Source organism: Ruditapes philippinarum, unplaced genomic scaffold (genome assembly GCF_026571515.1).
Source record: "Ruditapes philippinarum isolate M1 unplaced genomic scaffold, ASM2657151v2 ctg5141_1_1_1_1, whole genome shotgun sequence".
NCBI lineage: Eukaryota > Metazoa > Mollusca > Bivalvia > Venerida > Veneridae > Ruditapes > Ruditapes philippinarum.
The window spans coordinates 1-72,089 of record NW_026860184.1 but is presented as its reverse complement, the minus strand read 5'-3'; the positions used below and the strand labels follow the sequence as shown (position 1 = coordinate 72,089).

The 72,089-nt window shown below is 29.7% G+C and overlaps 3 protein-coding genes and 1 long non-coding RNA gene across 6 annotated transcripts; 2 read left to right on the top strand and 2 right to left on the bottom strand.

The window, feature by feature from the left end:
• The first annotated feature begins 3,444 nt into the window (after positions 1–3,444).
• On the top strand, positions 3,445–12,510 carry LOC132759153 (cell death abnormality protein 1-like). 2 transcript variants are annotated; one of them, XM_060750875.1, is made up of 10 exons: positions 3,445–3,531; positions 5,916–6,009; positions 6,772–6,894; positions 7,911–8,033; positions 8,527–8,649; positions 9,233–9,358; positions 9,921–10,040; positions 10,499–10,636; positions 11,790–11,902; positions 12,071–12,510. In XM_060750875.1, exons 2-9 carry the CDS (start codon positions 5,934–5,936, stop codon positions 11,870–11,872), a joined length of 912 nt encoding a protein of 303 aa, XP_060606858.1. In that variant the 5' UTR covers positions 3,445–3,531; positions 5,916–5,933; the 3' UTR covers positions 11,873–11,902; positions 12,071–12,510. The 2 variants fall into 2 exon arrangements, with proteins under 2 accessions (XP_060606858.1, XP_060606859.1); XM_060750876.1 differs by lacking the exon at positions 6,772–6,894 and having other exon boundaries at positions 3,487–3,531.
• An 870-nt stretch (positions 12,511–13,380) lies between these two features.
• LOC132759151 (opioid growth factor receptor-like protein 1) lies at positions 13,381–23,700 on the bottom strand. 2 transcript variants are annotated; one of them, XM_060750872.1, is made up of 14 exons: positions 23,518–23,700; positions 22,768–22,950; positions 22,279–22,362; positions 21,393–21,494; positions 20,895–20,958; positions 20,311–20,405; positions 19,668–19,731; positions 19,179–19,273; positions 18,564–18,611; positions 17,946–18,018; positions 17,095–17,173; positions 16,707–16,773; positions 15,131–15,279; positions 13,381–14,631 (listed from the first exon to the last, which is right to left on the bottom strand). In XM_060750872.1, the coding sequence occupies exons 1-14, from the start codon at positions 23,542–23,544 to the stop codon at positions 14,385–14,387; spliced, it is 1,377 nt and encodes a 458-aa protein (XP_060606855.1). In that variant the 5' UTR covers positions 23,545–23,700; the 3' UTR covers positions 13,381–14,384. The 2 variants fall into 2 exon arrangements, with proteins under 2 accessions (XP_060606855.1, XP_060606856.1); XM_060750873.1 differs by having other exon boundaries at positions 19,671–19,731.
• Positions 23,701–52,128: 28,428 nt separating this feature from the next.
• On the top strand, positions 52,129–57,537 carry LOC132759150 (uncharacterized). The gene is made up of 2 exons (XR_009629673.1): positions 52,129–55,047; positions 57,283–57,537. It is a non-coding gene; the product is annotated as an uncharacterized LOC132759150 (long non-coding RNA).
• A 7,506-nt stretch (positions 57,538–65,043) lies between these two features.
• On the bottom strand, positions 65,044–69,949 carry LOC132759152 (tenascin-like; the record flags this gene model as incomplete). Its single annotated transcript, XM_060750874.1, has 6 exons — positions 65,044–66,338; positions 66,767–66,851; positions 67,130–67,270; positions 67,767–67,886; positions 68,934–69,053; positions 69,827–69,949. Coding segments are annotated over 5 exons (575 nt in total), but the record flags the coding sequence as incomplete, so codon positions are not given.
• Positions 69,950–72,089: the final 2,140 nt, after the last annotated feature.

Genomic DNA, 72,089 nt, shown 5'->3' with positions numbered 1-72,089 from the left:
TTTTCCGATCGACCGATGAACCAAAGTCACCATAACTGGCAAATGTTGGAGTTTGTTTTAACACCTTAATAATTATATATGTATTTACATAAACGTAAGTAGAGGTTTTCAACTTCTTTTAAATTGAACAGACCCCATTTATCTTAGCCATACAGTTAAATTATTTTGTTATCAAGGAATCGCATACTAGTTTAAGTTAGTTTTAATTTTTTATCTATTAATTTTCGAATAAGGTAGTACAATTTAATCTTTGGTAGGCTCTCAGAGCTTGATCGTACGATGCTTTTACTGCACCAGACATATAATCCGTATATGTAAATCGGACACTTAAATTAGTGAGTTTATTAACATATTCAATTTTCTCTCCATTTATAAAAAAATCTCTTTGCCCTGACTTGTTAACGTGTTTCAAAAACAAATTATTTTTGTTTTATTAACGTTAATTTTGCGACCCCCCATATTTTTAGAATAGTAACATATCTGGTCTATTTGAGAGTGCAAGCAACACAATTTAATACATTGATAAAAGTTCTAAATCTTTATATAATTATGATATTTCGTACACTAACACAGGGCCTAGTGACAAGGATGACCTCATTAAATAGCTAAAAAAAGAAATACTTAATATATTAAGCCACGTAGCAGGGCCGTAGTGGCTGCTACCCCACTATACCCACAACTTCATGCTATTTTTCATGAACATTTTGAAAATGTGTTTAAAAATAAAAAAAGTAACGGGTATGTGAAGTATCAAAAGACAGGAATTTACAAATTGTAAAACGGAACAATCCACGTATTACAAACAAACAGAGGTCAAGATAATGCTATTATGCAAAAATATGGTGATAAATACTGCAAAATAAGTCACTAGCTGACATAACTTTGTAAATCATTTACTTGATTTTTTTTTTTAAACTTTTAAAAAGACGGCGGTATATTTTTCTCATGTTTTGACTAATTTTGACATATTTTGGCTCTTCCGGAGTCTTCCAGATTTAAGCAGCTTATTTCAAAAACCATTTTGATTTATTAAGAATATTTATAAGCAACGTTTACGTTTAAACTTGAATGGTTGGCTGTAAGGGTGTAGAAAACTCACTTTATGACTCGTCGGTTACTTTGTCAAGTCTTACACATTTTAAACTTTTAACAAATCATTCATTTGTATAAAATACCTTTGGCATCTAGGAAACGGGCATTAAAATAATAATTTTAAAAGTATTTTTGATTATAATAATGTCGGCTTGGGTAAAACAGATTTGATTGTTATGTATTATTACCTGAATAGCCCCACTAAAGAGTGTTTTTTTATACATAAGTGGAGGTCTAAATGAAATTAATAAATTTCTATATAATGGTTTATCATGTTTTTTAAAGATAAGATTGAGTATCATTATGTTTAAGTATAATGAGCCATTACCATGATGTTGCTAGGAAATAACGTAAGTATACAAATATGATAAAGAAAAGATGTATTTATTTTTAGTGTCTTATATCTATTATACTCCTTTGGCAGATGTTTATGACATCTTGTTTTATAGCCTTTTTGCAATTGTTTGTACAGTGCCCTAAAGTGGCTAAACTTAGTATTATTGTTAAAGTAATATAAAAAATTTAAGTTTACGAGCGAATCTTTCTTGCAAACAAAAATGAAATCAAGTAATTAAAACAGATTGAAAAATGTTCATAAAAATATTTAACTTAAACAAAATGCCCCAAGCTTGGCACAAACGTCTACCACATCAAGGTGATGGTTCGCTTTCCAAGAACCATGTCCCTACCTTAAAGGTCAAAGGGGCATTGTTATATTTTGAAGTTTCACATTATCACAAAATAGAGTTAATTGGGTACACACATTAGTGTCCGGGCTGTAACTAGATAGGATTTTAAAATATCAAGGCATATATATCGAGAATATCAAAGACAATGAGTCGCGTCCAATAATTTATGTCCCTACCTCAAAGGCCAAGGTCCCACACTACTACCATTTTGAAGTTCACTTTATCACAATAGAGAGTTTATAGGTTCACACATGTGTGTCCGAATGTTAACTTTGTCCATGCATAGTATTAATGATTGAAGAATTTTAAAATAACTTTGCGTAAATGTCAACCACATTTTAGACAACATGTTGCATTCAAGACACCTGTCCATACCTTCAAGGTAAAGGTCACATTTATAGTTTTTAAGGCACTCATATCACTCGAGAGAGTTTGGAAGATAACCAGTTCATTTTCAATGTCCGGACTGTAAAACTTTGTCATGCACATGGAAGGATTTTGTAAAATAACTGGCACATAATGTTCTACCATATCAAGACTATGTGTTGTTGCTAAGGCTCGTGTCTGTCTGTCCGTCCCCACTTACACAACAATCATGTCCAGACTGTAACTTTGTCCTGCATTGAGGGATTTTAAAATAATTATGTACAATGTGTCTATCACATGACAATATTGTGTCGCGTCGAACAATCCACATCCCTTTTCAAAGGTCAAGGTCACACTTATATTTTAAAAAGCTTCACGCTATTCATTATTAAAAGATTTGACAGGTAAACACAATATATGTGTCCGCCACTATAACTTTGTCATGCATCGAAGTTATTTTTAAATAACTTGGCACAAATGTCTACCGCATCAAAGATGACGTGTTGTGTGTAAGACCAACGTCCTTTACCTCCAAGGTCAAGGCCACTCTAATAGTTTGAACGTACTTATGCTCATAAGGGGAAGAGTTTGAAGGTACTTCACATTAGTTTTCAAAACTGTAACATGTTTCATGGCATTTGAGGATTTAAAATAATTTTTTGGCATAAAATGTCTACCACATTAGATGTTTTGTCGCATCCAAGACCATTGTCTCCAATGTGTTAAAGTTTGCTATAAATAACACTTTATTTCACAAGAACAATATTAAGCAATTAGTTTACTTTCATTCTCTTTTTCTTTTCATAATACCTTGCTTAAGAAACCTTTTCGGGGCATTCGTCACTTACGTGACAGATCTTTTGTTCTATTTTTTTAGTTGTTTTTATTTGATTTATTTTTTATTTCATTCTGGTGTGTACCCGTATCAATATTTTTATTATATTTCCCGTTTCCTTTAGTCGTAATATGTACATTAATTAAATATATGCAGAAACTGACAGTCAATCGACCATATCGAAATAACTTCTTAATGGAAATAAGTTTCTTCAATTCTATGTATGGATACTACAAGAAGAAAGCATATAAAACCGTTTACTGATTTTGTATCTGTGATGTCCGTTTGTTATCAGCTGGCAAGGTCGGTCGCCCACATCAACTTTATTTGATAAACAATACCCGGTTTGCATTGGGGATCTTTTATGACGCACGCCCCTTTTAATATAAAAAATGTAGTTATAACAGGATTGAACATGTTTTAACAAGAATATTTGGTTAGATTCCTTTCTGCTTATCATCGGTACCATGTGAAATTGGATTCAATATAAGAAAGCTTTTGTTTATATATGTATGCATATGAGTTGAGAGAGCATCTTAAACCAGAAAGGTTAGTTTAAATTTATATTTCTAATGTAGATTTTCATTATCAACTTAATTTTATTTCGGACTAAGCATTATGCTCATATGAAAAATAGCCATTTATAGCATCGTGTCTGCGTTAATTCAACAGTGCGCAAGCAACAATTATTCGTCAATAACGTTTTCAATTTAAATTTATTTAAATATACAAAAAGGTATTAAAGGGAATTTACTTAAACAAAAATGTTGTTAAATGTTCATTAAAAAGTGAATTCTAATTATTCGGTAAACAAAGTCTTGTTAGGAAAATGTTTTGTTTTGATATCCTAAAAAAGACAATTTAAAAGGAAATATGGATAAATAAATGAAAAGTCAAAAAACAACAGTAAGAAAGTGAGAGACTGACTTTTTATTTTGAGTAATTCATAGTAGTTTCGTGGGCGGAAAATATCTTTAGCATGTAACATTAAATAGATGTGTTTCGTTCATCTAATATCTTTTGTTTATTTTTTGCTTTCTTATTACCAAGGGATTTGTTTGCTTTTTTTAATTATCAGCGGATATATGTAAAAAAGGGAAAGGATCTCACGAAAAAATAGACTAAATAACCGTTGGTTAAGTCAGATAAAAAGTATATGAGGTTCTTAATTCCTAATAAGCCTAATTTAACGATGAAAAGTATTCAGTTTAACATGATTTTTAAACGTGCTGAGGAAATATTTTCTAATCTTTTAAAGGCAATTTCAGTTGCATTTCTAATATTGAATTTATTATTTCCATTGCATAAACTAACAAGTAGAATAAAAAAAATAATTATGTCTCAGCAACTTGTATATTGAGTATGTTAGGTACTAAAATATCCTAGCAAAACATCGCTTTAGACATAGACTTTTTAAAAGTTAATTTTATATTAACTTAGCATTTATTCATTTCAATTTACCACCTTGTCTTAAACTACTTTGTAATTCTTTAGTTGTTAAGCACGAAATGGTATAAAGGCGTTTACATTTGATAAATTAAGATAAAGAATTTATAATTTATTTTTGTGATGCTACAGATCCACGTTATATATAGATTTAATTGTATATTACAATGTTATGAATTCTTATAAAGAAAACAAGAAACAAAACACTTTAATTTAAAATAATCAATTATTTTATTCTGGGTATTTTTATGTTGAAAATGGATCAAAGTAACCAAACTTTAGATTCACTTTTTTGTAAAATGATGTTTATGTGACTTTAAATAGCGAACACATACTTGCAAATAAACAATCAAACACATTTTTATTATGCTTAAACAAAATATCAAGAGTTTCACGTTCATGTCATTGATCAGAAAATATGTGTGTATTTAAATACAATACAATGCGACTTAAACATTATCAGTCACACAGATAAAATTTGATTTTTTTACTTGAAAAAAGTCTATGTATACAATTTATTTTCAAACGAAGCTACATTTATTCTCTTTAAAGAGAAAAAATATATAAAGTGTTGTGTCGTAGTTACAGTAGCAAAATGTTTAATGGACCTCAGATCTCAGACCATTCGACCAGAAATCGCCCATATTAGGATACAGATTAATGTCAATTCCATCCCATTTAGATATAAAACAATGAACAAGACAGAAAGTAAAATGCCCCTGACAAGTCTTAAAAGCATTAATTAATATGAGATTAATAGTTTAAGAAGCTAACACGTTTTGTTTCAAAATGCCATACAAAGATACGATTTTTCTATTTTACAAAGCATACATTCGAAAAAAAAAAGAACAATAGTGTAAGAAAATTCAAATTAATACACCGTAGTTATTGTTCTATGCTGAGGATTTATACACATTTTCAATGTGCTTTATTGGTAAACAAATTCAAAGGTAGTTTCAAAAACTAGTATAAACTGTGGACCCAGAAACGTCCGCTCGATTATTATGCGTTACCTGTTCTGGGGCATGGGTTGTAGTTTGCATGTTCCGTTTTCCGTCAAAGCGCAAGCCTTTTTTATCGTTGTTCATGTATATGCAGATTCTATATTTCTCTGATTTATGTAATCAGTATATACACTTGTGCCTAAGGTAGCGATCATCTATTGAAATCACTATGGAAGATAATAACTTATGATTTGTGACTTAACATCGGTCATATGTACCTAAATATTTGATAATGAAGATATTTAATCTTTAGTACTGTAATTGTAAGATCAAAATTAGATATAAAATCTAGCATGCATTTTTATTTGTTTTGTATTTCATTGAAAAAAATAATATGAGATTATGGAACCTCTTAATAATGTAATAAATTAAGATCTTGACCTGTTCTTTATTGTGTGTGCTTGGTGTAGAACGAATATATATGCATTCAAAATTATAAAGATTTTGTTACCATGGCAACATGTTTTATCTTGTTTATTTTAGACACCTAAAAACCAAATTATGAATATCATACCTTGGACTAGATGTCTGCTGATAGCCGTGTTACTTATTCAACCTGATTACATTTGCTGTGCAGGTTATAATTTATAAAACGAAATTGCTACATTTACCACAATCTTTCTTTGCTCTGAGAGCACTTTGCCTGCTTATTTTTTTGTTAGCTGGCACTGCATTATTGTTTTCATAATTTTATCTTGACTAAACATCTTAAAATATAGTACATTTCTTTTTTGGATACCAATGACTTCAATATGATAACAAATGGTAATTAATGGCTGTTGAATATAAGACTTTCTCATTTTGCTGTTTACAAAATCAGTAGCTTAATATATAAAATTATGTTCATCTGCTTTTTCCTTAGATAAGACGTATATTTCATTATGTCCATGTCACTTTGCAAATGTGTTATATCTCAAAAAGACCCTAAATCCCACGCATGTGCACTCTATTTGGAAATCCAATGGTTCAAAATCGGAAGTAGAAGATAATGCTTTGTGACTAACTTACAGTATAATTGAGATTTATGTGTTAAATGAAAATATATAAGATATTGTGAATATTATACAAGCATCTCTAATGGTTACCAGTGTTACAAAAACTGTTTTTCAAAAATGGAAGTACCTATTTTCTTATATTATTATGTTTAAGTGACTGTTATTTCATAAATAACATAATGATATTTCCATGTGTCATGTGTTTTAAACATTGCTTTGCATGATATATATATATATATATATATATATATATATATATATATATATATATATATATATATATATATATATATATATATATATATATATATACACGTTAACTTTCTTACTATGAATAATTCCAGGTCTCGGTTCAACCTGCACGCTTGCAGCACAATGTTCAGGTGTAGCAAATGCTACATGTAATTCATTGACATGCAAGTGCGGGGCTCTTTTTAAAACCGACAAGCAAACATGCGTCCTGAACGGTAATTTGCTTTCTTAAATGTAACAATATGACACCATTAAATTTCAAAAGAAAGTTGCTATTTTCTGTTCTTAACTACGGTGTCCTATTTAGTGGATGCATTTTGTGGACGAAATAGGACACCGTTCTTAACACATGTATGGTTATATCTAGGCTGTCGATTTGCCGGACAGGCCTTTCGTTATAAAAACCGTATTCTACTCATCTATCACACAAAAAGTAAAAAATAAAAAGTAGCGATGAGAGACGAATGACCATTGCACTAGATGTCCGGATTCAATTGTCACTGATAAATGTGGGCTCACAAAAGGATCGTATCAGTGACTCCTGGAAAACAACTTATGCTTACTGAGCTATACGAGCAGTAAATATTATTATTTGTTTCTTGATGAAACACTCTTCTTATTAAAGATGCCGGGCTCCAAATGAGCCAAAATATTTTGGAAAATAAAACTTGAGAAAAATCTTTTTCAATAAAAGTAAAAAGATTCAACATTCAAGTAATAATTTACATATTCTGTGCGATTATTGACTGAAGGTTCAGTATTAAACATCATATGGCCTCTGCGGGACTAACACATTAAAGGAAATATTTGCATATATTAACGCTTTTTGTATTTGTGTTGATTTTAAGTGGCGTTTGCAATGTGTAAACAACAGTTTTACTTTCTTAGCTCACTTCAGAATGTTTTCCTTTTAAATACATTTTCAAACTTTTCATGGAAATAAGTACAATTTGCAGGCATGCTATGTTAAGTTAAAAAATATAGAACAAGCTGTATTTACGTTTTTTAAATACACACTTCTGGGTAAAATTCATTTTGGCAGAAGACGATATTTAGTTGTGCTTGTAATTAATAGATTACTTAGAAAAGAAAAAATCCTTTCTGTCAAAATTATGTTTTTTCACATCTGACTCATTTTCATGATGTGCTCTGCTTGTTGAAATGTTTTTGATTAAAATACGCCCTATAAATTTTCACAAGTAACTAAATTACTTATTTAGTAACATTTCAGGTATAAATGATACTTGCACTGATAACAAAAACTGTTTGAGTGCAAATCATTTAACATGCGATGCACAGAAATGTCAATGTACACAAGGATATAAACCAAAAGCTCGGGAGTGTATTCCAAAAGGTAAATCAATAATCTTCATTCTCTGCTACTAAAAGAAAATACATCATTGCTTCATTGTTTCATTCTGTACAGTGTTGTGAAACAGCAATTTTGACATTAATTCTGAAGAAAAACAACAACAACAAAAAGACAAACAAACACAAACCAAATTACTTGCATAAAAGCTATATATAAAAATGCATTTTAACCCACACTTCTATGATACATGTTTAAATAAATGATAATTATAGCTTTGATATAGCATTGTTTATACAAAGAGCAATATCTATATTATATCGGTATTGGTAATATTCATAAATAAACATTTTGATGTGTGAATTAAAATAAATGTTCATATTTGTATTTTTATTAAAGGATATTCAGTTGTTTGAGGACCATTTATTTCACTAAGCACATATTTCATCGTGTACTTATAACAATTCATAATTGTTTGATAGGAAATGTTTAAATAACGTTTGATTTTGAACAAGATTTTATTTGTGTAACATTTCAGCGGTTAATGATACTTGTAAAGATGCCGCAGATTGTTTAAGCACGGATCATTTAACATGCGCTAATACAAAATGTCAATGTGATACAGGATACAAACCAAACGCTGGGGCTTGTATTGAAAAAGGTAATGATATGTTTTGAATCAAAGGGGCAATTCATTACTTTACTTGTACATGTAATTACATTTCTAATTTACATTCATTCTATTTGCGCGTTTAATTACGAAAACATTTAATACAGTGGTGAATTATTCATAACTTTTACATGTTCAAATGTTTATTCACATTTTCCCAGAAAAAAATATTTTAGGCTGCTTAAATAGTCATGTTTCTTTTTTTTCTCGTCTTGAGATTTCCTAAGACGTTAAGTTAAGACAAAAAAAACTATTAATTTACCTTATTGCTTTTGGTTCTAACAAGAAGTTGACCATGCACATTTGAGAATTCTTTATTCTATTTTAATATCACTCTAGCACTGTCAAATTGACTGCATTTTTAACCACATGGTGTATATACTGTAGTAACACAAAATGGTATTCAAACAACGGTTTTCGATCTGTCCGGATTTCCTTATGCCCATTTCGCTACAGCTGTAGATATACTCCCTATAACCAAAATATTAAATAAAAACTTAAAGACCTATATTTTAGTGCTTGGTGGTGAAACTATGTTAAATTTTTATTATTTTTTATTCTGTCTACGTTTTAGTGATTGGCAAACAATGCACAGATGCAACGGTATCGACAGATTGCCCGCTAGAAAATTCCGTTTGTACATTATCGAAATGCGCTTGTAAATCAGGGTACAATAACAATGCTGACAGATGTTTGAAAAGTAATTTAAACAATTATTGTCATATTTCAAGATTTTATAATATGTAGCTTACCTTACTTGACTAAATCTTGTTATGGCTCATGAAGCAATTGTTACCGATCTGGCCTTTAGATTTTTGATTTCCACATTATTGACCAGCATAACTATTACACTAAACTTACGTTGTCACCGTAGGGGAACACAGCGTGTTAGTATTGACTATGTTTTACGTGACGGCATACATACAACTTACTGAAGCATATTGGTAAAGCCTGGATGTAATTATAACACATATCTTTTACAAAAGTTGGTATTGGAGTGTGTTTATCATACAGTTTTATACCTGCTGGTTGTTGATGTTGCAAACAAGAATAATAGATGGTATCCAGATTAAATAATGCATTGTATTTTCAAGAGATTAACTTATGATGCCGATATTAACCTTAGTAAAAATTAGATAATCACCAGATTACGTTATTTATTAATGAACAAAATAAAACAGCAACTTAAATTAGGGGCTAGAAAAAGTACTTGGCATTCACTGTCGATACTACTAACTATTTTTCTAAATATTTACATGTAGTCATCGGAGGACACTGTACGGGAAGCGCTGCATGTGATGGTGACACTCATTCAGTGTGCAAGAACACTTTATGCGAATGTGCTGAACACTTTGGAGAAAAAGACAACGTGTGTATTGCAAGTAATAAGAAAATTTTAATTTATAAACAATACAAGTAAGCTTTGATGAGTTTAATGTCAAGATGTAGGAATAAAATACGTGATGTAGTTCTATTTATAAAACATTACGCTTTGATAACACTAATATACGAATTTTTAATATCTTAATTCATATATGTTGCATAATTTATGCTATTATGCAAAGAATTGCAAAATTACACAAATTGAAACATCAAGTGATTAAAAGTAAAAGAATAGGGCAGGAAACATTTGAACTGAAATCAGTTTATGCAGCCTAGTATTATGAGGTTTTCAGTAACTTATAACTTGTACATTAACAAAGGTGAACATATTCTAAATGTTTTTAGGATTAAATATGAATCATTTTGTTTTACATGACTGAATTATTTGCATTTGAGAGCATCACCAATTTTATAATTTTAAATTTCATTATAATAAAACAGTTTAACTATGTTTAAGCCTTAGACAGCAAACAATGCACGCCACCAAAAGGTACGGAGTGCGGCGCTAATGCTGAATGTGACGAAAAGACAAAAACATGCCGATGTAGTTCTGGTTTCAAGATGAACGTTGACACTTGTGTGGCAGAAAATGGAGGTATTTCAACTTGTTGTCTATTTCGTGATTCATATAAAGATACAAGCTATGTACGGGGCCCTTTAAAAAGTTGCCATTCTTTCCATTTGAAATAGGTTTTCTTATGTTGCGTCTGTCCGCATAAACAATAATAATCATGAAGATACAAGTATTACATGGCTCCGAAGAAATTATAATGTACAGATATAGATTTACCAAACTAATTTAAAGGTATATTTACGAGTGATAATAAATATGAAGGAACAACTTAATATTTCAAAAACTCTGTCCTAGGGTCTATTCTCTATAAACTAAAGTAAAAGTGTACAACAATTGTGTTACAAATACCAAATCCAGTGCTAAATATTTTTGTTTTAATTTGATACATGTAGTCCATGTTTACTTATTTATATGGGGTGGAGGGGCGGCAATGACAAGTGGTTAAGGTCGTTGACTACAAACCACTTGCCCTTCACCGCTGATAATTCAAATTCCGACAGGGACTTTGGATTCTGTGAGGAAGCTGTCCAGTTAGCTTACGAAACGTCGGTAGGTCTACTTAGGTTCCGTTTGTGCCTGAAATAATACACGGAAGGTGACCTGAGGTCTTTGCTGGAACTTCGCCATATGACCTATACTGTGTGACGTAAAACCCATTCAAGCAAACAAACAAAATTGCATATGGGTTCTTACTATACACTTACTGAAATAAGTTCATTTATACTATAAAATGTTTTTAAATGTAGATTTATTGTAACATTTTGTGAATGAGATATAAATGATTTAAAAATCAATGACCAGACAGTTTGCGCTCTCTTTGAAATATCAGGTTTAAGGAATTATCATAAGTTTTGAATTACCTTAATCAGTTGTGAATAATTCATTTCAACAGTTGAATAAAAAGGTGATTTGTGTTAAAGAATTTTAACTTGCGTATGCATTGTGTCAAATATCTGTTCAAACACACTCTATTACGTGTATCTGTCTCACAAATGTGGTGTTTGTTTTAGTAGTTTTATAGATAACGAAGATGTAAGATTTGCTAAACTTAATATATGTTAAATTAACATTGAATTGACAAAAAGTGATTAGAATTGTATACAATATTCAACTAGTCAGCTATATTATTTATAGTGTCTTAGTTAATATTTCCATTGTGTTATTTCTTTGAAAGGTATGACGACATCCCTGACATTGGCCATACTTGCAATTCCTGGATTGCTCGCCCTGAGGGAGGCATATGGACAGTTTATGTAAGAGTGTCAAATATTTGCTACCTAGTAAAAGGTAAGAAACAATGAATAAATAAATAAATAAATAAAATAAACAATAAATAAAATAAAAAATAATGTTTCATCAACTCGTTTTACTTTTACCTTTGTTAATAGATTTTACAAAATAATATAGAAAGTAAATACCATACAAATCTATGAATGTTCATTTTGTTCATTTCAGGTATATGGAGTGTTTGACCCATTTGTTACCGAATTAGCATTTCAAACCTTCATGGATCGCATGCTTTGTTTCCGTTTCATCTACGATGTGTTTTCGTCTTTGTTTTATCTTGAGAGACAACTTTTATTCATGTGTTCCGTAGCACAGACCTTCATTTTGAATCCGAATTTAATAGTGCACTAAATCCTTGTTTATATGTTTTTCTTGATATTCTTTTACAACTCTAATGTTTAAATTATCAAACACACAATATACAATTTTAAAGTGAAACATTACACGAATTCACCAGCCTATTTTCTTGTCAAATCTAGGATTTCCTGTGTTGGATGAAGCAATTACAACATCTTGACTTATGAAAATACAAGAGATATGATAAGATTTGACAAAAGTTGTCTGAATGACATGCATATATTACACAGAAATAAAATTGACGAAGTGAATATTTTGATTTAAAAATTGTCTGATGGAATAAGGCATGGACGAGTTTGCTGTGTTTATGGTCCTTTTTCCAATAAGAAATATACATTTTGAGTTAAGCATGTGTGTCAGTCTTACAGAGACAAAGGATGGCATGTTTCAAAATAATTTTTATAATAATACCACTTTCATTGTTCTTTATGCAGTTTAGTTTCTCCAAAAAGAACTTGTTTGAGATTGGACAATTTTCATTGGCTTATAATTTTTCTAGCATCTTGTTAATGGAACAGTACACTCCTTGTGGACAATATCTGTGCGTATACGAGTAAAATCTTTAAAGATACACACACCAATATAACATCTATAATATTTTCTTCTTCCTTCTTCCTTATTTCGAATGATTATATTAGCAATAATGGTATGTATATATCTAACGCAATCTTATCAAACATTTTAGGTTTATAGCTTTTTCAAACAATACGTTTTGCATGTTACAATTAATGTTCATCCAATTTCCTGTTTTTTGCAAGTGGAGAAGAATCCAAGGCAAGAGGGACCCATTAAAAACCCTATAGTGTAAGTTTAAGATATGTACTTGCTGGTCCAATATGTTCAGATGTTGAACATAACCGAATTGATTTGATTATGAAAAATGATTTCGATACTTATAAAATGCATTATCAATTACCCTAATTCAGATACCTTAAGTTGAATACGGATCTGTATGTTACTAATAATTTGATAAATTCGCATTCAGTTAAAATGTGAAAAAGATGCATAACTCGGTATGCTTTTAAGATGGCATAAATATCTTATGCTTAACATAGATGTAAGTTATTCCAACACATACAAAGCATACAATATAAACTAACTATGCAAATTTATAAGATAAAATCAAGACATAATATATCTGAAACAGGTGTCAGATCATATATTTCTTATTATAGACTCAAACATATTTAACAAACGTAGATTATATAATGATACAATCATTAAATCCCATACACTCTTACACCGGCAATTATGTTGGGTGCAACATAAAAATTGCATACACCTAAGCATATTGGACTTGTGTTGAAAAATACATATGGGTTACAAAAAGTAAGAAGAACAATGTAATATATATGGCTAATGCTATGAAATGAAATAATTAATAAATGTAAAATTCTACAACTGAACTTAGATATAACTTTACCCATAAATTACTTCATTGACCTGATAATCTTTAATTCGCGTATGATAAACTGGGTTGTAAAAAAACAAACTTTCTATTCAAAATAAATAACGCAAATTAATCAAATTGAATCCTCTTCTGTAAAGCGGGAAGGGGATTAAAGGAATGGCCTTCGTCAGACAGTCCGTCCATCCCTACGCCCGTCTGTCTGTAATACTTTATTGTCCGTTCCATAACTTTAAACCGCTGACATGTTTTATTTAATAACTTGGCACAAGTGATCACCATTATTAGACATTGTGCAGAGCGCAATAATTGGGTTGCTACCCCATAGATCAAGGTCACACTTGAAGGACAAGTTTTTAAAAAGTCGACATATTGGGTCCGCTCTATAACATTTAAACCGCTGCAATGTTTTAAAGATAACTTCGCAGAATTGATCACCATTATGACACCATATGCAGAGCATAACAATCAAGTCACTACCCTCAAAGTAAAGGTCTAATTGGACCCATTAAGACTTTTATATTGTGCATTAACACGTAAATCGATATCACATTTTTGTTACCATTTCTAAAAAGAGTTTAGGTACTAGAACAAATTGTCAATGGTAAGTTTATCAGAATAAATTTAAAGACCATACAAATAATAAGTATCAAATATTTAGATTTTATTTACATTTTAATAAGAACAATGAAGGAAGTCCTAAACGAAACATTTTCACTATGTCAAAGAATTAGACTGATTTGTAGTAAGCTGTTGGTAAAAGACTTCCATTTCCGCTCTCTCACTTGGGTCTTTCAAAATTGCAATCCAGTAATTGCAGCAACTTTCCTGCAAGTTCGCGAGGGTTTTCCTCTCTAATATTTCAACTAAAATAAACTTAATAAAGTTCTTTTTCAAATGTTCAAATCCTAGTTCACCCAGAGATTTCAGAATTCTTGTTATTCTGTTATGATTGTGCTTCGATCTGAAAATAAAAATAAATCAATTATTATAATTATCATCAAATTTGCATGAAAAATATTTACGTGTGCCTAACGACTACTTTTTCATTGGTTGTTATGAAAACCCGTCTGCTTTGTAAGGTATATTTATTCATTTGATTGAATATTTTAATTTAAGGGAAAAAAAATAATTATTCGAATTGAAGTGAAGTGGACCATAACGCTAGGTGTTGTAATATTGTAATTTGTTATTCACAATAATAATTTTCTCATTGAATAAGTTAGAACAATATCACTATTTTGTTTCCAAGATACAGAACAGGAAAATTTGCCAATTTCAGACCAATCAACTTTTAAAATAAAGAAACACGCTCTTCCCTAAAGCAAGCAATTTGTTTTTACTTTTTAATAGAACTGTGACAAAATTATCCTAAATATTATAAACACGACTGTGTCTATATGTCGCATTTTAAAAATTATTGGTTATACGTTAATAATAATTTGAAAACGAAAATATACCACCTGTTAAGATTTTCAAATCTTTCTTCCCAATTATCTGATCTTACAACTGTTCCATCTTTTTTGTTTTCTAGTTTGATTCCATAAAAGTCTAGCATCAACTTGTACGATAGTAAAAGTCTATCTTTCGCCTCCTTACAATTACAAATTTTCTGTAGTAAAATAAATTTGTTTTAATAGATGTCAATATTAAATCCTGTGAGTTTCATTTTTATTGTTGACAATTTTTTAAGTAACAACCAGTCCGTTCAAAAGAAAAATTCCTTTAAATATTTAGTTGTTTAATAAAACATTAGAACTTGGTATGCTTAATACTTAAATCTATTTAAGCGTTTGCAATGTTAAAATATACATAAAAGTAAATAAGATATGAACTTTTGAAGTAGAGCATTGAAATCGGGTCGGAAATGAACAGGAAATATACTCAGATTTAATCTGAAAATTAAAAGTTAGTCAATTCTTATCCAGATGTGTGTGAACAGCGTTCTTGAATCATTCGGACTATAAATATGATTATCGTGGTAAGGGAATACTCTAAATATTTGCACATATGTTTTTGGTTCAGACCTAAATTTAGTAGCTAAACAATCCCGTCAATTGTTTAAAGCGAGGAATTAAAATCTATTTTAGAATTTAAATGCATCATTTTAACTCATTTTTCATGGGTAAATTTGCAATATCAATCGTATTGATTTTTTACTTCCCGTGATATCAAAATTTTATCTAAAAGACATTGACTTATTTTACTAAAAACAATTAACAAAAAGTCCTATTGTCTGTTCTGAAAAATAAGACTGTAATTATAGCAATTAATTTCAAGGTCAATAAGAAAATAAATGACAATTAAAAAAAAACAACAACAACAAAACTTGTGCATTGTTTATCTTTATATGGTTATTTAGGTAGGCCACTCCTAATGGGCACACTGAAGAACTGTAAAATTGACAACATAGGACAATTATATTCCTTAAAGGTCACATGTACGCAAAATTTAAATAAAATTTACCTTGTGGTTTATGAGTAATGGACATTATCCTGAATTAGAAGTTTTTTTTTCAGAAATGCGGAAAGTCTAAATAATCTTTAATGTCATTACTATGACAAATGTTTTCCTATTGCTAATTGTATCAGGGAACAAATTACACGTGCAAAACCATAGCAAATAGTGTTCCTTACATCTCGAAAAATAATACCTTCTTATATATTAATTCTTGGTGATTTATTTCGATAGAAGATAGTCATTAATTACATAGTATAACTCAACGAACTTTTAATAAAGCATTCCATTATTGTACTGTTTTGCACGTTATTAAAATCTTAATGCCAATGTACAATATAAATCAAGGACAATATCAAATAATTCTTTTTACTTTCATATCAATGTTCTGAGATCAATTAGCGAGGATAATACTCTTAGGATATATGTTTGTATTAATGATTAATCACGAATAGGAATACGTGATATATATTCCCAAAAATTGAATCAATGTTAAAAAAAAACTTTGTTTAGGGTAACTTATAATTATGGGAAAACATTTTTTTTTTCAAATATAAATAATTACAAAACTACATTGTATACCTGTATTTCATGAGGAAATAATTCCTGTGCTTCTCTATTACAACTCTTTGCTCTCACTGGAAACAACCTATTAAAATACGTTAATATTTAAAAAAAATGTTTCTGATCAATTATAAAAAATGAATTAGAAAATTTAATAAAAGTATCAGTTGTATGTATTATCTCAATGAACAATATATAAATTTTGTGTGACCTAAGTTATAATTCATACGTCGTGTAAAAGAATAAAGATCCGAATTGAAATATAGGTATAAAGGTCGAATATATAGGCGAATTATTAAACGTTTCAAAACTTTTCTGTAGAATATTTAGAAAAAAATAAGGATGCATGTTCTGTGAGTAAAACTAAGTCATGTTTGATAATAACGCGTTTTAATGTCTGACTTACCACTGCATATATTTTTTATTTTCCTCTAATCTTTTATAATCACCCCACCATTCGTTATGAATAGTATCAATACAATCACCTGTAAGATAAAAACAGACTCAATACAACACGACTTTGAAATAGTGTTCTTTTTATTTTTTGTTACTGTTCTCGGTGTAGCTCCCCGTTACAAATTGTTATACAAACAAAAGCATATGTGCCGGCCCGTTGTTATATTTGTCTTGTCCTTCATGATTATCGATTTGAATCCTTTATTTGCCCATTTTGTAACATTTTTTACAACTTAAGCCGATGCCATTAGATATAAAACATGCAAGTTTCTCCACTTTAACTCATGTTACAAAGATCATAAAACTAAATTGATTTTGTTTCAATTGAAATTATAGTAGACATAACATCAATGAAAGAAATGTTTTGCTTTTGAAAAGGGTAGTAAATATTAAGTTGTTTTAAAATAAATAAAACCCGATACGGAGTCAACAGAAACTGATATAAATGTTTAAATGTTGGCGGTGTGGCCGAGTGGATAACGTGCCGGATTAGTTATCTAAGGTATGCTGACCACATTCAATCAAGCTAAAATAAATTTGTATAAATTTAATGTTTAAAAATAACGCGCCTGAAAACAACAACAACAAGACTAAAGACTGCTATTCAAGGCAATAAACAGCACTAAGTATAATTGCTTGTAGTTTCTACATTGTCGTCATTATACGCTATTCCAAATCATTACAAAATACTTCTGTAACACTATTTTTACCATTTGTAGAGGACCTATTATTGCTTATTTTTAAGTGAAATATTCCTGAAAATGATAGTGTTCTTGACAACAAATGTCAAGAAAGGAATACCATTAGGTCGTGAAGGAATCTCGTCCATGAAAAAATTGTAATTTTCGTTCCGCATAGGATCGTCCTCTTGATCCTGAAAAACATTTACATGATATCAATTCAAAGTCACACTTGTCTTGCTAACAAATTAAAAATATAAAACTTAATTAAACATATTTAGTGGCAAACATGTGGTAGAAAGGTGATAAACTAAAATATTATTAGTTTCAAATCTTTCAAATAAAAGCAACACAAAATTTCAAGATGAATGAGTCTTTATAATAAATTACCCTTAATATAAACAGTTGATATAATGTTAATAGTTTAAAAATGAGTCAACTTTAGTTTATTTAGATAACCTGCTGAATTTTTTGTAATGGATTTGTTTTGCTTTGAATATGAAACCGTCTATTCACAGTTAAGGGATTTAGATAACAAATGACAACATTTGTGTAATCAACCAAAACGAGCGTTCTAAGAATACATGAATTGTGCCGGCTGGCCTGACTATACTTTGGCGAGACAAATCACTTTCGGACACAGCAGGTTAAGGTTTAGATCATATCATCTATCAATAAACTGTAATCGAAGTGTTTCCCAACAAAACAAATCAAACAGTATATACAGTAAAACACTTACAGGGTATCCGTTTATATATTGTTGAATATCATCCTCTACATATTTGCTCTGTAAACATAAATAAATACAATGTAAGACATAAGTAATATACTAGTCTTTAATGATTTTAGGGATTACAATGTTTAAATGGCTTATTTTCCTTGTTTTTCAGTACATATATAACACGTTCGCATCAACATATTGAATGTAATCAAAACGATGTTTATTCTTTGCACAGAGAAAACGCCTTCAATTAATTAAATTAAAAAAGAAAAATTAACGTTTGGTATGAGTTTATGTATAAACATTATAACAGTTTTTTACATTTAATATTTCAAATCAAGAAATGATCCTAATAAAAGTGACAGTTTGTAAAATTAATATAAGATTATAAAGAATTATAAAAAGAATTGGGAAGTCTTTTTATATGAACGACAGATTTATACTTTATTGTAAACAATATTCTTTTCGCCAATCACCATTTTAATAGTCAACCTTTTTTAATATGTAGTCAATTCAGCTCAACTTGACAATGAAAACGAGCATTATGTCACTTTAGAGCTTTAATTATTTTTTATTATTTATTACACGATATTATAACAACCATTCAAACATTCTTTAGTCAATGATACATACACTAGTCTGACTCTGATGTAAAATGTTTCCATCTTTTTCATTCGCAATTTCGTCTGTCATAGTATCGATCTTGCGTTGAAACTGAAGTTCATCACCTTGATGTACAACATACAAATCATGTAAACAAATTAGATTTGAAATGTTTTACTTATTACGTTATATTCAAAATAACTACCACAGAATGACTAGATAAAATAGATTTTTGAAGTGGAAAGCAATATTTGTCATTAGATCTTTTTTTCATTTTGAAGAATGCATAATATAATCACTCATCAAACTTTTCCTGGTAGTATGGTTTCAATCTTCTAAGTTTAATTCTTCAGTTTTAAGACAATTATAGATGTTTTTCTGACTTGTTTACAGATATTTTTATTGTAAGCTTTTCTTAGAAATTGTTCATTAAAATAGAAATGTAAGTTTTATTTAAAGCTAAACAGAACTTTAATTAATAAATATAATTTATTGATTGATAAACGTAAAACATATTACAACTTTCTTCATGCATGCTTGTGTTTTCTTCCAGAGTTTCATCATCCTTTTTATTTTTGTGGACCTGGTGTATAAAAACAGAATAAGTATAGAACACTTAATGATATTTTATTTTTGAAAACCTAGTAAAACTATATTGAATTCCTTATTAAATTACATTAAATATATCAAATAAGAAATAATACTTAACAGTTTCCTTTGTCAAACTCCTCATTATCTTTTTGATAAGTATTTCAATATCTTTTTTCATTATAAAATTCATTTTGAGATAATTTAAATTAGTTTCCTTATTTTTTTTTAAATATAAACCAAATTAATACTTTAAGTGGCATTATGTTGATCCACGGTTATATAATGAATGAACAGGTAAAATTATAAATAATTTTGTGTTTTGCCATCATTCCTTTCAACTTAATCATTTACTTCGCACTAACAACAGACAACCACTTGGTCAAAGGAAATTTTTGTAAACATCCATCACGTTCACCATTACATCATTATAACATTCAATCTGTTTAAATGTGTACTAAATGACAATGAAAAAATGTGCATGATGTCACTTTAATTATTTAATTATTGCTATATAATTATACTCTTAGATAATAATCATTCAAACATACTTTAAACTGATACTGATACTAACTTTAGTCTGACTTTGATGTGAAACGTCTCCACCTCTTTCATTTGCAACGTCGTCTGCTATAGTATCAATCTTTTGTTGAAACGGATGGTCATCACCTTGATGTACACATCATGTAACGGATGAGATTTGAAATGTTATACAAGTTTATTCAAAATCAAAACCACATAATGACTAGCAAATGTGATGAATTCTTGCATAGAATTTTGAACTTAAAAATTAATTCAGAAGGAATTTATTGCATGATAATGCTTGTTATATCTTATTCGAACAAATCATTTGCAGCACGATGCATCCGCAAGGGGTATAGCATCTTTTTTCAGTTTGAAGAATGAAAAATATAGTCACTCATTATGTTGTTATCTTAGACTTTTTTCCTCGTAGTATTGTTTCAATCTTCTAAGCTTAATTCTTCAGTATTAAGACATTTATAGATAATTGTTCTAGCTTGTTATTTAGATAATATTAGTGAAAACTAGTGCAAGAAATTGTTCTTTAAAAAACAGAAATGTAAGTTTCTTTTAAAGCTCAACAGAACTAAAATCAAGACATATATTTCAATGTTTGGAAAAAGTAAAACATATTACAAGTTTCTTCATGTAGGCTTGTGTATTCTTTCAGACTTTCATTTTCGTTTTTATATTGTTGAACCTGATGTAAAAAAACAAAATAAATACAATACTATTATTCGTATTTTATCCTTAAAAACAAAGAGTTAAACTGTTCTAAATCAATATTCTGTGCAACTAGTACATAGTTATTTTTATATCAATCATGCCCCCAATGTGTTGAAACATTCCTGATTATACAATTACCATAGTTGTTATACAAATATATTTTTCGATTTTTTATTATCGATTTCACAATTCGTCACAGTAAAACCATTACAACAACTCTCATTCTTTCTTTCATTCATGCTACCGACATTATGTTTCTAAGATGTATCTACAAACTGTACAAAATACAATTAGTTTTTTAACTGTGATAATAAATGAAATGAATAAAAACGATTATTGAAAACTTGGATACTTTGAATGATTTTTCTCGAAACGATCAAACCAACTTTAAGCATTTGAGTTCCTTACCTTATTTTCTATTACAGTAACTTTCTTTTCTTTTTCCAATGATTTCACTTTATTTTGGAGATTTTCTATTGTTTTAGCTGACTCTTTCTTTAACCGAATTTCCTGTTGAAAAATAAAAACATTTCTATTATTGTTTGTCTAAAACCCATTTTTGTTAATTTAAAAACTATTCCTTTTGTAAATACAATGTAGCCGTATTTTATAGATCAATACATGTATCAATATACAGCGTAAATATTGTCAAGCAACCCCGTTTAACAATATTTATTTTTATTAAATGTTTTATGATTTCAAGTGTATTCTGAGAAATATATTGGGTTGTGAATATATCAATTGTTCACACATATAAGATTCCGATAAAACCTTATGTATTCCCATTTCTAATGGTGTTAGGCAAAATGTAATTATATTATATGTATATATTATACAATCATGTTCTTAATTATTAAAAATGTAACAATAATTGCAGTTACAAATATTGAATAAAACTGAAAAGGAAACTTGAGTTATGTCAAAAAGCAAAATTATTATTATTTATTATGTTATATTGATGACATTTTACAAAAATTTAGAAAGTAAAAAAAAACGAAAAGAAAAAAAGATGAACATTACATTCCTGGATCTTGAAAATAAGATATACTTTAATTATCGATTCCGAATAATCTGATCAATATATTGATAGAATAAAGTGAATGGGAAATTCAATAGATGGTAAAGAACATTTTACTCTATTTTTTCTTACAGTCTATAAATGTTGAATTCTTCATGACATTTTATGTACGCGCACGGTTAAGTAATACAGTATAAAATAGATTGCCTATCTTCACAACAATCGTGCATGAAATTATTGGTTGATCGCTTTTCTACATACATTAGGACTTCTTACCTCTGATTTTTTACTTTCCAGTTCTTTGTTCAAACTGTCAATTTTGTCAATCATTTCTTCAGGCTCCGGTCTATTTATTACTTTCTATAACATAAAAAACTGTATGGACATGTGTAAGTATGTTATAGAAATATACAGGATAGCTGTTTTTTTTAATAAATAATAAATATTTCAATCCAAAAAAAAATCTTCTTTAAATATAAGCTATGCTTTATTACGTCTTTAGTGTGTATTTTATGTGGAGCTGTGTAACTACAATAGAATTGCTGTCGACCTGTAATTAATTTTATTATATATATTTTGTACCATAGATAAACGCACTTCAATATTGATCCTTAAACTGATTAATGATATAAACTACGATTTCTATTTCATTATCTTAGCCAAGACATCATCCGAATAACCATGGGTTAAAAATATGTAAAATAAGAAAAAAACGTAAAATATCAATACATACTTAAACAGGATAATTATAATAGCATTACATACTTCAACTTCTTGAAGAGTTTGTTCTGTATTTTGCTTAAGGGCTTCCAATTCTTTATAGTCGTCGCTTTTTTCATCACACTCTGCTTGATCCTGTTCTATCGTTAAACTTTTCTGTTCAATTGTTTTCTTAACAACTGACTTGTATTCAGCTGGCTTATATTCCAATCCTTCGTTAACTGTCACCTATATTACGAAATAACAATACACTATAATTACAGAGTAGTTAAAATTGCCTAACATACAATTTTCCAAAATATTTATTTCCAATGTTTTTCTACGTAACAATTACTAGACGTTTTAAGAAAGTTTATGTTTAAGTATGTCAAGAGCTACAAGCAACATTGAATCCGATGTTTATAAGAAACAAACAGTAGTGTTTTAAATATATAGTTTAAGTATAGCACTTAATTGTAACATCGTAACTAATGTAAGACGCACACGTATATAAAAATACAACTATTTTGAAAAAATGAGATATCGGAATTCGTATTAACATGAACAGGCTAGATATCGCAGTACCAAGTGATTAAATTATATAAATACTTGGGACTTCTAAAGAATAAAGAAAGGTCGAAAACATTTTTAAATAACACTGCATTAAATTGTGTATCCTTAAGCTTCAGAATAAGATATCCATAGTTATGATTCAGAATAAATGATCACACATAATTATTGTCCAGTTAAGACAATTGTTGCTACAAAAACATATCACATAAAACCACCACTTTGCATAATAGTTCAGAAACATACCCCGAAACCTCCAATATCTTCAAGCATATCTTGTAAACGTTTACTCGTGCGCTTTTGATCGTCATCATAAATACTTGTATGTAGTTTCTCTGCAACAATTTTCGCCTCTAACACCCTGGCTATGATTTTTTTACTTTCTTCAGATTGGTACTTTATTACAAAGTCTTTCTTTTCAATCTATAATCCAACATGTTTCATTACTGGTAACAACGTATTAAAGTATTTCTATTAAAATGCATGCATTTACAGAAAGATTCATTGCCTTACAAACTACTTGATTTAAGAAACGCGAAAGGACATTCTAGGCTAAAAAGTAAATTTTTGATACTTTTCTTAAAGTTTGTGGTTGCATATTAAAATTATGCAAGCTATTCTTTTATAAAAGATTTAGATTTATAAAACATACAAAATTAACAAATATTTAAATAATTTTGATATTTAAACAAAACTAGGGTTTCCGTGATTGAATTGTCAGGCTACAATAAAATGAAAACTTCATTTAAAAAGAGGACTGTCCTACAGTCGTTGAAAAAAACTGTAAACATAAATATAATGTCTGGGCTACGATTATCACCATTAATTGAAGTAAAACAATAAATAACATTATTTAAAGACAATATAAATAGTATTGATAGACCAAACATATTAAAGCATTGATACTAATCTGAGGGTGTGCATTTGCTGCCCGTGTCATCGTCTTTAAACAAATCTAAACCATTAGCTTAAAAAACAACATGGAGTGATCGATGGCGTTAAAGATCTGCTTGACATTATAACGTTGACATTTACTGAAGGTCGACTTGAATTCAAGGATATCGCAAGACCTATTTGTTAACATGTTTACAGTGCTTCTTTTACTTCATACATTGCTTAAGGTAGCTCGCTACTTTCCGACTGAAATTTGACAACATCTCAGATCTTGATGATTTTTTGTATGCAAACATATAGATATGTGAGCTTTACTTCTGCAGTATTATTTTATAAAAAAAAACAGCGTTACTATGACGTCAAAGCGCCCTCTATCGGTTGCGGAGAAATTGCGTCTTTTTCTCAGAAAACCAATCTGTTCTTATCAATTTGCATCCGATTTCCTTCGTTTTAATTTTATAGTGTTCAGTAAATGTATGTCTTTGTAATGATATCTTTCTTTAACATTTGCTTAATAGTCTGCGATTCTACGTCATTTTTCTCTACATTCTGACGTCCATATCTGATGCAAATACCGCGCGATATCGCAATAAAGATTGTGTAATAACAAAAATTCAACACGGTTAACTTTGCTATAATTTTTCGAGCGTGTCGTGAGAAAGTGAAGGAAAATATTTATGCAATAAAAATATAGGGTCAACGCGTAAGATATTTTGCTATTACTGTTTTAAAATAAAATAAAGGGAATGTAACGTAATGGTTTTTGTGGCGTTAATAGACGTTGGAGTTCAAAGAATAATACCAAATAACAATTTTCTTACGTCAAACATTACGATTGTAAGTATAAACAAAACAGGAACTTGATGAAATGTATATTTTTTAAATTGTTGATTATTTTCTCATTGAAAGCATGCGCTAGATCAGCAAATTTACAATGTTTAATCTTAAATACATTTCTAATTTGCAGGACGCAGTCTCATACATCTTTTAATTTTAATTTTATATTTTGATGTTTGTAATGAAAGAGTGAAAAGTTTTATATTATTATATGAATTAACTAGTTTCAGCGCAAAAACAATAAGATTCACATATTGCTGTATGAATGAAGTAAGAATATTAGGTCGCTTAGCTTATAACCGTTAGAATATTTATATTACGTTACATTCAGCTTTTAAACACTTTCATAAAATCAAATACAGGCAGACGAGCCTGGGTGTTAAAACACATCGTAAAAATGTATTAAAATAGATATGCCTACAAATGTGAAATAAGTGATAAATTGTATCATAGTTTGGAGACCTTTCTGTTAAAAATGTGTCAGGGTTAAATCGTATACATACACATCCACAGTGCGTTAACTGGAGTGCGGGTATTAGTTACCCGCACTCCAGAGCATGCCCATTGATTGGCTCATTTTTGCTGGGGGTTACATATTATGACGGCAGAGAAAGGGAAAGCGACAGAAATGTCATATTCAGATGTTCGTTTATTGGTTCATTTTTGCCGGGGTTTCATTTTGTGACAACAAGGAACGTGCTTTTATGTTTGACTATGATACAAAAGAGAAAGAACACCAAAACACTCGGCAATCTGATTAATACTCGGGGGGCTATGCCCCCTCGTACAAATCAGATAGCCTCGTGTTTCGGTGCTCTTTCTATTACTTAAATTCAGAAATAATATTAAAACATGTTAAGAATATTTAAAAACAAACTGTACAAGAAACAAAAACATTTATTTGTGCTTACCATTTTTAAGTATGTGCAATACATAGATTATATAATTATAATCTAATTGAAATGTCATAATTAGAAAATGACAAACTATAAAACTTTTTGGAACTCGGATTTACGTATACCTACTTACCGCTTTTTCATTACAGTATAACAAAGCGGCCCTCAAAATATTATTTATTTCTAAAGGGCTCCACTACATTTTACCTCTGTAGAGCAACCGCTCTAGGCAACAAAGGGCATTTCTACTGTATATTTTAATTAAATACAAAATATAATTATTAAATACCTTGTGCAACTTTTGTTACCACTGAATACGAATAATGTATTATGTTGACGTTATAGTTCATTATTATCATAGGCTCTACATAGCACTGTATTATGTGCAGATAAAAACGAACTTCTCCGAAAACCATATTCACACAAATTGAGGATCCTACATGATCGTCTTCTATACAAGGGAATCTGTATTAATTTTAATATGCAAAATTATCCTCTTATGAACATACAAAATAAGTCAACGGATATTTCGCCTCGAATCGAGAAATGATCGCGGCTTCAGGTCGCCTCAATGATGCGCTAGTAAACGCATACCGCGAGTCACCGAGTTTTAAATAAATAAGAATATCTGTAATTATGTGAAATGCGTGAGAAAATCAAGCCATAGCATGAGAACGTGATTCCTCCTTTAAATCTGAGTCTCACGCTTAGTGCAGGGATATTATTTACTAGTATTTAGCTGCGATAGAAAATAGAATAACTGATTGCTGTTAATAAATGAGCCGTGTCACGACAAAACCAACATAATGGGTTTGCGACCAGCATGGATCCAGATCAGCCTGTGCATCCGCGAAGTCTGATCAGGATCCATACTGTTCGCTTTTAAACATTTTAACAAGTAGAGAAACTGATAGGGAACAGAATGGATCCTGATCAGACTGCGCGGATGCGCAGACTGGTCTGGATCCATGCTGGTCGCAAACGCACTTTGTTGGTTTTGTCGTGACGCGGCTCAAATAAATTTGTATACGAGTAGAAAAGTTTTAAAATAAATGTCTGCTAGATTTATATAATTAAGACTACCAGTGAATCATGACTTACGTACAAATCGTTGTTACTTAATTCGAGTTGATCTTACATTTTTAAAACGTAAATTTGATTCATTCCTACTAACTGATATATACAATTCGAAATTGTTACATACGTATGATAACATGGAAGTTTATGTAGTACCGAGATACACATAACATGATGACACCGCGACTGCACCAGCCTTTTCATTCTTTTTTTCTGACATTCTTTGCAAAATTTATGTTTGTATTATTTCCACTTAGGTGGCCTTTTAATTATATCTTTCAATATTATGAATTGTTTTTCAGTCCTCGAGGTATTTATAACCATTCGTTGCAGTTTTTTAGAGATTGATACAAACTTTTGCAGACAGTCATACCCTGATTTGTTGTACATGTATATAATTGAAGTTGTTCATCGAAATGCGGGCACCTGACAGGACTTTTAAAAGAACATTTTACGGAACATGTCTAAAGACTATTGTTGTTGATGGTTTTCACACATTTTAATTCCAGTCAGTATACTATTCATCGGAAAAGTCGTGACAATTTCCTTGAGAAAAATATTTGACGTCACCAAAATCATTACGTTTTACTCATCCTTTATCTTATATTAAAATAGTGATAGCAAAATATCTTACGCGTTGACCCTATATTTTTATTGCATAAATATTTTCTTTCATGACTTCACTACATGTTAAAAAAATTATAGCAAAATTCACCGTGTTGATTTTTTGTTATTTTACAATCTTTATTGCGATATCGCGCGATATTTGTATCATAAATGGACGTCAGAACGTGGGTTTAAATAACGTAGAATCGCAGAGTATTATGCAAATGTTAAATAATGACATTTTTTCAAAGACATACATTTACTGAACATTATAAAATGAAAACGAAGGAAATCGGATGAAAATTAATAAGAACAGACCGGTTTATTGATAAAAAAGACGCAAAGCTTACATATCTATATTTATGTATACCAAAAATCATCAAGATCTGAGATATTGTCAAATTTCAGGTAGCTCGCTACTTTCCGACCGAAATTTGACAATATCTCAGATCTTGATAATATTTGGTATACATAAATATAGATATGTAAGCTTTACTTCTGCAGCATTATTTTACAAATAAACAGCGTTACTATGACGTCAAAGCGCCCTCTATCGATGGCGGCGAAATTGCGTATTTTTTATCAATAAACCGGTCTGTTCTTATTAATTTTCATCCGATTTCCTTCGTTTTAATTTTATAATGTTCAGTAAATGTATGTCTTTGAAATAATGTCTTTCTTTAACATTTGCTTAATACTCTGCGATTCTACGTCATTTTTCTCTACATTCTGACGTCCATTTATAATACAAATATCGCGCGATATCGCAATAAAGATTGTAAAATAACAAAAAATCAACACGGTGAATTTTGCTATATTTTTTTTATCATGTAGTGAAGTCATGAAAGAAAATATTTATGCAATAAAAATATAGGGTCAACGCGTAAGATATTTTGCTATTACTATTTTAATATAAGATAAAGGATGAGAAAAACGTAATGATTTTGGTGACGTCAAACATTTTTCTCAAGGAAATTGTCACGACTTTTCCGATGAATAGTATACTGACTGGAATTAAAATGTGTGAAAACCATCAACAACAATTGCATTTAGACATATTCCGTAAAATGTTCTTTTAAAAGTCCTGTCAGGTTCCTGCATTTCGACGAACAACTTCAATTATATACATGTACAACAACTCAGGGTATGGCTGTCTGCAAAAGTGTGTATCAATCTCTAAAAAACTGAAACGAATGTTATAAATACCACGAGGACTGAAAGACAATTCAGAATATTGAAAGGTATAATTAAAAGGCCACCTAAGTGGAAATAATACAAACATAAATTTTGCAAAGAATGTGAAAAGGCTGGTGCAGTCGCGGTGTCATCATGTTATGTGTATCTCGGTACTATATAAACTTCCATGTTATCATACGTAAGTAACAATTTCGAATTGTATACAATGTATATCAGTTAGTAGGAAATGAATCAAATTTACGTTTTAAAAATGTATGATCAACTCGAAGTAACAAAGATTTGTAGGTAAGTCATGTTTCACTGGTAGTCTTAATTATATAAATCTAGCAGACATTTATTTTAAAACTTTTCTACTCGTATAAAAATTTATTTGAGCCGCGTCACGACAAAACCAACACAGTGCGTTTGCGACCAGCATGGATCCAGACCAGCCTGCGCGGATGATCAGGATCCATTCTGTTCGCTATCAGTTTCTCTACTTATTAAAATGTTTAAAAGCGAACAGTATGGATCCTGATCAGACTGCGCGGATGCGCAGGCTGGTCTGGATCCATGCTGGTCGCAAACCCATTATGTTGGTTTTGTCGTGGCACGGCTCATTTATTAACAGCCATCAGTTATTCTATTTTCTCTCGCAGCTAAATACTAGTAAATAATATCCCTGCACTAAGCGTGAGACTCAGATTTATCATGCTATGGCTTGAATTTCTCACGCATTTCACATAATTACAGATATTCTTATTTAGACTCGCGGTATGCGTTTACTAGCGCATCTTTGAGGCGACCTGAAGCCGCGATCATTTCTCGATTCGAGGCAAAGAATCCGTTGATTTATTTTGTATGTTCATAAGCGGATAATTTTGCATATTAAAATTAATACAGATTCCCTTGTATTGAAGACGATCATGTAGGATCCTCAATTTGTGTGAATATGGTTTTCGGAGAAGCTCGTTTTTGTCTGCACATAATACAGAGCTATGTAGAGCCTATGAAAATAATGAACTATGCATTTTATGTTTTATATCTTCTTATTTTTTAATATTAGGTTTAACGCCGCTTTCAACAGTATTTCAATTATAGCCGAGGGAATTTAACAAAACCAGTGTTTCTCACAGTATCAACTTCTCTACGGAAATAAATGACAGGAGTCCGAGGTGGACCTTGAAACATTTCATACACAGTAAACAATTCTAAAGGATAATCTATTAGTACAATACGCAATCGTGTCTCCGAATTCAGCGTAAGACCACTTTCCGATTACAGAATATTCAAAGTTAAAAACCTGATTATGATCTCCCTTAATAAGGCAGAAGTCCACTTTATTGTTTACATCATAAACACGTGTTTTTGGTGTGTGTTTTCGTTTTTTTTTGTGTGTGTTTTTTTCTATTTTTGTTTTAAAGCAAACTGTATTGTATTAAAAATGAACACGACAACGTCAACATAATACATTATTCGTATTCAGTGGTCACAAAAGTTACACAAGGTATTTAATAATTATATTTTGTATTTAATTAAAATAAACAGTATAACATCTACAGAGAAATGCCCTTTGTTGCCTAGAGCGGTTGCTCTACAGAGGTAAAATGTAGTGGAACTCTTTAGAAATAAATAATATTTTGGGGGCCGCTTTGTTATACTGTAATGAAAAAGCGGTAAGTAGGTATACGTAAATCCGAGTTCCAAAAAGTTTTATAGTTTGTCATTTTCTAATTATGACATTTTAATTAGATTATAATTATATAATATATGTATTGCACATACTTAAAAATGGTAAGCAAAAATAAATGTTTTTGTTTCTTGTACAGTTTGTTTTTTAATATTCTTAACATATTTGAATATTATTTCTGAATTTAATTTATCACTTATTTCACATTTGTATGCATATCTATTTTAATTGCATTTTTACGATGTGTTTTGACCGAGGCTCGTCTGCCTGTATGTGATTTTATGGAAGTGTTTAAAAGCTGAATGTAACGTAAAATATATATTCTAACGGGTATAAGCTAAGCGACCTTATATTCTTACTTCATTCATACGGCAATATGTGAATCTTATTTTTTCGGCGTAGCTGTATTAAAATGGATTTTGACCTAGATTTGTAACAAATGAAATTGTTAGTTACAAAATCTTCAGCTAAAAGAGGGTGTTTTTCATTGGTGGAAAGACTGGCTGTTATGAAATTTAAGGACAAATTCGTAATCTTTAGTTTACTTGTCTCTAAGAATAAAGTTGTATTAAAAATATTTATACAATCGTAAACTAAATATCACAATGTTATGACCAAAACAAAGATATATCAAAATACAAAAATATACCGTACATATGATTTCATATACAATTTATTTTGTTGATAATATTAACAACAAACCCAACTTTTTGTTTTTCAGCCTTTAAACATTCGATTACTACTCACTCGTACTTTATTTGCCGTAGCTTTTCTGTTTTCTATGAAAATGAACGATATTTTTGATCAACAAAAAGATTCTCCAGAGCTGATATGTATTGCGAAAATTAATATATTTAAAATGCAACATTATCATGAAGAATCACAAAACTTTAAGTATTATTTTTTGTGCGTAATAATAACAAATTAATTTTTTCATAGTTATTCGGCGTTTGTTTACACCGGTAGGTAAATTTACCGAAATACACCCCAATTGACTACCTCAATCTGTAACTGTCTCACTTGATAATCAGTGTCATTGATGGGTTATACAAAATTGAGTTTGGTACTTATTATAAGATAAATAGATATATTTCTGTATATATGGAACAACATTTATATTTTACATTCCACATTTAAAGTACATTGTAAAATATAACCTGTGTAGGTGTACGACACGTAGCCATGCCAGTAGGCTTAACTAGTACCTCCACCTCATACCCCTAGTATATACAAAATACTAGTCAAGCTGTGCATTTTTTAATAGAAATCCTTTTTTTATAAAATACATAATTATAACTTTTACTAGTAAGGTTATGTTTAACTTTTGATTTAAGTCTTCAATTATTCATTTTCATTTCCAGATAGATAAGAAGGCATTATAAATAGTATAGTTCAGAGTTGATATGTTCCATTGATTGTTTATTACAGTTTGTATTCTTTCATAAATAAAACATATAAGCAACAAAAGATTTTGGTGTTATCATGACCTAATAACTGCAGCATTTTAATCACAGAAGTGCTTTTACAAAATAAATGTCAGATACATATAAGTTAATATTATTTAACAATAAAATTCAAGTTGTCAGCTGATTGTGGCCTTTGCCGTCTCTAAATTTGGTAGTGTGGTTGGTTATTATCTGGTATTGACTTTGAAACCAGTAGTCAAAAGTCACGGTGACAAAAAAGCTTCTAGCATCTATAATAACATGACTAATTTGTTGAAAATATAGGAGCATACATGTTTCAGCTAAGTTTAGATAACTGTCGTAGATTATACTAGTAACCACCAAATATATTTCAATTTAGACATTTATATTGTTATAAAGTATAAATATCATTAATTTTGAAAATATTCTAAAGCTATGAGACATTTTGCACTGAATTTATGCCGATTATCTTTATTAAAGATATTTCTTGTTTGCGCTGAAACTAGTTAATTCATATAATAATATAACACTTTTCACTCTTTCATTACAAACATCAAAATATAAAATAAAAATTAAAAGATGTATGAGACTGCGTCCTGCAAATTAGAAACGTATTTAAGATTAAACATTGTAAATTTGCTGTTCTAGCGCATACTTTCAATGAGAAAATAATCAACAATTTAAAAAATATACATTTCATCAAGTTCCTGTTGTTTATACTTACAATCGTAATGTTTGACGTAAGAAAATTGTTATTTGGTATTATTCTTTGAACTCCAACGTCTATTAACGCCACCAAAACCATTACGTTACATTCCCTTTATTTTATTTTAAAACAGTAATAGCAAAATATCTTACGCGTTGACCCTATATTTTTATTGCATAAAAATATTTTCCTTCACTTTCTCACTACACGCTCGAAAAATTATAGCAAAGTTCACCGTGTTGATTTTTTTTATTACACAATCTTTATTGCGATATCGCGCGGAATTTGCATCAGATATGGACGTCAGAATGTAGAGAAAATTGACGTAGAATCGCAGACAATTAAGCAAATGTTAAAGAAAGATATCATTACAAAGACATACATTTACTGAACACTATAAAATTTAAACGAAGGAAATCGGATGAAAATTGATAAGAACAGATTGGTTTATTGAGAAAAAGACGCAATTTCGCCGCCACCGATAGAGGGCGCTTTGACGTCATAGTAACGCTGTTTATTTATAAAATAATAATGCAGAAGTAAAGCTCACATATCTATATGTTTGCATACAAAAAATCATCAAGATCTGAGATGTTGTCAAATTTCGGTCGGAAACCTCTAAAAAGCCTATCACCGTGGGTTGTGTCAGCCTCACTGTGTCCTCGAGGCTATCACCGTCGTTTCTTTAATTGCGATAAGATCCATCTAGAAGGCTTTTCACCTTGAGTTTTCTCAGATTCCATGTTTTCCTTAAGGCTAACACCACCTGTTTAATTTTTGATAAGAAGCCTCTTAAATGCCTATAACCGTAATTTTGATGTGATTAATCCTTCCTTGCGATCACTTTCTTTCCAGATTTTTATACTTCACAACAGCAGACCTGTGTCAAGTGCCGTGCTTTTCATTATTAAAAGTCAGCAGTATCATAAAATTGTATTTTATCATGACGTTTTATTACCAAAAATGCTGCACTCATATGGATGCATTAAATAAAGGGTTCACAATCAGGCTAAACGTATATGTCTTAATTTGTGATTAAAGATTAATTATATTTTCATTATTTACTCATCAACATATCGGATGAGAGTCGAAATTTGTAACTTTACTGGAAGTTCATAGCGGTTTTATAACAATTAATTGGGTTGGGAACTAAAATAACACAGGATTTTAAAAATTATAGCATCTTTTTGTTGATGTTTCTTCGTTACTTTTTTCAATCACATTTAAGCCATTGGTGTCCAGATGGTAAAATGAAAAACAATCAAGAAAACGGTAAACACTTGTGTAGTATGGTTTAATGTGTAAATTTATTATTACTGACACCTTATTTGGAGTAAGAATGTGGTCAAAATCCCCAATACTGTCTTTTTCCTTCGCATTATCAACTACTAACGCAATAGCCAATATAAATAGAAGAAGATTAGTCATTTTACACGATTACGTGTCACAACATTAGTCCGGAAAAATCCCTGTATCCAGTATGTTCGTGGTCGTATATCAATTTACATCATTGAGTAGGCCTTTATCATATTTCAAGCTAAATTGATAAGTTGGTCATCATATATATATAATTTATATAATTAATAAATTAAACTTTTAGTGCCACAAATTAGTAGAAATATCCACAGGCACGTGTAGTGGACCTGGGAAGAAAATATGACCACATTGATTAAACGACTCTCTGGACATCTTAAATGTGTAAAAAGAAGTGAAATGTGAGCGCCCTTAAAAATATACTACACGTTAAGAGTAGGCATGAAACTCCAGATTCTAGTCTAAGAGCAAGGGGTTGATTTCCGGGGACGTTGTGAAAACAATTGTACAGATAATTAAAAGAAACGTTTATCACTATTTTACGTTTGTATTGAGCTTCCAAATGAGACCGACCCCAAGTCTCTAGCCCTTCCCGTCCATGCAATATCCCATTTAATGTATTTAGTAATATTATTTCGTAAATTCAAGTGATTTTTACCCGTACTCGGCTGACAGAAATTTTTTAATCTATGTTTACGTAATCGTTGTGCCAGTGTTTTGTCTACCTGGGAGTTTAAGCACGAATTTGCTCGTTTGATGATAGATATTTCATGAACGAGAAGGGCTAGATAATTGGGGTTGGTCTCATTTGGAAGCTTAATACAAACATGGAAAAATGATAAAAGTTTCTTTTAATTATCTTGAACATGTTCAGGAGATTTACGCATGGCTAGGTCATTTTCTCGCAATTCGCTCTTTCTGTATATAAAGTGTATACATTTTCGAGAAAAAATCATTATTTCGAGGAAACCGTTCATACAGTGGTCTTCTGACTTCATATAACTGTAAATCAGTGCTGGTGTGTGTAACAAAAACGCGCTTGAGAGAGCTCGATCTTGCAGGAATTTATCTCATGTACAGTAAGCCATTACAAAATGAACGCTACGTACTTAAAAAAAACAACAAAAAAAAAACAAAAAAAAACAAAAACAAAAAAAAAAAAAAAAAAAAAAAAAAAAAACAATCTAGTACATTGTATTAGTTGGTTTAAACATATTTTTATTTAGACAATATATACATGTTAATAATTTACAATTGAAGCAGAAAGGAATTGGACCGAGAGTTACAATAGCTCATTTTTGCGACGGACGCGCCCTCAGCCGCGTTCAGAGCTAAGTCATCTTCACATGGGATTTCGTTGGCTACACTCGCGCAATGTGTCCTAAACCAATTAACAGCCCAAGAAATAGTACATGAATTTGATCCTTCAAAACTCCCATAATTTGTCTGGATATCTTAATGTCTTCCATATTTAGCCTTTTCAATTTCAAATTAAGTTATCCAAGTTAAAATATGAACGTATATTATTGATAAAAACGTTGTAGTCCCGTAGTATTATTGCGCAATATGCAAATTACTGCTGAAACGATTTACCGCTGTCGAAAAAGTAGGACAGCAAATTATACTACAATAAAGGTGTAACCTCTGAGTTCCAAGACATTATTAGTAGGAAATAAATATTTCTACATTATACAAAACATTATTATTAACAAATCAAAAGTTTTTCGTGACTCTAGGATACCTCGCGCATTAATAAAAGAAGAACTATTTTCGTGACTCATACCGCTGGTTTAGCTGAATATTCAGCAGTTATTAATATATTAGATACAGTACAATGGCTAGTATAAATATCTATTTTTGAAAATGCATGTAAAACACTTTACCGCCATGTAGTCTTTCATGGTAAGGAAGTTATAATATCAGTTCTACTTCCGATTCTTGTGGTTTGTTTACATATTTAACTAGGTCATGATATGAGTTAACCTTCGCTATTCTAAAAATAGATTCTGCATCACCTGTTCTGATTTTTGGACAGGCGATTAGGAAGTACACATTAAACATGTAATTAATAAACCAGCGGATTGTAATGCAATACTTTTAGAAATGCTATACAATTGTAAGAAGCAAACAAGTTGAAAATGGAATTTAGTGTGAAGTTGAAAAGGACAACTAAACACTGTAGTGCTTAAGTGACATTTAAATTAAAATAAAAACGATGTGCTCTGGCCTCTACATCTTTACCTTGTAAATAAAAAAAATCTAAGAAATACACTATTAATTGCTGATGATTTTAACCAATTTTTTTTTAATGAGACATATCCAAGAGAAATAAAAATACAAATGACTTATATTTTATTGTCTGTATGCCCACTATGATATAACACGAAGCAATTCTAAATTGCATTCTCAAATGTATAATGTATTATGTTTGAAGTTTATTTGCCTGGATTTATTCTAGAAATATTTCGTTTTTTTTCTATTTACATATCATTTCTTAGAATAAATCGATAAGGACACTGTTTTACAAGTTTGACCAGAGTTTTAAGGCATAAATTTCATTCTGTATTTAAGTGCTTGAAAGTAGAAAATCTGAATTATATCAATTTGGGACACAAAATATATTGCTCTACAAATCTCGAACTTGTATGGAACAAATTTTCTCTGTTATATATTTTGTGTTGTTTTTGTTTTTGTTTTTTTCTAAAAGAAGCCTTAATATGTCTCTCCGGTTGCATGTCCGTCGCATTCAGTGCTGCAGCACTTTGATTTTCAATGTGGTCATATTTTCTTCCGAGGTCCGATACTCGTACCTGTGGAAATGTCAATATAAAAGCAGTTATTCATTTCCGTCTATTATTGATACGTCCCGGATTCCGTGCATTTCGGATCAAGATTCGCGATATTGTCCTTACAATGACGTGGTACTGGAAAAAGACCCGGATGAAAGAATTCCGTAGTATACTAGTAATCAAATAATGTATTTCCCGATGGTGAAAAAGCGAACTGTGTGTTTTCAGACCAATAGTGCTAAAATATGAACATTTTGGAGTGTCCTTTTGATTTCTTTCAACTATATATCTTGTTGAAGATGGATTTTGAAATATTGGTAAGACGGCAGTTTTTCTGTCATCTTCTGGAGACCCGCTGCTTTAAAATAAAAATTTGATTGTAGTGACTTGATTTAATATTTTAGTAAATATCATTGACAATCGAGCGTTCATTTGAACTAAAGCAATGTGTCATAAGGGACCGAAAAAGCTGCCAGTTTACAATCGACAAAACAATTTATAAAATTATATTGAGTCTCTGACCCAGTTCGTCAAAACATGCAACATTTACCGTTAAAGTGTTTGCTTTAAACAAAATGTATATTATTTATTATTTACTTCACCATTAAACCTAAATTACGGCGACATAATATCGTTCCATGCTATTTATTAAGGCATTTAAATCACCCATTTGTTATGCTTTGCCTAAAAAAGTTAAATAATTACAAAAGTTTCTCCATTTGTTAATCAAAAATTTATAATGACAAATGTTAAGGATTAAGTGCACGTAAAACATGCAACTATAATATTATTTCAAGTAATACATAAGTCCCCTACTGGCTTGAACCCCAGCAACATTCTGAAGGTTAATTGACTATTCTATTTTTTAATACCATTAAATGATGGAATGACAATAATAAACTTCAATATTTTGAGTTCTTAGTTTGTCTGTATCATAGTATTGTGTGAAGTTTACCTGAATAGTAAGGTCATTATGTTTATGCAATTGATAATCACAATTATGCCTCCATTTTTAGTAAATATGTTGGAAAAATTCTAAGCTCTTTGAAAGTGATCTCAGGAAACAGGTTTTAGGAACGGACAGAAAGGCAGACTGACATACACTATGAGGGTATCTTCAAACATCCCTGGTTGTTACCAACATATAACATTTTAAAAGTAAAATTCCTAAACTAAAGAGAATATAACTCTTACAAAAAATGCCAGACTTATGAATATCGTCATAACTGATATGAGTGTAACAAATAACAATAATCTTTTAAAATGTTTAATTTATAGTCACAAAGAAGAAAAGTGAAAAAAAAAAAAAAAGATTTCCAAATAAACCATGTATCAAAGAATGAAATTTAGAAAAAAACCTGAACAATTTGCCAATAAATTTCAAGTTCAAAATGAAAATAATTATAGAAATTCTTATTTATAAATTGAATCACATAAAATTATGATGCAGGTTTTGATAAAAAATGTACATTTTAAATTTGAAATAAATCCGTGAGGAAATAAGTTAAAGAATGAATGAGAAAAAACAAAGTTTAAGGAGGAGATTATTCTGGAAATATGGATGCAAGATTTTTAACTCTTTTCATATTATTATGATGTTGGAGTTTGAAGTTAAACCTATATGAAATGAAGAAGTTTGAGTAAAAATAATATATTCTAGAAAAAAAAGTTAAGATAAGTTCAAGGGGGACATAACTATTGAAGTAGTAAAGCTTCTACATTGAGTCATCTAACATATGATTTGAGTGTTAATAAGAAACATATAATTATATGAAGTTTGAAGTAGATACATTAAGAAATAAAGAAGTTATAAAAAAGAAAAACCTTTTTTTTCATGAAAACTCTAAATTAAAGGGAATAATTCTAATAAGTTTGTAAACCTTGTCTCATATGATGTTGTTGATGATTTGAAACATATATTTGAAATTTGAAGTAAATGTTGTAAGAAATAAAGTACGTAGTGAAAGAGTGTAAAACTTGAATAAGAAATCTTGACTTCGTAAGTGGGACAGCTCTCAATAGAGTCAAGATTAAATGATTTGTTTAAAGGAGACTCAGGCAAAATTTTCATTTTTTTCGTTTTGAATTTTTCATTCGTTATTCTGTAAATGTCCTTAAAATAAACACACTAGGCAGACACAGAAACAAAACATTCTCCCTATAAAGAATGAAATGGTGGTTCACGTCGCTAAGGTTAGAGCGTTAAGATTTCACAAAAAGTTGTCACAGTGAACGCAGGAAACGTTAAAGAACATGTCAAATGAATGGTTGAAGTTGTTTCAACTAGGGTTTGTTCGAGTCAAATTAACTAGTTAACTTTAAGTACATTCCAATAAAAAACTAATTATGCATGCTGATTTGAATATGGTTGACATTAACTTGTAGAGTATTAATCGTACCTTTTGCAAAACACGCAAAGCGTAGCAAATGGGTAATTTTTATTGCCATTTACTGATAGCATGGAACACTTTTTTGTCGCAGTAATTTATTTTTTTGATGGTGAACTAAATAATATATATTTTGTTTGAAGCCAACATTCATTGATCAACTCGGCTAAAGACGAAAAATAATTATTTAAATTGTTTTGTCGATTGTAAAATCAATTTTTAGGCCCCCTATGACACATTGCTGTAGTTCAAATGCGCAGTCAATTGATACTTGAATACTAGACATTTCATCAAGTCAAGTCACGACAACCCATTTTTTGCTTCAATGAGATTGAAAGAAATGACAAAACATCAACAAAAAAGATGTTAGAACTTCCATTGTCAGTTCCGAACATCATTAATTGTCAACAAAAAAACATTCTGCAGGTACAATTGCAAATTTCTCCTAGCAAAACTGTAATATTTACCTGTTGGTCAGTAAATAAATAAAATGAAATCAATCTTTATTAACTACTGAATACATTATATAAAATGCGTTCCAGAATAAAAAAGGAAATTCCAGATGTCCTTTTTCCGGGGGTCTACCTCTATGCACTTTTTCAGCAACAAATTTACATGCAGAAAGAGATAGATAAAGTTAGGGGAATAATTCCCCTATCTTTTAAACCTCTAACGCATTGTACATGTCCGTTTTGCGGATAATATTTCTCTATTTTTTAAATGGGTTTATTTTCTAAGGATAATGATGGAAATCGTTGTTCGGAGTTATTTGATGAACACATATACGTATACATAGAAGAATACATGTATGTTATATTCCTTAAACTTTTTGAAATGGGTAAGTAATACTGTCAGTAATGCAGTTCATTCTCCGAAATCAGTATGGGTGTTCGCATATGGTATAATTCTGTTCAATACATGCTGCTTTTTTCATTGCATTCCTCATGCGTTAGTATGTTCTTTGCCTGTAATTGTTATTTATGTAGATGAAAAGTTTTATGATATATGGTTTATCCCCGTTTTAATAAAGATGGTATGATCAATGACAAAATGGAGGGTAATAATATAAGACAAGCATTTGTTTTATTTTGGTGACAATTCGTTACTTTATTTAACATTTTCCATCATGCATCATATTGTTACAGTGAGTATATGTAGTAAATAAAACAAATATTAGAAAAAATATTTAAAAGCTATCAAAAACTGATACTGAAATCATATTTTTCAAGCTAGTAATAACATATTATTGTCAATCAGCTATCTGTTTATACAAAATACTTATCCATTTACCTAAAGTGTAATCATTATTTACATTAATTATCACCTTTTTTAGGAAAAAAAACTAGCGCAAATATATAATATTTATTATATACTTATAAATGAAATATTGAAAAATATTGATGTAATAAAATGCGTATTTTCATTTTCAGTATTTTAACTATAAAAATCTATTTTTCACAGCAGTGAAACATATTTTCCGTATTTTCACTGGTGTCTTGCCGGACTACTTTCTTTTAAATTCTGCCAGTACACAAAATTTAAGGGAAAGTCTTTCAAATTTTAATGTCAAAAAGAGAAAAATGCATATAATTAACAGAAAATTCAAGTTTTTTCTATAAATACATGATTTATTTTCATCTTGTAGCATGAAAATTACCATATTTCACTCGTGGCTACCGCCACTCATGAAATATTTATTTTCATACCACACGATGAAAATAAATCATGTATTTATAGAAAAATCTTGAATATCCTCTATTTATTTAGATAATAAATAAAATAATAATGATAACACAAATAAACAAATTATAGTGAGAATATGTAGTAAATAAAACAAATATTAGAAAAAATATTTAAAAGCTATCAAAAACTGATACTGAAATCATATTTTTCAAGCTAGTAATAACATATTATTGTCAATCAGCTATCTGTTTATACAAAATACTTATCCATTTACCTAAAGTGTAATCATTATTTACATTAATTATCACCTTTTTTAGGAAAAAAACTAGCGCAAATATATAATATTTATTATATACTTATAAATGAAATATTGAAAAATATTGATGTAATAAAATGCGTATTTTCATTTTCCGTATTTTAACTATAAAAATCTATTTTTCACAGCAGTGAAACATATTTTCCGTATTTTCACTGGTGTCTTGCCGGACTGCTTTCTTTTAAATTCTGCCAGTACATAAAATTTAAGGGAAAATCTTTCAAATTTTAATGTCAAAAAGAGAAAAATGCATAAAATTAACAGAAAATTCAAGTTTTTTCTATAAATACATAATTTATTTTCATCTTGTAGCATGAAAATTACCATATTTCACTCGTGGCTACCGCCACTCATGAAATATTTATTTTCATACCACACGATGAAAATAAATCATGTATTTATAGAAAAATCTTGAATATCCTCTATTTATTTAGATAATAAATAAAATAATAATGATAACACAAATAAACAAATTATAATAATAATAATGATATTAAAATGAGAAAAAAAAATTGTCCGTTATTTTTAGTTTAATATTTTACTATTTTTTTTCTCATTTTACTATAGTAACTATGCTTAGAAGTCTTAAATATTGTGCTTTAACAATATAACTGTTATATTTACCGGTATGTGTTTTTCCGAAATACCCATAAATTCAGGAACGACATAGAAAAGTTGTTTGAAGTGGCAAATAGGTGAAAGATAAGCTCCTTTGCTTTCTAACGTTTAACAAAATGAACAGGCAATTTACTCGTAAAGTACATGTTTTTTAAAGCAGTTTATATAGCATTTCATGATAGGAAGATTTTTACTTTATCCTTTTTTAATTATTCATAAATAAATAAAGGGATGAATAGATAAGTAAATATAAGTAAATACATGTATAACTATATGAAAACTAGTAAATAAATAAATGAATTAATAATTAAGTAAATAAATAAATCAATTTATTAATGATGAATAAATGAAATGAAGAAATAAAGATAACATAAATAAATTAAAAAAATCAATTAATAAATAAATTAATTAATTAATTAGTTAAAATAAAAAAAATAAATAAATAAATTATTGATGTAATACAAAGTGCTTGAAAAGTGAACAAAAAACATCAAATGGTTAAAATGTAGTAAAAAACATGCGGTTTATCAATATTAATTGTATATGCGATGATGTGAGTTTGGTGTCATGAAAATCTTTTGTTTTATTGACGAGTAAATATCATAATTATATAACCCGGTTCAGAAAGAAGACAGAGCTCATTCAACCAACGTTTTATTTTAAAAGATTTTATGGTAATATGACACGTCTTCAACTGCTAATAATTTTGAAATAATATTCAAAATTATGCGGACATTTAAAATGTAACTGTTATCCATGTATGTTCTAAAAGTGACAATTCAATGTTCTTAAATATCTTTACTCAAAGAAATTGTAAAACTTATAAGCTTTCATTCTAGGCTAATCGTACAATCTCTAGTTGTAAAACTGACAGTCGATTTTACATTAAACATTTTAGCTAGAAGTCAATAAATACACTGCCCTGAGAAATGCTAGCACTAATAGTCCATTACGCATTACGCAGACATAATAAAAGTTAAACATTAAATTGATTAATAACACAATTTGTGAGAAGTTCTACACTATCTTCAGGTATTTCATTTAAAAGAATGCGTTTTAAAAATAATATAATAAAATATATATTACTTACTTTATGATAACAATTATGTAACACAAGTTAAACTTAAATAAAAACAAACAAAAGAAACAATATGGATACATAACTGAAAATGAAACTAAACTATTAATTTTATCTAACAACAAAAGTATCTTAAAAATGTTCGGCCGTTTTAAGCCATGCTGCCTTGTTATTACAACTATAGTCCTAAATATATTCAAACGTATGTTCAATGATATGTTTTATTTAACTTGCAATAAAATTTATGCATAGCATAGAAAGAGCTTAAAGTTTCAATTTTCATCATAAAATTTTTTGCATTGTTAATTAAACAAACTAAAAATAAGACAAAGTTGAGGTTACTGAACATTCATCAAATGTAATGATAATAACTAATAAATTATTTATGGAGATTTCTGATCTCATGTCTAATTTCCTAACTGATATCGAAAATCAGAAACAAAAATAAAAATCAATTTGAACATTGAAACATATTTAACATATTAAGAAAAGATGTTTATCAAAGAAAGATATTGGATGTTAAAAGCTAGTATCAAAATTTTAAAAAGGTTAAAGGCACAATATGTCCCAAAATATATCAATCACAAAATTGTTCTATATGGACAATGAGTGCGTACTATTTTTATAAAACGGTAACAAGATACCAAACATAAATGAAACTAACAGCATTTTTGAGGCATGACGTGCCTTTAAGTATTTAATATCAAATATTATGAACAAACAGAAGTTTATGGCACAATGTGTATCAGAAATCCATACTTATCAAATATGATAATATTGCGCAATATTATATTACACAAAACTCAAAGCACTGATAAGACATATTATTTATACATTTCCCGGAATTATATTTTAGCGGAATCAAATACTAGTAACAAGTTTGATTCTTAAAAAAAAGAAAAACAAAAAAATCTTTAGTTGAAACATGATGAATTGAGAATACCAAAATCACTTCAGCAACTTCAAAGTTAAATGTTTATGCCTGATGTCTTCAGCGCGCATTCAAAATTATTTGCGTTTGTTCCAATGCATCACTTGTCTTTTATCCGTTTTATCCGTATTTTATGGTTATTCCTTATTTGACGCCTTTTTATATTAATATCCAGTATCATCTTATTGATTGTTTAATGTCAAATCACTGTTTCTTTCTTCTTAAATCTGAAAAATAAAATGAAAAATTTCATTGCATTTTTTCTCATTTCTTTAAAGTAATAAAATAAGTCATACATTTATTCAAAAGTTTTAAACGATCAAATTGCTTGACACAAATGAAACACATGACTGTATGTATTTAATTGGAAACTGTGTGTGATATAGGTCTTAGAAATATATGTGACTTACACTTTAAGCATAACGGGGTTTTCAAGTAGATATCATTTTATTTATTTGATTTATTGCAAGGATTAATACAATATACTTTTAATTTTATAATGTTACTTTTTATTCATGGACAAATGGACGAACGAGTCAAAACAACATTTAAGGATCATTATATGCAAGAATAACAAACATTAACAATTAAAAGCATATGGATATACATGTAATTATAAGAAATAATTTATTAAGTCTTATAACATGCGAAAAATTATTATGCTTGTTAAAGTGTTAAGATTATTTGTGTAAAGTACAATAAATGTAAAAATGTAATAATATAAGGTTCGAGTAGTTGGATTACAACAATTTCAGCTATCGTTATGATTATTTTATTAAAATGCATGGCACACATTTGCATGGCAATGAAAGAGATGTACCTAAGCTAAAACAATAGTTAAGAATCTTAATTAAAATCTTATGGAATAAAGGTAATAATTCTGTGATGTTAATACAAATACAAACAGGAAAATATTAAAATCAATGTATACAAAACATGGAAATCGTGAGTATATAAATACCTGATTAATTAACGAATTCCCAAGCACCACTCGATTACCTCTCGATTACTTCTTCCTTGAAGTTTCAATAGCCATTGTTTTTAATGTTTTGCTTGCTAATTCGAATCATCACTGTCATTAAGTGTTACATTTCGTAGTTTTAGTACACACACTTATACATTTTACATAACACATATGTACAATTCCCCGAGACTATTTTCTATTTGAACCGAAAAAGTCTGGGCCGATTCTCTCTTCTGATGTTGAATAACCCTTCGGTCATACTTCGGTTAAATCTGCCATTATATAAATGCTGAATCTGTTCAAAACATGAAAATACCATAGCACAGTCGTATAATAGAAGATTTTTTGTCGGTCTGTTAGCAATTTTAATCTAAAGGAACTTGGAATAATTAGACAAAATTCTTGTCATTAATTTAGCACAAAAAGCGTGTTTATTTTATCAAGATAATAATGAATTTTAATTATGACATGGTAGAACAACTTTTCGTGTGAGCTATTTATAACTAGGAAATACATTAATAAAAGTGTACACGAAACATCATCTGAAGTTTAACGCCTTTTTATCGAAATACCGGTATTGTGCTTATTTCAAGGAAAAACTGTTTAATTGAATTTTTGTAATTTTCAAAGATCTTAACGTACATAACATAACTTATTGATGAGTACCTGTATCACCTTATTATTTTAATGTCTTGAAATATGCTGAAAAATAAGTATATTTAACAAGATATTAAAAAAATATAAAGGTAATTTTTGGCGTTATCGTGTTACATTACAATAGTGTGCACGTCTTTTGATAATATATTATGGTTTTCAAAATTCGAGTATTAGTCATATGCACCTGCATCTACTACATAAAGAAATTTGGCATGTTTTCATATTCAATTATATTAAGTGTATCCCTTTGTCGATTATGCTCTGTATCATTCTGTTTAGCTTTTTCTATAACAACAGAATATTATTTTCACATTGTCGTATATCTGTTTGCACGAACAGCAGACAAATACGTTTCTCCCACGAACCTTTTTCCTTATCATATCGGCTTCTTATGCAAATATTTCATCAATCAAATAGTGAACAATAAAACCTAGCAATTTTTATGTTTACAGTTTTATGGTGGTTTTTGTACTACTTTAGAAAGATAAAATATTCAGTAAAAGACAAAAAAATCTTCTAACGATAAACGTACATAAAGACATGGGTAAGACGGACTACAATAGATATATGAAATATGTACCGTGTAAAACATTGCAATATTGTTACACATGACATCTATTTGTACAATAAGAAACAGGCGGGTATCTAAATAACGGAGCAATATGTTGTGACAGCTTAATAACCAACGGTCTATAACATATATAAAAAAAATAACTAGTATAAGAATGCGCTTAGTAAACTCATTCTAAGAACATGTCATGATATAATATGTACTTATTGACATATTAAGAATGTGACTGGGCCATCAAATATGAAAATATCGTAATTTGAATGCATACAAACAATAAAAGTTTTACTGCATAAATTTACAAAATAATTGTGTAGAAATAAAAATGAATCTTTAATTTACATACCCTGCCACGTTGTTCGATCTCTTTATCAATATTATCATTGAGAAACTCTGGGTTTTGAAAAGCAACAAGCTGTTGCGAAACGCTTAATTTATTCAAGCTTTATAAATATACAATTCCTATTTTTGTTTTTATTTCTTTTTAATTAGTACTTTGTCAATATAATGACGAAAAACACTGTTTATTCTACTTTTCATTTATGTGCGTAATGATGAAAAAGATTAACTAGATACTGGAAACATAACCCTTCTCTATTATTTGTTTGATTACAGACTTATGTCAAAATTATTTTTAATATACACACCGGAAAAAACACGAACAAAATCATTTAATATTCTGTCAAGACAATTACAAAGTAACAGGAGATGAAAATAACATTTATGTCCAATTTATACAAATTATATCATTTCAGTATTTTGATAGTCAGTTACATTTGTAATGATAATATAATTACATTGAAACTTAATTATTTACGGTTATCGCAAAAGTTTTTTCAAAATGTTAGATAAGGAATCAAGAAAGTTTAACAAAGAAACAAGGAATAAAGAAACAAGAATTGTATATATGTTTTTCCAAAGATAAACATATTACTAAAAACTCTTTTTAACATTTGTTATTAAGGCACGTGTTTTAATTTAGGATTGATATAAGAACCCTTGGAAGACAATTCTTTTTGATGAATTATGTTTAATGACTAATGTTTGCTTACTTATCATGGTGCTAGCTACCGTTATAAATTTAACGCTGAATAACCGAACGTTAATTTACTTTATACCTGGTATATTCTCAAGTTACTTCTATGATTGCACAACAAATGTCTCATATATCTGTAAATACGGTGTCACGTTATATAACAGGCTGCAGTATACGACTAAACATCTAAATTATGAATGTCGACATCCGTTCTATAATAAAATAACGACATTAATCATATTTACATGTTTCACACGCTATAATGTGCTAAATGCCATTCCAACATTGAAATGTATGTGATTTAATATGTATATTTTGCAAACACCCGTATGTTTTCAAACAACATGCTTATCATCCGGTCAATTTTTATGTTTTCAAAATTAATTTGATCAAATTGATCGGTAAGTTGTGAATACCTTCGGGCACAGCAACATAAAGCAACACAATAAAACTCCGTTGAAAGTATTGATATAATGTTTTGTGGCTTGTAGACGTATTAAAAGTATTTATGTAACTTACATTGTATCTAATCAGCATAAAACAGCCTTAACATAACCCATACAAATTTAAAACGAAAACGCAATCAAAAACTGTTTATCGATATTGTTTCACATCACGGTTTGACAATATCTTTCAGTAACCAATATTTCTGTTTGTTTATTCCAGAATGTTTCTAAGTATGTTTTAAATAAATTTAATATAATATCTGGCAGCCACACTAATAAATGATCCCTTCCAGATTCAGAATTATTCAATCTTAATAATTCGACATATATCAAACTCTCGGGACAAAGAGTGCAGTTTACGTATTTAATTACAGGTCACAGTGTCATAAGTTCAATATTATTTTGAATTGCTCTTAAACTGCAAACTCGCTCAATGCAGATTTTAAGTCAAACTCGGCCTTTCATATTTTGAATTAAAAGAGAATATTTATCTTTTTTTGTGGCAAAAAAACGTTTTATTTACAATGCAATAAGCTTTGTTTAATGCAGGACTCCATTCCAAAAATAAAACGGTATTGTGCAAAAGCTTGGTTTTGAAGAAAATGCTCCAATCTACTATTATTGAATATTAAACATTATCTGCAAATTATTCATGTGTCATGATCGTGATTGAGAGGTGTATATAAGTTACGCATTTACACTACAAGTATAGAAGACGATGGTGAAATAGAGAAAAACAGAATCCCTAAAGTAAGCCCAACACGGCTCGGTTTGATTGAGCCTTTTCATGGACGGTACTGGAAAGTGCAAGTTACCATCCACGCCCCCTAGCACCGGCTTAAGCAGAATTCAACATTTTACATGAACTGGTACACTTTTGAATCAAAGACAAGTTTGGGTCAAAAACAGCCAATGCCTTATTTACACCAGGTCAGAAGAAAAAAATTTGTACATTAAAAAAAGATTGTGAAACAGTTAGATTAAATTATTTGACAATAGCGTCTATGACTGGTATCGTTGTAAAACGCCGTGATATTTACAAAAGTCCTAATGCACCGTATCAACCATATACTGCATGTTATTCATTACATGTACACCAAACAATATCACAAAACAACGGTCCTATATGATAAGTTGGCATTCTAGTAGTTAAGATACTTTCACGAGCGGTTGATACTCTTAAAAATGATAAGAATCAATGAATGTGAATAAAGAAACATAATGCTACATGTAATGATCTTTTGAAAATTTCGTAAGTTTTAAGATTTAGGACTCATTGATCTTATTAGTATATAGATATATCTTACAAAACTTCTTTTAAAATATTTGAAAAGCTTGTGCAAATCGTCCTCTGATGAATTACTAAAACTGCGTTAATTGAGGTAATATCTCGTTTTGCTATCTTCATTTAGGCCATTTTGACCCTCTCTTGACCCTTGTTTATACCATACAGCCTATCTTTATTTTACCACTTTTCTTTCGACGATTATTTTCACAAGCATATTTGTTTTAATATAATTGAATAGTCACATTAAAAACAACAGCTTTCATTTTGATTTTGTTGATAAAAATAAAATATCAATATTTCTATTCATTTATATCTTTTTTTTTTATTTCAAAGTAACAAAATATTTGTGCATTATGATTTATACCTTATTTACACGTAAAAAGTTCAACAAAGTATTTTATTTAAACGCGTCTACACTATTATTGACGCGTTTCGCTAAATGCAACTTTAAAGTCTTTCTAATTTGTTGTTTTCCTAGGTGGGTTGTTCCAATATACCTCACTTAAATCATGTTGAATCACCCTTAGTATAAATTGCCTACTTTCTAACTTTGTCTTGTGACAGCTTATCTATGTTAATATACAGCCTTCATAACCTTACATCCCCCTTCAACATTCAATTTTATTCAGTTCCCACCCATTGCTTTCTCCTTTAGGGCACACGGGACCATATGCCGCTTTTTGTTGAATAGCATTAACTTGTTCTATTGAACGTTCTATGATAAACGGGGGATGTAAGGTTATGAATAGATAAGCTGTCAAAAAACAAAGTTAGAAAGCAGGCAACTTATACAAAGGGTGATTCGACATTATTTAAGTTAGGTATATTGGAACCACCCGACTAAGAAAACCACAAATTAGAAAGACTTTAAACTACCAAACACGTGCACTCACAACAATAATGTCGTGCAGGACGACATTCAATAATACCTTAATTAATACGCCACACATCGAATGTTTTAGGCCCGCTGACACAAAGTTAAGTTAGAACCTAGGATGTGTTTTATATTGATTAATGTTTTATGAATTATATCCAACACTGGACTGACAAAACACATTTGCCCTCAATATTTCAAGGCTGCGAAGGATTATCATGTTAAAAAATACACTTTTTATAATCAAATCCAGAATTAGAACGAACTTTAGAAAATACTTAACTAAATAGTTTTGCAACAAGCTTTGCGGATCTCACGGCGTATAGTCGATGTAAATAAAGTCTTTGTTCCCTTAAACATATATTTTTTGAACGATAAGTACTTTTTAATTACGTTTGCATCGTAAAAGAGAAGACTGGTAAAACACATCCTTTCTATTCTTTTATTGAAATATACATGTGTGCAGACCATTTCATAATAATGTAAATCACCATTATATCATCGCCTTTCATTTTTTTGTGATTTAGAAATGTTTTTATAAATTGGATATCATTTTTTATTTGTACATTTATCATGTATATGATTTACCACCACAAAATTCGAAATACACCGAGAGTCAAGAAAATAATCATTACTGAATTCCGATTAAAAGTTGCATAGAGCACACACATGTAGAGTTTCAAACGGTCTGTAGAATGTTTATTATTATTATCATTATTATTATTTACAGGATTAAATTAAGCAAAATATAATTTAATTTTGCAAATTCATATACAAAACTACAAATTTGAACAAAATAAAGACTTGAATCATTATTTATTCAAAAACCTAGAGACGTGTGTTTTAATGTTTTGTTTTTGTTTGTTTGTTGTTTGATTTTTGTTGTTGCCGTTCTTCTTCTTCCTTTTAAAGGGGGGGGGGCATTTTAAACAAAGAAGAAAAATAACCAGTGGACACATTTTGTGCTGTGGAACCCTGAACATGTTGCCCACAAAGATCAAACATACAGATAAGTCAGAAATGGGTTATCAAACATTTAAACCAGGAACTAATAACTTACATTGCGAAACAGGGAAAAACATTCATTGGTTCTAGCATAAGATGAGCACATTTTTCATTTGAATGCGGTAATTTGGCACCACAGTAGAGGTTATCTCTAGGGTAATTATCAATTCTCCCGTTATTTGTGTTATAAACTCGATTTGACCCCTAATTAAATGTTACAACGGTATAGTAATAATACACGTGGATAAAGGTTATTTGATTTTTTTTTTTTTTGGGGGGGGGGTAGGCTATTGTGTTTTTCTTATTTATTTATTTACTATTTACAATGTTGTTTTTTTTTTTTAAAAATAACTTCATTGATGCTCTATCTTTATTTGTTTAACATTTCATTCTTTACACATTTATAAATATTGTAAGGTTTTTATTTCGGTAGTGTTCATAATATTTATCTGATCTCTCATACAGCCTACCTCAAAGATTTAAACTTGAATTGCTGATTAGAAAACAGAATAAGTCACTATTTGTGTGATTCACTCAAGAAGTTTTATATACTTTCCATCAAAGTTTGTAATGATATATTGTGGCACAGTGATTGTTATTTATAATTAATTTGCTTAAGTAAAAAAGATATGTCAACACTGTATTCACGTACAACTATCCTTCCGCTCCTTACACTTGTAAAATCATTAATCAAAATAACGATAATGCATTCAGACTGTTTTGAATATTGTAATGAAAGTAATACTTAATACCAGAGCCTGCAAGAATATACATTTATGCTCAAAGTGTACAATTATCTCGCATATCATGTAACGCCAAATTAATATATTTAAAAAGGATATGAAAACACTCATTTTATGTAAAGCGAAGACAGAAACGAATGTCATTTCATATTGGGACAAAAGGAGGTGTTTAACAAAACAGGACCACTTCTAATTACCTTAGGAATGATTTACTAATGATTAGCCGATAATGTAAATTAGTCAATGACCTTTAATGTTATACTTAGTTACAATAGTCATTAATGTTTAAGCATGCATAATTTAATTAGCGTAATGCGAATTTTGTATCTGTCAGAAGTCAACGGGATCGTGATTTATAATTGATGAGTTTGGAATATACAGTTATAATCAAATTTACACAGAAATACATGAAGATATTTTAAAAAAGTAATGAACGTGTAGACATTTACTATAAATAAACTGGAGAGTCGACGATTAGAACATAATTTACTTAAGAAAAGCTTATTAGTGATTTACATTATATTGTTAATAAGTTTATGACAATAAACGTTATAATAAGTATGCTCTAATTTATTCGGCCACAAAATTATCTAATTAACAGTTCCACCCCACATATGTCAGAATATAAATATAATACGCACAGATAATACACAGAATTGCAATACGCGTGTCAAAACAACAACAACAACAAAAAAACAACAAGAAGTAACGAATCAAATAACATATATTGACACGTGTACATTGATCTATAACTGATAACGAGCTCTCTTACATATCAAACATGATCATTCTTTTATGGAGATATAGTTTTGAGAGCAAGTTTTGAACAATATAGCGTTCCAATAATTCAAGTTATGAGGCTGTTCATTTTAATAGTGAAGCTCATTCTACAGAAGAATCGTTTCATTCCTATTGATATTTAACATATCAACAGGAATAGATTGTTAAAGGCACATTATACAAAAGAATAATTAACTATACTTTTACTAATGACCTGCAATAATCAAATTAAAAATATGTTCCGGGTAATTAGCCAATGAGAAAATTTTAGGATACTATTAAAGTATACCAAAATGAAGAAGCTTGTAAAATGCTAAAGATTAAAGCATTTCTGAGGCAAAATGAGTATTTAAAAGAATGACAATTTCGTATTGTTTTCTCAGATTTTCACATGTTTGCCTTTACACAGTACTAATTTTCTTTTGGTAAGACACACTTTGTGTATATTCATTACTATTTTTAATAACTGTTGAACCAAGACGTTATTTTTCTGTTAGTTTTATTACTTATCTTTTCTATTTATCGTACATATAAATATATTTGGTGCACTACAACTTTCTTTTTGAAAAAATATGTATATTTTATACATAGAATCATTGATCTTTATTTATATTTTAATGTCACGTTGCCGTTACCGCTTAAACGGTAATATTTGAATGTATTTATTTTGTTTCAAAGACGAAATGAATTGAATGTGTTGTTTTGATTTATTTACTTCATTTATAGATTAATTGACGTTTTTATTTTTTAAGTAATACACAAAGGATAGGTATTTTTTGGCTTATACCTCGCTTTGGATACATGTATGAAGTCTGTTATGCTATTAAAAATATCGATGCATCCATCCCTTACAATAAATGCTATATAAATATATATTTCTTCACATAATTGGTTCGTAAGCTGATTTACGTACGGTGGCAAAAAGGTGACATGTTTGTGTATGTTTATTTATCTCGTGCGCACGATATACTATGTCGTGGCCACGAGTTACTAAGTCGTGCGCATGAAATAATTAAGTGGTGCGCACGAGATATCATGTCATATCCATGAGTTACTAAGTCGTGGCCACGAATTACTAAATAAAATAAACCGGGGCTAATTTCTTCTCAAGTTATGGTATGGAAAAGGTCAACAGGCAATAAGTACGTACATACTGATCAATCCTATCAAATAATGTTCCCCACAAAGAGCAAAACTTAGTAAAGATTAAAATCTGATTTACTGGTCTTGGATAGTGACCTATTCTTATGATCCTTTAGTCATGTATACTGTTTGAAGTGGATATCTTAAGTAGTGTAATAGATTAACGTTGCATGTAAAATTTTAACCAGAATTTATATAATTCCTAATTATATAATTCTATCTGATTGGTTAATTATCTCCTGGGCACGACTTAATTATCTCGTAAGCAAAGCTTAGTAACTCGTGGCCAAGACATAGTATAGTGTGGGCCCAACTTAATTATCTCTAGTGCACCAAAAAGTAGCAGGTTGTTACGACATAGGATCTCGTGCGCACGACTTATCTCGTGGCCATGACATAGTATCTCGTTCGCCCCACTTAGTATTTCGTGAGCACATGATAATTAAAGACTCAAACATGTCGACTCTTTGACATAAACATATATCCGTAAAAAACGTTATAAACTTTACATTACTTTGAAATAATCTGCATAAGATTGTTTCCGTAAATTAATTTCATCAGAAAAAAAGACAAATTTTAGAAGTGACAGAATATCTTATAATCTGTCAGAATATTCAATGTCTAAATTAATTTTGAGATCTTTTTTCATCTGAACATATAATGTCATCGTTAAACAAACCGCTCATTAATGCGTATCATGGGCACAAGCGAAGTTTTGAGCAACTTATTTATTGTATTTATAAATTCATGGTGCATGTAAGGTAAATAGGGTTAGCAACGGTTGATGGTTAAATCTATGGTACTGTTTGAACCACTCTTATAGTTTGAAATGCGTAACTCGTTGTTTTAAAGTTCTATTTGTATATTCAATGTCTTTAATGAATGTAAAAACGGCAAAACAATAACGTAACGTTCAATTTGCAGATGGATGCCTCCATATCTTTGCGCGGTACTGTATGTTACATGCAAGGCTGATTACAATCTTGACATTTCTTCTCGCTCGCGAATGAGTGACCTTACAGTCTAGCATGATTTTCCTATGAATAGAAAAAAATGCACTCTAGACAACAAGAATATAGACAAAATTTACATTATTATCAAAATGTTTAACTTTTCCTACTTAAAGAAATATAAATCTATTTTTTAAAAGTATCAGTAAATCTTAACAATTGCTGATCTTACTAACAATGTGGTGTATAAAAACTATCATCTTAGAAAATCGAGAAAGAAAATAGGTGTAATTATTTGTAATTCATTTCTCATTGAATGTTTATACAAGCTGCTATTTTAATTCATAGTGACGTGTTTTGTATTCTGAGTAAATAATAACATTTGTAAAGATAGAACTTCAGAGTGCCGTAAAATCTAATCTAGATATATACGCATAAATACATAACCCCTGCAATAAGTACTTCTTAAATGTCCAATTTGCATGAGACATGCTGCCATTTTTATTTAAAAAATGTCTAGTTTTTGGTATCTTGTTACAGATTTGATAGCAAAACACAATTGCCATATATAATCTAGGCAATCTGCAACTATGTGTATTCTTTTTGGTTACATTTCCCTTCCTACATTACTCTATCGTTGAAATATTCTTCTGTTGGTGGACAGGAGGATTTGCTACCTTTATGCGGTCAGCGCGGCATTCGTTTAATTATGTGTGTAATAAAATCTGGAACGAATTTAGCGGGCTTTATCGCTATCTCACCGTCATGGAAGAATTGATGTTCAGAAGTATAATTTGTACATTTGTAAGAATGTGGCAGAGTGTTATTGTTTTATAATCAAAAGGATTGCACTTAAACTGAGCAAAAAGTTATGCGATCATCAGATGCAAATTTAAGGTATTTGTTTCAGTTTTTTCTCAGTTCAGAATCATAAATATTATCATTGTCATGTAGTGATTGTTTATAATTTTATATTTTTTTTAGTATTTGATATAAATTCAGAATATGATGTGAAAATCTTTTAGGGATGGTGGTTGATAAGTTGACTTCTTATGCAATATATTGTTGCATATACATGTAAATTGCACATCACTTCTTTGTCGATTTTCGACTATATTGACACCCAAATTAGCAAAGAAGGTTAGTTTCTTTGGAAGCAAGAAAAATGTAAAATGAGCAGAAATCGTTTTTTTTTTTTAAGAACATATTAATTAAGTAACATTTTCTTTATCTTTGCACATTATAAGAAATTCATTTTAATACATTTAGATACAAAAAGAATGATATAAACATATGGATGAGATAATTTAAACGATATAATTTGAACATTTCGAATAAAAATATCTGAATACATATTCTCTTGTATCTATCTGTAAAGGACATGTGTAGAAAATAATAAGTGAGTACCCTGAAAATCGTATCTTTATATCTTATATGCCTTGTTGAAATTAATACAAACTTCAGACACTTGTAAAATAATACACAAGAGGTCATGAACTTCGACAAGCCGATACAGTCCTACGCATTAACCCTTCCAGCCTGCTGAATCTCAGTAAGGGCTTATCAGCTAGTAAATCACTATTAACTGTACGTCTCACATTAACACGTCCACTGAGTTGAGAGTTTTGTCATTATTAATTGGCCCTCTGTATTATTATCTAATGGCCCTAAAATTGAAGGGTCAAATTTCTGTAGAAGATACACTTACTAAATTTATCAATGTATTTTTTCTTCATTCTTTTTCAACCGGGTCTGCAGCTTAATTGAATTGTGAAACTTAGCAATTATTTGTAAATATACTTTATAACACACGATAAATTTTTAAATTTACAATAAATAAAGTTCAATAGTTAAAGGTCAATGGTCAAGGTCACACTTATATCTTGAAGGTTCATGCTATCACATTTATATATGACAGGTACAATAAAACAAAGAACAATATGAAGCAATAGTTACTTTCATTCTCTTTTCTTTTCATAATACCTGCATGCCTGAAACCTTTTCAGGGGCATTCGTCACTTGGGTGACAGCTCTTCTTATTTCTTAAGGTATCATTTTCAAATATATATTCCTGATTATCATCCAAATTATGTGATAAGGTGCAAAACTCTAAAACCACAGTATTTCCAGAACTATATCCCCTTGAACATATAATTTTCCGTAAAATACAGAGGATATTGAATGAGTGTAAGTTCAATACTGAATTTATTGCACGAGTGAATAAGAGGCTCGCATAATATTATTTTATTCAGCGAGTGCATGAACTTATCTTTTCTCTCAAAAAAATGTTACTTTTTTATTTCTTAAGGTATCTACTTCTAACTTTAAATTTATGTTCCTTATCATGTGTGATAAGATTCATAACTGTAGTATGAATATTTACAGAATTATCCCCCCTTGAACTTGTTTTCAATTAATTCTAAAATGTTCTCTATATCCTCCAGCTTTAACTATACATTCTTAAAACATGATAGGATCATAAAACATTCAATGGTACTGCTGTCAGTGATACAGTGGCAAGCCGTGTAATTACAATTAAATGCTCATCACTGATCAGAGATATGAAATTTTGGAGGAAACTGGAAATATTGGGTTAATGTGTAGGACTGGATAGATTATGGCGTGAGTTCACCCTTATCTCAGCTGTAATGTTATGGATCAGTTAGACAGATTCAAGCGTTTGATTATAAATAGGCGGGGTTATTTCCTTACTGTTTTAATTTTATAACACCTTTATACTATGCTATTACAGAGGGTTACAGGGTCTGTTCATTTTATCGATTCATTTCATTAAAGAAAGGATAGATATAAAATACTTTAAGCAAAGGCCAGTATACAGTGAAAATGTGTAGAAGATATGCATTATAATTATTATATGAATGAAATAAATGAGCTATGACAATTATTAGAGTTATTTTCTTCTAGTTATTTTATTTACATTTACATTTTACGCTTTTCATGAACATTCATACAGAATCTGATTTAACAATATTGAAAAAAGGGCTTTTATAATTCCAAACTGTATTCTTTTATTTCATTTTAATGCTTGTGATCAATAAGATAAATGATGACCACCGTAAAACTAAGTTGTATCATAAAACAATTTAATGTTGTTTCAATATTTGTTTTCAGATATGTGAAACAAACAACACAAAACAACAGACGTGATAGACGAAATCAACAAGATATCACACAGTACCTGGATTTAAGAATTTGAACGATAATTTTATTGATTGTCTGACAAACTTCATTTCATTATGCTTTGCTTATTTATTTATTTATTTTTGTTGTTTTATTTTTATCAATTAACAAATATATCTTGAACAATAGATTACACATGTATGGTACCATGTACGAATTAAAAATAAAAAATAAGAGAGGACCGAATTTTCATTTTTTTTTGTTTCAAAACGCTAGAAAGAAGATAATACATGATTTAATAGATGATGTTTGAGTTGTTTTCAATAAATACAGATTTGTTTTCATCTATTGAAACTAGTATGAAAATAAATATTTCGAGACAAGTGAAATATCAGAACTTTCATGCCACAATGTGAAAATTAATCCTGTATTAAATTTTATAGAAAAAAAAAGAACTTGAATTTTCTGTTTATTGTATACATTTTTCTTTTGTTCCGCATTAAAATTTGACGACATTATGATTATGTGATTTGACTGACTAAGACGAATATAATCCGACAAGACAACAATGACAATATGAAAATAATTTCACTGCAGTGAAAAATAAATTAAACGGAACCACTCATATTTATGTAATAAAATATTTTTTTCAATATTTCTGAATTTATATTAAGAATATTCAAGAATATAATGAAAAGAGGATATGAAGTTTTATCTGTAATTGCGTGTTTTATTTCATCCAGTGATATAGAAATAAATATTTCACCAGTTGTTGTAGACACATGTTAAATGAACTAATTTGATAATAATCAATTTTAGGAAAAATATTGAATTGCCTGTTTATTAAAGTTTTCTCTGTTTAAAAATGATTATTTATTTTTTTGTTTATTTTAATATGTATATTGAAGAAAGTAGTTACGACACCAGGGATAAGTACGGAAAATATGTTACATGCAGTAAAAGTAAACTTATACATAGAAAAATATGGAAAATGAAAATGAACATTTCATTTCATCAATCCTTCTTAATATTTTTTTCGAAAATGCATTATGATTAAAACATATATTTAACACTACATTTATACATAAGAATTAAGTACAACATATGCTTATCGATTTTTTAAAAGTTTTATATTTTACTTGAATAAGTACGGTAAGTTATTTGATAAATATATTTATTTTCTTAACAGTAAGATGAATAATGTACAGATAAATGTGATATGTTATATAGCCCGTTATTATATTTTTCTTGTATACAAATTAATATCGGATGTATTCTTTTCTCTCTACTCTATATTCTCAAACAAGTATAAAAACATGAATCTATAAATGATCAGACATTTGTGTTTTTTTTTTAACCCAGGCCTTCTATTTCATATCTAAAAAAATATTGACCGTCTACAATTAAAAGGTTTTTGTAATCTGCGTAAATTACTGTTATATTAACCCATTTGAAAGTAAGATGTGTGTTTTCATGAAATATTTCCGAACAACCATTTCCAACATTATCCTTAGAAAATAAACCCATTTAAAATGATAGTGGTAACATATATCCGCAGAACGAACAGGTACAATGCGTTTCGTCTGAGGTTAAAAAGTTAGGGGAATTATTCCCCTAAGTCAGCACTGTACTGTCACTATCTGTGCATGTAAAATTGTTGCTGAAAAAGCGCATTGAGGTCGACCCCCGGAAAAAGGACATCTGGAATTTCCTTTTTTATTCTGGAACGCATTATAAGTTTAAAATGATTATAAACCTTTTAAAAGCACCTGTGGAGGTGCAGCACTTATAGTAAAAGAACGTCATGATAAAGAACATCCCCTTGTGCAAACGGTATAAATATATTCCGTACTACTTGTAACTAAAAATGTATAAATATGCACCGTGGGTAATGGACAAAATCAATTTTATGAAACTATTGATAATTTGAAAATAATCGAAAGCATGCCTAGGGATATTGACTACATGAGTAATGACATTTATTAGAACTTAGACGACTTCACACTTATATTCACAAAATAGTAATGTTCATAAATTAATCATTTATAAGCGATTTAGAGTTTTGTGAAATTAGTTAAGTGCTTTCGCAAATAGCCCAGAACGCTGTAATATCTCTTCAATTTTCGTTTAAATGGTAACCTTAATAATTCATATTTTGTTTGAAGCAACAAGCCTTGTTTGTTTCGACGCAATATAATTAAATTAAATTATTTTGTTGGTTGGAAATGATTAGCTATTTAGGTCGCTGTAGTTCCGATGATTTGAGGAGGAAAAAGGTGTGGTTTATATAACTTGCCAATGCCCTGATTACTTCTCGTGACCAACAACCGAATTTAATAGACTGTGTTTGTACGTTGGACAATTGTTTTGTAGTCAATGCCAACGTCATATAAATCTTAACACAAAGAGTTGCTTGTGTTTCTTTTAGGTCAGCATAATTAACTGATGAATTTTAATTTGTTTGATTTGTATTGAAACATTGAAGGATCAAATTTAAAAGAAAATTGCCAGAGGCGTGTGTGACCGCCGCTTACTGACTTGACTTTTTTTATTCTGTAATGTCTTGGAGAACATTCGCGCGTTGTGAGTACCGGGGACTGTAGCTGTTGTTGTTCGTAAGCGATCTAATTGATTCCGGTTCAAGATATAGCGATCTTATATCTTTTTTACAAGCAATAACGCGCCTCTGTAGTACATCTCTTGAAAACTCTGTCAGCGCAAGTCCCCACCGGAATTTCTCTTCTGATTGTTAGTGATACACAAATACAGAATTCCGTATCCTCAGTTTCAAGACCAGCTAATTAGCCTTTGGTGTTAATTTCCGAATTTCTTGGAATTGAAACATCTAATGATAAACTTCAATTTATAGTGTGTGTTTTTTTTAAATTCTCAGTAGGTTTGCGACTACAACATATTTTGTATCGACAAATATCAACCACATAGACCTGTTGTTCCCATGTTTTTGTGAAACTCGAATTCTGTTTCATATAATGACTGGATTTTCATCATAGATTCAGCTGACCGATTCTGCCTAAGCTGTCCAATTTTAATTCAGCTTACCAATTTTGCAATCAAACTTTATAAAATTAGCACATGCGCAAACGTCTTTAAATGTTTATTCCAAGGGTAACCTTGAATATTTGTTGCAATTCAGTATATATCTGGTGAAAACATTGCTTATCAAAGAGTTATTTATGTAAAATGTAATTCAATTTAATTTATTTTAAGGAAATAATTATACGGACTGTTATAGCGCAATAGGGTAAACTAGGGGTTTATAATTTCTAAATGCCCTGTGTTTTGTTGGATCCAGCCCGCTTATATCTATGTCTGTATCTTTTCTCTTTCTGTATCATTTTTGAAGTTATTAAGGTTATTTTGCACTTATCTTGGTTATGGCTATACTCTTTTTTATTAACATGGATTAAGGATTAATCTAAAATTCATTCGGATTAAAATCAATTGCGTAAATTACAAAACAAGACAAATAACATTCCTTATCAAATTGTTATTTATGTAAGATGTAATTCAATTTAATTTATTTTAAGGTAATAAATATACGGACTGTTATAGCACAAAAGGGTAAACTAGGGGTTAATATTTTCTAAATATCCTGTGTTTTGTTGGATCCAGCCCGCTTATGTCTATGTCTGTATCTTTTCTCTTTCTGTATTATTTTTGAAGTTATTAAGGTTATTTTGCACTTATCTTGGTTATGGCTATACTCTTTTTTATTAACATGGATTAAGGATTAAATCTAAAATTCATTTGGAGTGACATCAGTAGCGTAAAATACAAAACAAGACAAATGAGTGTTTCTAAGATGTTCCATATTTTCAAGCATGTGGCCCATTTCATTAAATGCACTTCAAAAATATAAACATGAATAGGTAAAAAATCAAGAATCAATGGCAAAAATAGGAATTGAACCACATACCTCTCATAATATCATTTAATCCTTTAACCGACTGTGGTATTGTGGATATGCCTGCACATTGAGCTAGTGGACTTTTCTCAACATTAGTTATATAATATACTCCATATAAATTCTCGTAAACTATATGGACAAAACCGAAGTGGAGTCGAATATTTAAATGAGTGCTATACACGTGTTGTATTCATATCTGACAATTCAGTAATACCAGCCTTTATCTGCTTGAACCGATGCCAGGGTCGTACATGGCAGCTTGTACATACCAGAATCGTTCCTGAACAGGCTTAATCGAATCGAGCATGAATTATTTTCTTGCCATTTGGGTGTTTTCTAAGGAAATCATTTTTGTTGTTATTGTTTTACTTTTTTGTAAAACCTTTTGAATTACATCTTGATTCACACAGTTACAATGTAGAATAATATATATTCAATCATATATATTGATCTCGTAACTTTTCGATTCACTTATTTCGGCTAATGAGCATGCCTAAATTTCAATATCTCTCAAAGTCTATTTCATTAGCAACTAAGCAACAACAATCGTTCTGACGCTGATCATTCTTTTAATCATTTTTTGCTTCGTAACACCATGTTACTTTTACTTTATGACAAAAGCTATTTTTAATGGTAATGGATTATGGTGATGACGTATAGTCATTTCAGGCATCACTATCATCAGATCTCTTTTCGATGTATCGGCAAATTTAAAAGTTTAGAATGGAATTTTATTTGATAATTTTAATCTTCTGGACATAGCAAGGACAAGCAATTATTTACAATAAAATAAATAAATCATCTGAGGAAAGAAATTATTTAAAATTTCAGCTTTCTGGACTTATACATTCAATAAAAGAAAAACACTCAATATGCTACAAGTGTTTATTCTCGAAATATCATTTTTGTTTCAAATACTTAATTTATTTCAACATATAAATAGTTTCCATCAACTTATTTTCTCTATAAAATGTGTAAATATTTTCTATTACAGTTTTTGAAAAATTGACTAAACATTTTTAAATTAAAGTTTTTATATTTGGAAGGTTGAAATATCAATTTTTGAGACAATGTGATTCAACATTATTGATCATATTTACATATATATATATCGTTTGTATATTCTTTAATGAGGGGTAACGTTTATCCATAATCACGTGGTGTTCATCGGGAATATTAAACGGTTACATAAACATTGAAATTGTAATACATTGAAGGTATAATCATTTTTTCTTTTAACTTATCTACATTTACTTATTCCATTTGATTTCATTTCACTTTAACATTTTCGAATATTCAAGTATGATAAGATACCCAAAAGTTTCAAATATTCTTGTATGATAATATACCCGATAGTTTCCAATAATCTTGTATGATAAGATATTCGATAGTTTTGAATATTCTTGTATGATAAGATACCTGTTTGTCTAGAATTTTCTTGTATGATAAGATACCTGATAGTTTCGAAAATTCATGTATGATCAGGTACCCGGTACGGATCGGTTGAAAGCACAATCTATGTACCATGGTACCATAACATTGGCTGTTTAAATTTACTCTAAAAAGATAAACACAAATTTCATTTTAGTGAACTTTTTCGTTGCTTTAATCTGTTTGGTTCCGAATAATACTCTACACCGACTAATAACCTTTTTCAGTATTAACATATCTACTTTATATGAAACAAAGTAGCATGATCTACCAAAATATATTCATATAGTAAACGTTTACCCTCATTAAAAAACTAAACAGTTGTAAATTTTACACTTCACAACAAAAATGTTAGTTGACAGATAAATGAGGTTACAGACAAAAAGCAGCATATGTAGAGACGCACACATTTACAATCGAAATGAAAATAGTCAATCTAAACTCCCTGATAATATTTCAAAAGTTAAAGGCACAATAAGCCTCAGAAACGAATATATTTTCTTCCTTATTTATAAAAAATAAACTTGTCTTTATAACGTATAAATAATGGTTTTACAGCATGTCAGGTGCTTATCACCTGAGAAAAGTATCGCTGACTGTGAAATTTGTACTAAAAGTAGGTAAATGTTAACAAAGTGACTTCTTAAGATACTGTTGTAATTAAAGTTGTTACCACACTTGAGAGAAAATTCATATAATTATGTATATAATAATGCTTCTAAAACAATTTTCAAACATCGAAGCATATGTAAAATATGTACTGCAAATATTTATAAACATTATATGTAATCATGAAAATATAAACATTAATTTTTTTATTGAAAAATTTTTTTATTGAAAAATTGGTCTTAGACTTCATAGAAAATAATTTTCCAAATACCTCCTTTTGTTAAAATGAAATGTGAATTCGGTAATATCTTTACAAATAATGCTTTTTGGAACTTACAATATTGATAATTCTTCATTTGATTATTATATTTATGAAATAAAACCATAAAAATTGGATTACAAGATATTTAAGCTTCCATACAAACAAAATGCTCAATCTACTCTAACTGTAATATATGTACTTCTCAATAAGAAATAATAGCAAATGAATCAGGTAATTTCCAGAAGAGAAACTTTCTGAAAACTATAACAAGGCTCCACAAATTAAAAGCTTTTGAAAAAATGGGTCATAATCGGCCATTATGGCATAATCATAAAAATATTGTTCAGTTTCTGATGCATTAACAGTTTTTTTTTGGTGTTATTTTTTTAATGTTTAGGAAATCATGGAACATTAATTCATATTTTAACAGGAGCCTATATGTCTTATCCGTGAATTTTTCATTTTACGAAAAAAATAAACAAGAGCGATCAGTGATCACATGTGTCGCCTCATGATGGCCAATTTCATGTTGGGACAGGTTTTGTGACAGACAAACAGACAGACAGACGGACAGTGCACAACAAGACTTGGTACTGATCATTCCTGTAAAATTTGGATTAACCTGCACCAGTAGTTTATGATAAGTAGTCCAGACAAGCTTTTGTGTATCTGGCAACACACAAAAAAAACACATTTATATCAAAGGGCCATAACACGGCCAAAAATCATTCAACCGGAAAATCCATGCAATATGCGCAAGGACTTCAGCTACAGATCAATCCTGTAAAGTTTCATTCAAATTGCATAAGTGGTAGAAGAGAAGTAGTCCGGACAAACTTTAAAAATAAAAAATATTAAAGGGCCATAACTCTTACAAAAATCATTGAACCGAAAAATGCTGACAATATGCACAACTAGACTTGGTACTAATCATTCCTGTAAAGTTTGGATGAAATTACACCAGTAGTTTATGAAAAGTAATCCGGACAAGCTTTTGTGTATGTTGCAACACACAGAAAAAACTCCTTTTAATCAAAGGGCCATATCTCCGCCAAAAATCATTCAACCGGAAAATCCGTGCAACATGCGCAAGGACTTGAGCTACAGATCAATCCTGTAAAGTTTCATTCAAATTGCATAAGTGGTAGAAGAGAAGAAGTCCGGACAAACTTTAAAAATTAAAAAATATTAAAGGGCCATAACTCTTACAAAAATCATTGAACCGGAAAATGCTGACAATATGCACAACTAGACTTAGTACTGATCATTCCTGTAAAGTTTGGATTAAATTGCACTAATAGTTTATGAGGAGTACTCCGGACAAGTTTTGTGACGGACGGACGGACAGACGGACAGACAAACGGACGGACGGACAGACAGACGACGGAGAAGTGATCCCTATATGTCGCAACTACTCAGAGGCAACACAAAAATAAATAAATAAATATATATATATATATATATATATATATATATATATATATATATATATATATATATATATATATATATATATATATATATATATATATATATATATATGGATCTATTTAATAGCAGTTCATATTTCATTACTTTCACTTTTTTGTAATGTTGATAATTCCATAGGCAATTGAAGTGTTCCTTTTTGGTAATGAAAGTGTACCAGATGACTAATAATTGTGCAATGTAACAACATAAATAACATTCTATAATATACAAAATTCACAACGCAGGATCTTCGCCAGAGAAACTTTTTGCAGCAGAGAGTTCAGTTCTTAATCTTCTAAAGGTGATTTCGTGGCTTGAACCTCTTTTCGTAGAATAGTTAGAATGTCTGATGACTTTAAGCGTTAACTCAGTGCATCTTATTCAAAAGCCAGAAGCAAAACGTGAGGTACACAGCTCAATTAAAAAAATATTTAAATGAATGATTTTGTAGTTGCACATTTTTCAAATGAAAAGCAAACAGGTTTTGAAGATTTATCTTAAACGATCAGATTAAACCAAGCTGATAATCCATATGAAAAGAATTGTGCTTTAAGTAATAGAAAGAGCATCGAAACACAAAACAAACAGATTGCCGAGTGTTTTGATTCTGTTTCTCTTTTGTAGCATAGTCAAACATAAAAAAACGTTCCCTCTTGGCACAATATGAAACCCCAGAAAAAAGTAACCAATGAACATGCATCTTAATATGCTTTTCCTGTCCCATTTCGTCACTATAAGTAAACCCAAGCAAAAATGAACCAAAAAATGGGCATGCCCGTGAGTTCCGGTAACTAATACCTGCACTCCAGTTAACGCACTGTGCATGTATATGTATATGGTTTATTTCTGATACATTTTCAACAGAAAGGTTCCCAAACTATGATAAATAGTAATTGAAGCACAGTTCACTTATGGTTTTGCTGGAAGATATCGACATACATTCAAAGGAAAAGTAAGTAACTTCACAATTCATTAGTTCATTGTCAGGAGATTGGTTAATATCAGTTAATTATGTAACAATTTGTGAAAAGTTGTTATGATTTCAGTCCTAGTGTGCGAGATAATAAAATGAATCATTTAAAGGCTTTTGTGTAACAGAAAAGGAAATATATTTATCACTCGTTAAAAGTTTTTTCTCGGGATGTTAACTTCACCGTAACTTTTAAATCGATGCGTTTTTTTTATAAACTAGATCGAAATGACTAAAAATGTATTGAGCTATGAAATATGGACATTAGGTATTTTTGTCATCTTATGTTGAAATTGAATCATAAGTCTAAAAATAAGTCTTTTTCACATGTGGAAAGAAGGACTGTGAAGAGTATAGAAAATCCATACGAAGCAAACCTGAAAAAGACATAGAATCACACATAAATATATAATTATAATGTGTTTTTTCGCGACAAAATCAACGTAGAAATTGCTATAAACTAGCTTCAGCATGTCTTTCTCTGTATATGTAGGTACTTACGATATTTTATGGGTAAGGTTTGAATAGGTGACATTATGACGTTCTTTCTCTATATCCATGGGAATATGATATAAAATGTGGGAAGACTTGTTGTTTATAACAAGGACGAAATCATCTTCTTTATCGTAATTACCATATTACATATTACTGACATGAAAGACAATTATGATAGGCATCTATCAAATACTGTAATATGAATTTATGTACATATACTTACTTTCAATCATATCTTAATTTCAAGTCTGCTATTGTCCGTCTTCTAATCTAATTATTCTTTATGTATTCAAAAATTATTGATACTTACAAACTTGATTTCCCTTAGAGCAGCATAAGGTATGATGCCAGAAGTGACAACGCCAGTACAATCGCCCCATATCCGGTCATTGCAGCTAAAATAATAATTAGAGATATATACAAAGACCTGGTTTTGATATGAAAACAATGAACATGTTAATTACTTGAAACAAACATTATACGTGTATGCATGTTAAAATTGTTGAATTTTATATAGTTTGTATTGTGTCAAAATGTATGACTATATTTACATAGATATTAACCCGTGAATTGTTTACAATGAAATCCCCTTTTAACAATATCAATCAACCCCCATATCGCATTATCCGTTATTGATTGAAATATGCAAATAATCTAAAGGTAAAAAATTTACCAGAATTCTCCATTTCACATTTGTCGACATCCATCTTGTAGCCAGATTTACATTTACATTTACCATTGTCTGTTTCACATACGGCATTTTCAGTATTGTCACATGCTGTTTTAACAGTTGAGCAATCAATTCCATCGACATCTGAAAAAACACGTATTTATATATAAAATATTTTTATTCGGTTAGCATAGAATGAATTTAAAAAGAAATTAATTATAAATATATATTTATTTTAACACTTAATGCGATCATTACATCAAGTATACGTAAAATGTGATTTTCTACAAGTACATCAAGCACGACGTATTTGAATCTTAATCGTTTGTTATTAAGCAAATGACCAAAGAAAAGATAAGTTAGCTTTAAAGTATCTTTTGTTTTTCTGGCAGAAATTTAAAAACTCGAAGGAGCTCCACTAAGGCCAATACATCCAAGCATTTAATTTAATATCAACGATAAAGTGAGAAAATGAGTGGAAAAAGTGGAAAGGAAATGATCTGCAAATTTGCATACAAATTTATCTAGGCATACACCAAACTGTACACAAGTCTCAGAAAATATTTCTAGTCCCATCATGTCAAAACACCTTGTGGAGTCCTTTTTAAAGTTTAAAAGTATTTGAATCATATTGTGTTACTCTGTGTGCAAACGTCATCCTTGTCTGCATAGCCTTCTTTACATTCACATTTATCACTTTTACACATTGTATTAGCATCGCCAGGACATGCAGCACTACCGCTACAATCACTTCCAATAACTGAAAAAGGTAAGATGGGAACCATAAAGAGTAAGACAGAAACTGTTTCTTGTACCCTTCACTACACCATGTGTTTGTTTTATAATGTTATTTTTTTCTTAACTTAATCTGCGTATTATTGCGCTTAGATTTTGATTTGTAATTCAATTTTTCTTTCTTTTCACATTGATACATGTTTAATATAATAACAGAATTTAAGCACACAATTTCATTATTAAAAACTGTGATCAAATTTTTGCAGTATGCAGCAGTCCATCGCCGCGGACGTGAAAACTCTTTCAAGATTGATTAACCAAAGAGAAACCGTTACGGAGAAAAAACATTCACGTGATCAAAATATAAATAAATTCAATCAACCTTAAATATTGAAGCTGTAGAAAAGTAAACTTAAACATTGTTTGCCAAATCATCTCTTCATATACAATAAATAACCAAAAAATAAATCATATCATGTCATGTAAGTTAAAGCAGATGTTAAGATGAATCCGATGTTGTAATGCACAACAAAGCTATTCATAATAAAGAGACCTTTGTTTGGTTTTACGTCGTACGAATACAGTAGAGTGCATATGGCGACTTTCCAGCTTTTCTTGCATGGACGGGCACCAAAGTACAACGGCCAACGTTCTGTAAATTAGCATGATTACTTTCGTCCATGAACGAATCAGCTTCTTCACTTGAATTAATTCCAAAGTTCAAATTATTTTTTCTTAATTTGCTATATACATAAAGTACCTTTGGACAAAAGATTTTTTCTATCGCATGATTGCTGATTTATATGAATGATACTTTATTAGTCATTTCGTCTTTTTTTCATATAGATATATTCTATTTGCATACATTCATAATGATAGAGAAACGTATAAATGTTTTGAGACAAGTTAGACATCAAGCTTTTAGTCGTTTATGCTATTTGGGAATCTGTAATGACTTGTATGTAGCTAAGTTATATATAACTAATATATGTTTTTGTTCGATATATTGCTAATTAACATAAACATTCACAAACAGACGATTTATTTCAAATTAATGATAAAGAATACAAACTTTTGAGACACGTGTTGCCATAGTATCCAGGCTTACAAGCACACTCACTTTCTTTACATTCGGCATTCTCTAGACTGCAAACTGTAGCTTCGTTTTGTGCAGTGCATGATGTTCCAACGACTTAAAGCAAAATTTAATAGGATTTTTTGACTTTTTTAATTTAAGTATATATTAAGGCAATTTTTCTTTCCAAACAATATTTGATTGGTTCGGAAAAAAACAACCCCCCCCCAAAAAAACAAAAAAAAAAAACAGGAAAAACAAATCACTCTTCGCCATTCAAATTCAATAACAAAACATGCAATGCAAGCTCGCGTGATTGTGCTAGTGGTTATATGATTTTATCTTCGCCGATGGACCTGCTCGTGTGCGGTTTTTATACAGGAGTTTTAATTGTTATAATCATATTGAAAATCATCATTTTAACAACTTCGAGAAATTTACTTCTTTGAGGATTGTAGTCAGCTTTCTAATATGTACAAATGAAAATTTCTGGATGTTAACTAAATTCTTTGTATATTGAGTATAAGAACATGTTCGAACTTTCTTTAGTTTAATCAAATATTTAAATAAACCTTTTACAACGCGGTCCGTTTCTATCAACCGGATGCAGAATTGTCTCGAGCAGAATCTGCGTAAGGGCAGAATATTATCTCCCTTCATGGTAATGCAGTAAAAGTTAAAAAATCCGAGTTAGTTGAACATTGAAAGTATTTTAATAATTATACATTCTTTTAAACTTTTGTTTGCTTTATTCTTTAATATTTAAATGACATTTAAATTTATATACTATATGGTCTGAAACACTTATTATTTATGTATATATATATATAATTATAGATAAATAATAATGAAAGTAATATTATTTAAATGAAGAAAAACTCAATACAAACTCAAGCTGCAAGTCACACTGCCTTTGTATCCAAGGTTACAAGCACACACGCCATCTTTGCATCCAGTGTTGCGAAGTGCGCATACCGTACTTTCGGTTGACGAAGTGCATGCCGTTCCGAGAACTTAAAGAAAAAGTTAAAAGTTATACAGATTGAAAATCTAAATGATTCCATTCACGAGTACGCATGGTTATTTATTTACTTTTTCTTATCTTTATCTATCTATCTATCTATCTATCTATCTATCTATCTATCTATCTCTATCTATCTATCTATCTATCTATCTATCTATCTATCTATCTATCTATCTATCTATCTATCTATCTATCTATCTATCTATCTATCTATCTATCTATCTATCTATCTATCTATCTATCTATCTATCTAATCTATCTATCTATATCTATCTATCTTATCTATCTATCTATCTATCTATCTATCTATCTATCTATCTATCTATCTATCTATCTATCTATCTATCTATCTATCTATCTATCTATCTATCTATCTATCTATCTATCTATCTATCTATCTATCTATCTATCTATCTATCTATCTATCTATCTATCTATCTATCTATCTATCTATCTATCTATCTATCTATCTATCTATCTATCTATCTATCTATCTATCTATCTATCTATCTATCTATCTATCTATCTATCTATCTATCTATCTATCTATCTAATCTATCTATCTATCTATCTATCTATCTATCTATCTATCTATCTCTATCCGATCTATCTATCTATCTATCTATTATCTATCTATCCGAGGTATCTATCTATCTAAACACACCACACGGTCTATCTATCTATCTATTATCTATCTATCTATCTATCTATCTATCTACCACTTTAACACATCTATTTAATTTTCAATTGTGTGTTTGTGAAAAGAAAAAAAACAAAAAAAAAAAAATTAAAAAAATACCAATCCTTTCTCTGTAACAAGAATTGAAATATACGACAAAGTTTTCAGGACAAACTATAAGCCAGACCAACCAATCCACCTCCTATACCTATTATTTATATTCATTTTTCTCTAATAATGTGGTTCTAATACATATTTTAAAAAAAAAAAAATGAACGACAAAAAAAAATGTTTTTCTTGAAAGCCGCACAGTGACATAGACGCCTAACTCCCACCGGCCTCGTTTAAGAAACCCGGAAGTCCTCGAGTAGTGTTTCGCGAATTGATTTACAGAATATATATCCTATCGATTTATCATATGTTAATTTAAATGGTATTTGTGTGGTTAAAATAAAAAATAAAAAAATTATAATAATTGTTTAAAATAAGGAAAAAAAATTTAAAAAATTTAAAATCCCTTTCATGGCATACTGAAAAAGTTTCTGAGCTACAAAAAGCATGATACAGTTGATCACACTGTATTACTGCACATTGAAGAAGTTCTTTTTGTTTCTTCCCATTGAACTTCAAGCATCTGCCATATGTAATGACATTTACTTACATGTTTAGTCTTATCTCTGATAGACAGCACTCGGTGGATGTGGCTAGATACTCCTTCTACTACTGCTCTGAAGCTACCCTATAGTTGTCTCCCTGATGTTCATTTAGGTCCTCTTTTATTGTCTATATATGTCTAATATATGCTCAATGACATGTCTGCAACCCTAAGCAATAAGCTTTTATTATATCGCCACAGAACAAGTATCGACCTGGGAAGGAAAAATTAATGAAACCAGCTCTCTTCTTCCCAGGTCGATACTCGTGCCTGTTGATTATATGTTGATGACTCATGGATCCTTGTATCTGAGTAAAATAATCTTAAAATTGGTTAATTGGACTATAAAATTGTTCTTTGCATCTTGGCAAGAAGAGCTCCTATTCTATTTGGTTTAAGTTTTCAACTTAAATCTTCGCCTAGCCTCAATGTCACATGAAACGTACTGCTATAAAGTCACATCTTTTGTATAAGATATTTAGTGCAACCTGGATCAAATTTCTTTTTGCGTCGCCTTTAGCTTGCATCTCAATGCTTGTCTTGTATCACATCTGTCTTGCTCTTAATTTCCAAAAATCAAAAAAGTCATTATCATTATATAGAATTTAAAACATTGATTTTTAAGGGCACGCGGGTAGTTCAAATATGATGCAATAGGCCAATATCATGCAATTAACCTCGTTTTGCACGTATTGCAAATAGATGGTTGCGTTCAGCTCTCAATTGATACAATACATGTTTTGTTAGAAATCAGTCATATTAGATGACATTCGCTCGATTAATGTTTACCTACTC

What these genes read in the sequence shown, in the direction of transcription:
- LOC132759151 (XM_060750872.1), bottom strand. Translation starts at nt 23,544, where the DNA reads ATGCTTGAAGATATTGGAGGTTTCGGG. An exon ending in AAGATATTGGAGGTTTCGGG is followed by an intron (nt 22,951 to 23,517) that starts GTATGTTTCTGA and finishes TTCGTAATATAG; the next exon opens with GTGACAGTTAACGAAGGATT. An exon ending in TGGAAAGTAAAAAATCAGAG is followed by an intron (nt 21,495 to 22,278) that starts GTAAGAAGTCCT and finishes ATTTTTCAACAG; the next exon opens with GAAATTCGGTTAAAGAAAGA.
- LOC132759153 (XM_060750875.1), top strand. Translation starts at nt 5,934, where the DNA reads ATGAATATCATACCTTGGACTAGATGTCTGCTGATAGCCGTGTTACTT. An exon ending in GCAAACATGCGTCCTGAACG is followed by an intron (nt 6,895 to 7,910) that starts GTAATTTGCTTT and finishes GTAACATTTCAG; the next exon opens with GTATAAATGATACTTGCACT. An exon ending in TGCTGACAGATGTTTGAAAA is followed by an intron (nt 9,359 to 9,920) that starts GTAATTTAAACA and finishes ATTTACATGTAG; the next exon opens with TCATCGGAGGACACTGTACG.